Source organism: Oncorhynchus mykiss, chromosome 13 (genome assembly GCF_013265735.2).
Source record: "Oncorhynchus mykiss isolate Arlee chromosome 13, USDA_OmykA_1.1, whole genome shotgun sequence".
In the NCBI taxonomy this organism is placed as follows: Eukaryota; Metazoa; Chordata; class Actinopteri; order Salmoniformes; family Salmonidae; genus Oncorhynchus; species Oncorhynchus mykiss.
In genome coordinates this window covers 47,564,410-47,629,870 of record NC_048577.1, presented here as the reverse complement: position 1 = coordinate 47,629,870, position 65,461 = coordinate 47,564,410, and the positions used below count along the sequence as shown (strand labels likewise).

At 41.6% G+C, this 65,461-nt stretch overlaps 2 protein-coding genes and 1 long non-coding RNA gene across 3 annotated transcripts; all 3 read left to right on the top strand.

Moving 5' to 3' along the window:
• Positions 1 to 15,498: 15,498 nt before the first annotated feature.
• On the top strand, positions 15,499 to 17,590 carry LOC110487550 (phosphoinositide-interacting protein). The gene is made up of 2 exons (XM_021559464.2): positions 15,499 to 15,916; positions 16,530 to 17,590. The coding sequence occupies exon 2, from the start codon at positions 16,555 to 16,557 to the stop codon at positions 16,957 to 16,959; it is 405 nt and encodes a 134-aa protein (XP_021415139.1). The 5' UTR covers positions 15,499 to 15,916; positions 16,530 to 16,554; the 3' UTR covers positions 16,960 to 17,590.
• A 786-nt stretch (positions 17,591 to 18,376) lies between these two features.
• Positions 18,377 to 22,198, top strand: LOC110486599. The gene is made up of 3 exons (XR_002468092.2): positions 18,377 to 19,014; positions 19,529 to 21,504; positions 21,610 to 22,198. It is a non-coding gene; the product is annotated as an uncharacterized LOC110486599 (long non-coding RNA).
• Positions 22,199 to 32,575: 10,377 nt separating this feature from the next.
• On the top strand, positions 32,576 to 64,614 carry LOC110486597 (forkhead box protein K2). The gene is made up of 9 exons (XM_036941316.1): positions 32,576 to 33,080; positions 44,706 to 44,894; positions 47,505 to 47,655; positions 53,318 to 53,464; positions 54,777 to 54,970; positions 58,256 to 58,452; positions 60,509 to 60,790; positions 61,003 to 61,194; positions 62,739 to 64,614. Exons 1-9 carry the CDS (start codon positions 32,788 to 32,790, stop codon positions 62,954 to 62,956), a joined length of 1,863 nt encoding a protein of 620 aa, XP_036797211.1. The 5' UTR covers positions 32,576 to 32,787; the 3' UTR covers positions 62,957 to 64,614.
• Positions 64,615 to 65,461: the final 847 nt, after the last annotated feature.

Below are 65,461 nucleotides of genomic sequence, written 5' to 3'. Positions count from 1 at the left end.
CATCCAACATTGGCCATGCTGTCAATCCAGCATGACTTCTGCCGCGCTCAAAACAACTGGAAACTCTGAACTGGGAAATCTGACTTTAGTGAGTTCAAGACAACTGGGAACAGTTATCCAACTCGGAGGAATTGTAAGTCGGGAACTGGGGCCTCTTTTTAGAGCTACGACCTGAAGATCACTGGCGTCATCATGAGTCTACTTTGTTTTTTTTTTCAAATTCCAAGTTGTCTTGAAAGCCCGATAAATCCAGAGAATGCAGACTTTGATGGCAAATTTGCCCACAAAGGACGGTCGCACCATCTTCCTGTTCAAGTGAGCACAGCACAACAAGTCCAAAAATGTCTTGTATGCTGCTGCATAAATGATGTAATATGCCAGGGAGATATGTATACTGTAGCTAAGAAAGTAATACTAAGTGTATGTTGAGTAGTAAGCTGTTAGTAGCCCATATGGCTTACCCTAATCATTCGGTATTTTTTCCCCTCTTAATTTCACCTGCTGTTCTGACTTGGTGGTGCACATGTAGCCTATAACCTGTTTTAGATAAATGTAATCATCGAATATTATAAGAGCTTTCATTGTCTGCTTATATGCCTCCTTTGTTAATCCTACGCTCTGACTTGGTGTACAGGGAACACTGTAAGAACGGCCCATGTTCTGAACTCTGCTGCTGTACATTTCAAAAGTGCTGAACAAATAGTTATATTGACTACTTCCATCCTAGCTCGTTCAGTATTGTCTTAATCGAAATTACAGATGGCCTCTTATCCGCTTGTCGTCCACTTATGCCATAGTTTGTACATCTTAATTGTCAGTAGAAACCACATTTGTTTAAGCAAGTCAGATATATCAGCAATGTTTTTTTAAAGCAGTAAATGAGGCTGAATGAACTGTTTCACTGCCAGATAGGCTCCGCTGATAGGCAGGTGTAAGGGACTGCTGTTGGGACTCTGCTGTTGGGACAGCTTTATGTAGGCCCTAACAGTTTGTGGGCACAGTTTGTCACCGTTATAGTACAATTAATGTATTGTTTAGTGTTGTGTTGTGTAGTGGCTTTGCTGGCATGCATTCCCCCTCCCCCCAAAAATGGTTTGCCCCACCAAGATTTACATGCTAAAATCACTACTGGAAAAGTGCATAAAAAGGGAATTACGTTCCATTTACATGCACTTAACTCAGGTCGGAATTCCCCCTTAAGGGTTAACTCATGTTTAACAAAGTCAGTCATGAATTCTGTAATGTTGTGACTCAGAACCTGTCAAAACAACTGCAGTCATATGGATTAATTATGCATGTACTGCTGAAGTCAAAAGTCTCGCAATTGCTTACATTTCTCCACTCTCGACTACTCCACTACTCAGGAAGTGTTTTTAATTATTGTCAGTGGTTTCTGCCACCTTAATGAATACGCTGTCTGCTTTGTCTTATTGACAACCGCTTCCATTAATCACCACACATACATACACAGTCCACAATTCACTCTCCATCTGGTCCTCCTCCTCTCCCTTTCTCTCTCGCTCTCTCTATTTTTCTCTCTTCTCACTTCTTTCTTTCCTTTCATCTTTTTTTTTATCACAGCAAAGTCACTTTGAATTTCCGTGCTAAACATCAAGTCAGGAGCTTCACCTCCCATCCAGACTTCACATGGCCAGGGTCAAGCAACAGATCAATGCACATCAGACTGGAGATGAGGCAATCCCTCAAGTCATTGGTGTGTGATTGGCAGATATTTCCATTTGATCAAATGGCAGCAAAAATCATTCAACGAGAAGGCCCCACTCACCTTATGATGCAGGAACATCACCAGGAATGTGTTCAACCACTAGCATGCTATTCTGTTAACAACAAACTGATAGGTGTCATTCCTTGGTAGGTATTGTTTACAGTTTCTTATGTAATCCCAGGCAGGTAAATACATAAAAAACAATTTTGTATACTATAAAGTGAGCTCTGTACTCCAGCACTTTGGATTTGTAATGATATAATGACTATGAGGTTAAAGTGCAGACTGTCAGCTTTAATTTGAGGGTATAGCCTAGTAAGGCATTTTTCGTTTCATTATTACTTAACTCTGAGTAATTATTTATAGGCATGTTGTTGAAGTGCTGTTGTTGATGTGTTGTTGAAATGTTGAGTGCTCCTGCCAGCCTGTAGCGCGTCACAAACGCTTCACAATTGATTTCTTAAATGGCAGGCTGTAGCCTTGAAATAATAATATTATAAACAAAATGATTTATTTCCGTTCCTTCTTAGGCTACCTGGCTTGCTCCTGACTGATGTAGAGTCAGTATGTTGTTATATAGCCTGTTGAAATGTCAAATATCAATTGATAGTGACAGAATCACACATTACTTCCCAAGCAAAGTACATTTTTTATCTCCTATCAAAGGTTGTAGTGCAGCCTCTGAATATCATAGAGACAAATCCTAGATATCTTATATGCATCTGTCACGTCTTTCGGCACATTTTACAGCTTGTTTCTTACTTAAAACATTGCGGACTAAAGTGTTGTTCCAGATCACGTAATATAATCAGCCATTTTCTCACATACCCCCTCAATTCAGCCCTGGTTTTAACTCAAACACACCAAGCTCTTCACTGACACTGGGATATTTAAGGAATGCATGGAGACTAGGGTTGAATAGCAGAAACTGGGTTACCGAGATTTACCACCCAAACCCACCCCCTTTTCCAGGAATAAATAACTGGTAAATTATAATAAATTATTTATATGAACAGCATGATGTAAAATGGAACTGTTCAATCATTAGCAATGTCAAAATCTGGCTTCTCTATGGCCTTCTCTCTGCTATCTGCATGATCAGTCATCAACGCCCAGGGTGGGGACAGAAAGCACATCTCAGTCTGGAACGCAGTTCACATTGCATTTAACCTACCATCTCATCATGGTAACTTTTTTTCTTGTGACTGGTAGGCCTGCATTTTCTGCAGCATGGTCTATGCTACAGTAATACAATATAATATAATATTGTAAACATACATTTTTTGATTGCAGCTGCAGAGTTTTAAAACAGCCTATCACACGCCGGCTTCCACCCAGTTACGTAACCCTGCACCTTAGAGGCTACTGCCCTATATACATAGACATGGAATCACTGGCCACTTTAATAATGGAACACTAGTCACTTTAATAATGTTTAAATAATTTTTACATACTGCTTTACTCATCTCATATGTATATACTGTATTCTATTCTACTGTATTTTAGTCAAATTCACTCCAACATTGGTCAATCTAATATTTATATATTATTTAATTCCATTCTTTTACATTTAGATTAGTGCATATTGTTGTAAACTGTTAGATACTTCTGCACTGTTGGACCTAGAAACACAAGCATTTCGCTACACCCGCAATAACATCTGCTAAATGTTTGCATGTGACCAATAAAATATGATATGATTTTAGTCTTTCTCTCTCCATCAATTCCATTCAAATTGCATCCAATATATATATATATATATATATATATATATATATATATATATATATATATATATATATATATATATATATATATATATATATATATATATATATATATATATATATATATATATATATATATATATATATGTCCTAGATGACCTCTTTCAGGTAATACATTCAATGCAGTATTATCATAATATTTAGCTAATAAATGATAGGTTCTGCATATTAAGCTTCTAACTTCTCTCTCTCTCTTTCTCTCGGAGGACCTGAGCCCTAGGACCATGCCTCAGGACTACCTGGCCTGATGACTCCTTGCTGTCCCCAGTCCACCTGGTCGTGCTGCTGCACCAGTTTCAAATGTTCCGACCCTGCTGACCCTGCTGGTCATCTATGAACATTTGAACATCTTGGCCATGTTCTGTTATAATCTCCACCCGGCACAGCCAGAAGAGGACTGGCCACCCCTCATAGTCTGGTTCCCGTCTAGGTTTCTTCCTAGGTTCCGGCCTTTCTTGAGAGTTTTTACAAGCCTCCGTGCTTCTACAAATACATTGCTTGCTGTTTGGGGTTTTAGGCTGGATTTCTGGACAGAACTTTGTGACATCAGCTGATGTAAGAAGGGCTTTATAAATAAATTTGATTGATTTATTGATCTAACATTCTCAGCCTTTCGGCATAGTTAGGATTTGCATCGCTGCTGAGGTCAGCGATCAATCTTTCAGTGGGTGAGGGTTCACTTATTAGTGAGGGAATGGGTGGCAACACATCTGACAGCTTGCTCATTATTATGATTACTAGCAATTTAAATGTATGTAAAGTTTGGTTTGTTGGAAGCAGTACAAACCATTTTTATCTGTTTATAGACGTCAATGAATCATCAATGCTGGATCAGTAATGTGGGAGTAGGGCTATTAATGAACTTGCAAAAGCAATTTTAATTGACTAATCAATATTATTGATTAATCATACCTGTATAGGCCATTTGGGAATTAAACTTTAATTAACCTGAAAGCGTTGCTATATCTAGGTTAATGTGGGAACGTTTAAATTGTCTCATTGGTTGGAACAAACTAATTTGGTCCTTATCCAAATGATCAACCTGGAAGAAGGTTTGTTTGGCAATTTAACTTCCTTGTTAAATTGAATGAGACAACATATCCAGTCGGTTGAGATTGGTTGGATATTATACAGTGTAACTCGTTGTAACAGAGGTGAGAAGGCGTGACCTCACATGAAATGTTTTCTTTCAAAAATGACTGGCGAACCTTTACCGCCAGTGGTCACTTATCCCTGAAAGCTGAAATCAACGGGATTTCCACACGGTGCGGGATTTCAGTGTGAACCAAGGAAATATGGCTGCTCTCCCTATTTGAGCTTAGCTACTAGTGCAAAGCTAGCCTTTCTTGTACAGGAATCTCATTTTCAAGCACAACAGGGTTCCCTTCATCAGACTCAGGTAGCATCAGGCTGGAATTTTCACGCCAATCAAAGCTCTAATCAAATCCAAATATACAGTAGTTATATGCTTTTGAATGACACTTCTGGTTTTGTTGGGAAATACCGGGAGAAAAGTGATGGAACATTTGTAAAATACCGGGAAAATATTCAACCCTAATGGTGACTGAAGGAGTTGGCTGACAAAATCGATGGATAATAGACTATAACTTTGTCTGTGAAATATCTTCTTGAATAGGAAGAAATAGACTCCATCACAAAGCCCTCATGTTGTTAATAGCCTAAAGTCAAATTAAAATGAAGACTGTTTAAATGAATTCGACCTCCTCGAATTAGCGTACTTTCAGCACCCATGTGCTGTCATCTCAGCGACTGCCGCTTCATAGTAATGTAAGTTATGTAAAATACTAGAATATGGCTTATTGTGACGAAACATACATATTGTTTTTTATTTTAATTCATTATAGGTGTAGCATGCTTACCTCTGGTCCGCATGCTCACCTTCTTCTCATCTTCATACTCTCCCTCTCAAACTGAACAGGACATCAGTCGGCCTAGTCAGCGTGCACAGATATTGTTTCTTTTTTTGTTGTGGCAAATTGCCTCTCCTCCTGAAGTGCCACCATACACAGCACAATCATTGGTTTGGCTGCACAAAGCAAGAGAAGGGCAGGCCGAGGCTCATGATTGGGAATTGCAGTGTGTAACGTAGTGTAGCCTATTTTATATACACGATCCCAGCAGCTCAAAAACTCGGGAAGGAAGTACAATTTCTTAGGAAATGTCTTCTCCGAGCATGCTCTTCGTATAGCCTAGGCCTATAGCCTATAGAATAGGCTATGGATAATTTAATTGAGACCACACTAGGCGCAGTTGATATTGTGCGCCCAGTCGAGAATCAGGGATGAGGGGCATCATCGGGCAATAACCAACTAATTCTCAAACCCTGAGCATTTAAGTGGGCTCCTGAGTGGCACAGCAGTCAGTGCAAAAGACTTCATTGCAGTCCCTGGTTCAAATCCAGGCTGCATTACATCCGGTTAAGTCCCTTAGGGCAGCGCACAATTGGTGCACAGTGTCATCTGGGTTTGGCTGGGGTAGGCCGTCATTGCATTGTAAATAAGAATTTGTTCTGACTGACTTGCCTAGTTAGATTTATAATGTTTAATCAACTACATAATCTTCCCTGGACTAAATTTCGAAAATATCATCTTCCTCCAGGTAACTGCTGTGTAAATTTCCATCTCTCCTTAACTAAGCAGGATTGTTTAAATCAACTACACTGTTTATGATGGTAACAGAGGAGCAGGGGAGCTGGGACCTGTTTCCTCTGTCTAAAGAGACAACTAAAGTCCAGGTGTTGGCCTCCATGTAGTTTAATATGCTGTAAATGGAGCGTCCACAGCACCTTCCTCTGTCAACAAGATGCGGGACTAACCACCTACAGAGGTGTTTTTCATTGTGTGTGTGCGTGTGCGTGTGTGTGCGCGTGAAGAGAGAAAGAAAGAGAGAGAAATCCTCTCATGACTCACTGTATTACATAACTTCTTGTGGTTCCACTTGTGTGCACAGCATGCAACAAACACATTCTCATCAAGGGCCATGAAGGTCTTAAGAAGTGTGTTAACTCTATATTTTTAAATATTTGCAAAGGGGGCAATTTACTTTTGCAAGAGCTCTCTGCTAGTTTAACAGCTCCCCTCTACGGCAGAACAATTTCATCTAGGGAACTAGGCTGAGATCCCTCAGAGGAATTCACTGCGGGAGCACACAAAAGGAAACATACTCTTGTTCCCTTTTAAGTTTCTCTAAAGCAAACAACGCTGAAATGCCTCCAGCAGATCGGTAGTTTAAAAGTTCAAATCCAATCCATTAATCAACCATGCTGGAGTGGAGAGAGCAACATGAGGCCTAAGACCCATTCACCAAGCACTAGCTATATTTAACACACACACGCACACACAAATGCACACACAGGTTTATGAAATTCAGCCAGAATGATTGGCATATATGCACAAAATTCCACTTCAATCTACCAAAACTCCTATCAAAGTCCCCATGTCCCATTTCACTATTCCCTGTGCAACAAATATCCGACTAACATTTGAGCAGATTGCATAGTAAACTTTGAGGCGGTCTAACCATTTTGCCTACACAATGAACATCCTGTTATCTCCCCAATTGTAACTGACATAGCTGTATTGTGGTACACACGGTCTACACCGTTCTGCCACCACACCACGATAATAGGTGTGAGATGAACGGCAGGTCTCACAGGGCGAGGCGTCCTAGATTCTGAAGACACTCTGTGACCTTGATTTCTACAGGAGTGAAATCCATGGAGTGCAGATTATTAAACAGTCTAAACACCACCGCTAAAAGACTCAACCTTCCTTTGTCACTCTTTCACCATCTCTTAATTATCGAATGTGAAGAATCCCTTTAGTATTGAGTCAAAGTACACTGAAGCTGCTCCGTCAACTCTGGAGGGAAAAGGAGAGGGTAAAACTTAAGATCTTTTGAGAATAAATTGTATACTGACCTTTAAACTAGGTTTGAAGCTATGACTAATATGTTATTTGATAAACACCACAACACCACACAGAAGTAATGAATGTGCGTTTCCCATTGTGAAAAGATAACAGTGTTAAGGTCAAATTATGTTTTTTTATTATGGCTGAGCTGTCCCTGAAGTCTGAAGAGGCTTAACAATGCTTAAAATGCAGGAAGACAGTTTGTAGAAGGCAAAATCTGATACAAAGGAAGAAAAACACTCATGAATTATTCAGTATCTTAGTCCCTCAGTAAACACCACTTTATAATGAACTGTGAGAGGAGAAAAATTAAGGCTTCCTAGAATATGTTAATACTGACAATGTTCAGCACGTACCACCAAAAACTGTTTCTCATAAAACAAATCCCCAGAGTACATTGACAAGGCTATAAATCAAAACGCTGTGACTATCATATTTTAACCCAATATGAAATGTGTTACAGTATGATACTTAGATTGATTGCATGATATACATCAGTTATATTCAGATTAAGAAACAGATATATTATGTAATAACATGAGGAGATTTGACTTGAGGGGTCACTGTGATGACATTTTCATTCCCTTTTTGGTGAGGATATAAAGAAATCTATCTTCTCTCAAAAAAAGGATGAAAATAAGAGACAAAATCCTAATTATCGACATAATCCTGGGGCATGAGTGTTCCTTTGTCTGGACAGATCAGAATTGGAGCCTGAACAGAACAACAAAGTCTTTAAACTAAAATATGAGTCTTCCACAGCCAAAGGAATTGATCAATGTGAAATATTACCCAAAAGGTTCAATGAGTGGATCAAACATTGGACCATTCTTGATACACAAGGGACACTGTCGAGCGTGAAAAAAAAACAACAGCGTTGTAGTTCTTGACACCCCATTCAAAGGCACTTAAATCTTTTGTCTTTTCCATTTACCCTCTAATGGAACATACTGTATACACAACGCATGTCTCAACTGTCTCAGGGCTTAAATCCTTCTTTAACCTGTCTCCTCCCCTTCATCTACACTGATTGAAGTGGATTTAACAAGTGACATCAATAAGGGATCATAGCTTTCACCTGGATTCACCTGGTCATTCTATGTCATGGAAAGAGTAGGTGTTCTTAATGTTTTGTATTCTCAGAGTATACATTTCATGGTGTTGTCCAATAACCGACTTGCCTGACAACATCCACCATTAGGCTATACAGTATATCTTGGAAGAGGTTGATCGTTACCTGTTTTGACATGAACAACATTCACTTGTCTTCTTAGAACCATTTGTTGCTATTTGTAGGGTTTTTAATCATTGAGGCTATTGGTGCGATCTAAACACTTTGTAAATGGTTGTGAAAACAGTCTGTGAAAAACTGTGAATGTCAGCCACCTACACATTTCAAGGATGAATAGATGCTGACAGCAATAGTTAGACTTTGCTGAATGGGAAGACCAGCATAATCTAACAAGATGTGAAACAATGTAATGAATTCACCTCATGAGGACACACATCGGTTTGTGGGGACAGAGAGCCACATCACCTAGCCACCTCTTATTGTTATTGAAAGCTAGTCTCCAGGGTTTCTGTCTGGGCAGTGTAATATCCAACTGCCATGTTGCCTCTCACTTCAAAATGGAGGAGGTTGCACTTGGACACAAGGATGAACCTTCTCCTCAGACTGACATTCAAAAGCATTTGAAAATAAAAATACATCCACTTACAAATCTATTTCGAGAAGCCATTGTGACAGAGGCCATGTGTTCAATATATACCAAAATGTTGCAAATTCCCTTTAAAAGCAGAGTGAAAACTTTATATTATTTTCTACATACTAACATAGGTATTTTTCTAACAGTTCCCTGTTAATGTAAATTCTGCAAGGCTAAATACCCCACAGAGAATACTAACAGGTAACAGTCTAGCTGCCATATTGGATTTTAAGCATGAGGCAAAATAGGCCTCCTTTGTCTTTATTAGGCTTCAACATCTGCACTGCCTTAGCCACCAAGCTGTCATTGAAGGTTAGCCCTGACTAAACTCTGAGCACTCCGTGCCCCTTTTGGTACATACAAGTCATCGAGGCCTGTAAGAATGAGGAGGGATGATAGAGCACTTTCCCATGAGAACGAGGGACCTTCTCCACAATGCTGATGGGCATGTTGGATCAATACCATCGACTGGACCCACCGCTCACAGGGGGATTAGCATTTGAAAAGCTTCTATAGTTACGGCTGGGTGGGAGGGGGGGGGGGGGGGGGGGGGGGCTGTCCAAGGTAGACACATCCCTCGCCACAGTTTGGCAGTGTCGAGACAAACAACCCCTCCTCCCCACACGGTTGGTAATATACTGTACCCTTTGACCTCTAGTGTCACAGGCAGACCTTTCCTCACTTCATGGGAATCCTTCAAGAGTATAAATCTACAGCACTGGCATGATAAAGTGTTGTTGGTCAAAGAACAGAGATATTTACAGGCAGAGATACGTACTTCTGGGTTGCCTGCACCTTGTTTATCTCTTTGACCCCTTATCGATTGCTCTTATTTCCCATGGCTCAGGATGGTCTGACCCTTTGATACCATTAGCCTTTCTCTTAATACCTGGAATTAGAGGTTAGATTCTCATGAAGCACAATCATAACTTGCAGTATATTGCTTTACCCGACGTGGACAGCTTGCAACCTCTGAATGAAACTCTCTCAACCCCACTTTGGTGCTGACACCATACCGGCTTTATTGCTTTTAAGGGGATTACATAGAGCAGAAAGGATGGCAGACAATAAAAGTTTGTTATCCACCAAAGGCCATTCAATCTTTTTGTTTGGGACTCAGAGTGGACTGAGGTCTGTGTGAACGGGAGTTGGATGTACGGCAGTCCTCTAAAATCGTATTGTCTTTGCTAAATTCATTTTCATTTTCAAGCGTAAGGCTGCAGAGAACATCGGCATCGGCACTCTTGAAAGCGTCTTGACCTCAAATGACATCTAAGGGATGCTGACAGTAGTGTAGGTTGAGCTGACTAGAGCTTCTCAGCCTCTTGCTCCACATGTCCACCAACACTGGGGCCAAGTGGTCCAACTGACAGTAGGAGTATATCCATGGCCCATCTCAACCACTATGGAAGATGTCGAGTCACCACCGACTAATTAAATGAAAATATTTTGAATCTTCTAATTTTAGAATCTTCCGGAGTGAGTTCATCTCATGAGGACACTGCCACTCTGATGGTGCCATACGGGCATAGCCTCTGCCATAAAGAAAGTCTTCTGTTCTGCCTGAATGGTTGTATTTCTCATTGAAAGAACTGCACTCATGCAGAACAGCAGTGACAGAGTTTAAACTGAGATGACACCTACAGGGCACGTCCCAAAAAGTTACCTAAGAAACTCACTTTCAAAAAGGCTATTTAGAATCCCTGGAACTGAAAACTGACTATGACCTGGAATCAAACCTTTTTCATAACTCTGTTTGCATAATGATTCTTATCTTCTCTGTCGAAGATCCATTCAGAAAATGTAATCCGAGAGACATAACCTGAAGGGTTTGGTTTTACCCATGATAGTAACCACTCTGCTAGAGAGAGAACAAAATGCACTGACAAAGATGTAGAGATGGGTCTGATCCTTCACCATTACTAATAGATAAGGCCAGGCTCGTAAGAGATTTAAAGATTCAAAGAGGATATAATGAAAGACAGCTTTCTTAAACTTAATCCTCAGTGAGCCCCCATACTTTAATATAGAGCCAAACCATGTGGCCAGTCTCAGTTCAATCGGAAGCCATCAACAACCTTCAATGAACAATCCAAGGCAGACATCAGCAAAGAAGGCAAACAGAGCACATTGAGATCAACCAGGGAGTGTGGCGGGCTCCATCCCTGCCAATTACCAGACTGGGAAAACAAATCTGTCAGAAATAAGACCTGCCTGAGCTATTGATCTGTTTATACAATTCACACCTTCCCAACTGCATGCATTAGTGCTCTCTCTCCCTCTCTGTTTCTCTCTCTGTTACTCCCTCTGTCTCTCTTTCTTTCTCTCTCTTTGTCTATCTATCTCCCTGACACACTTTAGCAGGGGTGCAAGACATTGACTTCACAATAGCATGGGAACCAGGAACAAGAAGCATCAGGAAACTACATATGCCCTCCTTTGAGTGCAACCTGGTCTTAAAGCATTTCGCATTATTCCTTACGTAAACCCATGATAATCCATTTAGTATGATATGTTACATTTCGTATGGTATGTATTAATTTGTGGATGTCCATCACCCATTTCGTATGATATGCTATGAATTACAATTTGTATTATATGTTACAAATTTGCTAAACTTATGATATGTTATGAATTCTAGCTAGGTCGATAACGTTAGCTAGGGTTAGGGGTTAGGGCTAAGGTTAGGGTTAAGTTTAGGAGTTAGGTTGAAGGGTTAGGGTTAGAGGAAGGGTTAGCTAAAAGGGTTAAGGTTAGGAGAAGGGTTAACTAACATGCTAAGTAGTTTCAAAGTAGCAAAAAAGTAGTAAGTAGTTGAAAAGTTGCTAATTAGCTCAAATGCTAAAGTTGTCCATGATGAGATTTCAACATGCAACCTTTGGGTTGCTAGATGTTTGTGTTATACACTTACCCATCCATCCCGACAAACCACCCACCTTAAGGTTTTGCCTTAAGTAACCCTCTGTCTTGTGTAACCATACCAAACATCATACTAAATGGAGTCCCAGATTTACATACACAATAATAAGAGACTGTTGAGTGGTGTGCTACGTGTTTCTCTTCAGTAGCGATGAATAAATACGAAGGCCTTGTCAAAGGATATGGGAGAGAATTAGAGTATAAGTAAATCCAGCCTACCAAATAAATGTAATATGATCTATTTCCTTTGAGGAGAAGGTGAGACAGAGGGGGAATGCAGAGTTTGGATCAAACAAGTATAGGTGTACTTGGTGAATAAGAGACAAATGAATCTTCAAAACCTGAAGGGTCTCCTCCCATGCAGCTTCTCTCAGCAGTCGAGTGGACAAGTTGAATTAATGCTGCGGCTGTTGTTTGCCAGCAACCAGGGAGCATGGCTCCTCCTGTGGGCCTTTCTAGCAAATGATGCAAACCTGCCATAGAGAATAATTAGTCACCTGGGTGACCTGGGTCTGCAGTGATAGTGAGACAAATCAATGTATTCTTCTGAATGCTATTTATGTCTGAGGCTGAGTGGATGTAGCTGACTCTGGAGGGTTCATCGATATTTAATGATGAGCTGTTTAGGATCAAGAGTCAGTGTGACTTTATTCGTCCAAATGTATTTTTCTCTTTCATCCTCCCTCCCCAAAAAACAGGGAGTCTTACCATGTATCTTTGATGCGCATGTCTGCAAATAGTATACACACTACAATTGACCAGTCAGCAGTCATGTCTTTTCTCTCTTCATCCATTTATTAACTAAGTTTATTGAGAGAATATGAGGTAATAATAAATGAATGTCAGTGTGTGACTACTCTAGGTGTCTACGACCAAAGTAAATGGACCATTTAAGATAGATTTAACACATCATACGCAGAAGCTGGCACATTAGAGGCTAATACATGTCTCACATATAGAGGTGCACAAAACTGTTACATTCTGAGTAGTAATTCTTCTAGGTAGAGGACGCAAGTATGAATCCTGGTGCACAATCTCTAATGCAGAGCCGAGATAGCAAAACCTAGTAAAGACCAGCATTGTCCTCTAGTGGGAAATATTGCCTACTGCACCACAAATACATTATTGACGACACAATATGGTATTTTTGCTGAACATTGTAAGACCACACCCAGTGATGCACGAGTCATTCACATGGTGCAGTCATGACTCACGACAGAGAAACATGAGAATAATTCAATAGAGAGCACTTGTGCAAATTTAGCTTTTCTATAGCAAATTCTAGCCAATTCGAATGAGCCATTTTCCCTGCCAAGGAGCTCTTTGTGAATCCTGATTGAATTAAACAAAGTGATTATGTTGCAAAGATCAATCATCACCAACTGTCACCAAGTTTTTTCCCAAGTCAATATACAATGTGCCAAGCTAAACTAACTGTAAGCGATGAGATCATAACAGGGCACTTCAATGGAACACCAATGAGGAAAGAATGTACAGTGCCTTGCGAAAGTATTCGCCCCCCTTGAACTTTGCAACCTTTTGCCACATTTCAGGCTTCAAACATAAAGATATAAAACTGTATTTTTTTGTGAAGAATCAACAACAAGTGGGACACAATCATGAAGTGGAACGACATTTATTGGATATTTCAAACTTTTTTAACATATCAAAAACTGAAAAATTGGGCGTGCAAAATCATTCAGCCCCTTAACTTTCAGTGCAGGAAACTCTCTCCAGAAGTTCAGTGAGGATCTCTGAATAATCCAATGTTGACCTAAATGACTAATGATGATAAATACAATCCACCTGTGTGTAATCAAGTCTCCGTATAAATGCACCTGCACTGTGATAGTCTCAGAGGTCCGTTAAAAGCGCAGAGAGCATCATGAAGAACAAGGAACACACCAGGCAGGTCCGAGATACTGTTGTGAAGAAGTTTAAAGCCGGATTTGGATACAAAAAGATTTCCCAAGCTTTAAACATCCCAAGGAGCACTGTGCAAGCGATAATATTGAAATGGAAGGAGTATCAGACCACCGCAAATCTACCAAGACCTGGCCGTCCCTCTAAACTTTCAGCTCATACAAGGAGAAGACTGATCAGAGATGCAGCCAAGAGGCCCATGATCACTCTGGATGAACTGCAGAGATCTACAGCTGAGGTGGGAGACTCTGTCCATAGGACAACAATCAGTCGTATATTGCACAAATCTGGCCTTTATGGAAGAGTGGCAAGAAGAAAGCCATTTCTTAAAGATATCCACAAAAAGTGTCATTTAAAGTTTGCCACAAGCCACCTGGGAGACACACCAAACATGTGGAAGAAGGTGCTCTGGTCAGATGAAACCAAAATTGAACTTTTTGGCAACAATGCAAAACGTTATGTTTGGTGTAAAAGCAACACAGCTCATCACACTGAACACACCATCCCCACTGTCAAACATGGTGGTGGCAGCATCATGGTTTGGGCCTGCTTTTCTTCAGCAGGGACAGGGAAGATGGTTAAAATTGATGGGAAGATGGATGGAGCCAAATACAGGACCATTCTGGAAGAAAACCTGATGGAGTCTGCAAAAGACCTGAGACTGGGACGGAGATTTGTCTTCCAACAAGACAATGATCCAAAACATAAAGCAAAATCTACAATGGAATGGTTCAAAAATAAACATATCCAGGTGTTAGAATGGCCAAGTCAAAGTCCAGACCTGAATCCTATCGAGAATCTGTGGAAAACTGAAAACTGCTGTTCACAAATGCTCTCCATCCAACCTCACTGAGCTCGAGCTGTTTTGCAAGGAGGAATGGGAAAACATTTCAGTCTTTTGATGTGCAAAACTGATAGAGACATACCCCAAGCGACTTACAGCTGTAATCGCAGCAAAAGGTGGCGCTACAAAATATTAACTTAAGGGGGCTGAATAATTTTGCACGCCCAATTTTTCAGTTTTTGATTTGTTAAAAAAGTTTGAAATATCCAATAAATGTTGTTCCACTTCATGATTGTGTCCCACTTGTTGTTGATTCTTCACAAAAAAATACAGTTTTATATCTTTATGTTTGAAGCCTGAAATGTGGCAAAAGGTCGCAAAGTTCAAGGGGGCCGAATACTTTCGAGTTGAGTGTACACGCTGACTACTTCCTAGTGACCTCTTGCCAGGTCCCTCCTGCCAATGAGGTTTCTAACCTCAATGGTATTTTCCTGGTTAAATATAATAAAATAAGAACTACTAGCTGATTTCCATACAGAAGCATTGAGAAGTCACAGTGGTGGGTGATGTCAGCCATTTCCAGTGCCCTGCCCTGCTTTCCCCTCTCATCTCTAATAGTCTTCCTGTACATTGATTTCTTCGCTCTCTCTCTCCCTTCTGGTCAGTTATAAAGGCTTTCAGACATTCAGATCAACAAACACTACCCTGTGGATCTGGGGAAGAGGTTTCTCTAACCACGACATGCATCTTCACATGAATTCTGAAGGTTTGACTCAATACTTGGGAGACAGGAGGAAATATCTCTAGGGACAGCAAGGCAAGCCCCTAGCCCAGGCAGGAAGCATCATCAGTACTAATTTAATACCAGCCAAGGCAGATGCTGTGAGGGCTAGCATGAAAAGGAGTCAGAAGGGTCTGTTGAGGAGGTGGAGAGACCATAAGGGGAGGGGGGGCTGTTTTCTGGAGGTTATCTGCAGTGCATTCAGCTGGCCACACTGGGCTTGCGGTCCACAAACATCCACACCCAAAGCTTTTTATTCATTTTTTTTCTCTCTTTTGGAATGGTCTCTAAGATCACTGAGATACTGTTACCACCGCAGGGATAACATCAAACCTGCAAGTTCCTCAGCATCTCAAAGGTAGGTCTTTATCTGATCTCTTTAGATTTTGGCCTTGAGTTGTATTTTCTCAAGACTTGCCAAGAGCAAATACATTCTAAAAGTTGGTAATATGCTCTGTGCTCGATTTATGGCTTGGAAAGCAAGACACAAACTTGAATTTGCAATCTGTTGTATAGAATTATATCGCCCCTTTATCATGACATTGAAGTATTAAATGAAAGTGATATGATACACTGATGTGTATCACTGAGGTGATACGATATCGGCTTCATGTTGAACTCACAGAGGAGAGATCCAAGATAAAATAGGGTGCGTCCAAGAAGCACAAGAGGCAATTTCCTCTTAATGGATGTATTCTAATGCACTGGTGCTGTTCACATTTTTATTTGATTTTTTTTTACATTCCTTTTATTTGAAACAACAAGGAATTTAACGTGAAATGCAGACTTAGAAAATATGACACCGGAATACATTTTATTGTTAAGAGTAGAAGCTATTCCAACCTGGATCCCTTATCCTTTAGGTAATAATTATTTCCACTCTAAATTCCAGCATCAGGTGAAAATAGACAGAAAGAGATAGGGATGTATGGGTCATTGTTGAACCTTCACCTTCTTCCACTGACTCCCAGGTGAGGAAGGGTAAGGCTAAAGGCTATGCCTGGACTACCAGAGAACATCCCCCTTGGGGAGTGCACCCTACACTCCCAGTCCCAGGAGCAGCTCACTCCCCAGACAGAAAGCACCGTGTTCAGCCTGTCCCGCAGTGAGTCCCTCTGGACCAACGAGTCGGCCCGCAGCACATGTGAGATCTACTGGTTCCCATTCCACCTCATGTCCACCGGGGGCAGCATCTTTGCCTGCGGCTTCATCCTGAGTGGCCTGTATTTTGCTGGCTACTGCAGGAAGGCCACCAACATCCTGGGCCCGGCCTTGGTATCCATTGGCCTGATGGTGCTGGTCGTGGGCGTGGTGCTGATCCCCATCACCAAGGAGAACAGGAAGCAGCCCACCATGAAAAAGCCCTTCAGCTACTACAGGCAACCAGTCTTTAAATTATGAAGTGGGCCGGGCGGGGTATCCTGTCTTGTATGCTGTGATCCTGGAGAGTCCTCAGGCTCAAAGTCTGGTTATCAGACCATTTAGTTTCCCAAAAGCACAATGGAGGATTTGATACTTCCCTGCAGAGCATGGCTACACGTTCACATGATGAATGTTTGCTCTAAAGACAATTAACTTGTAGGGGAACATGAACCATTCTACTTTCTTCCACCACTACGGATGTATACAGTATTTTAATATCTGCATGACAAAGTATACATTATAACCAAGTTACAGGTGGTTCTTTGGTATTTGTTCTTAAGCATTTGAAAGTACTAGAAAATTACCATGCTGCCAAATAACACAATTATCAATGTAGTCCACTGCTTTTATGCATAATTATTAGAATGAGTGACAAGCAAATTGAGAAGAAAGGTGTGTGCATGTACATTGATGAGAGCAGGATTGAGTATTGACAGCATGCCTTTGTGGTAGGCTACTGATTCATGAATAATTCAATAAACAACACAAGTGCTTATTTTGGTTGGCCTAGTGGTTAGAGTGTTGGACTAGTAACCGAAAGGTTGTAAGATCGAATCCCTGAGCTGACAAGGTCAAAATCTGTCGTTAACCCACTGTTCCTAGGCTGTCATTGAAAATAAGAATTTGTTCTTAACTGACTTGCCTAGTTAAATAAAGGTCAAATAAATAACATTTGGTGATGGATGCATTTTCTTTTCAGCTGCAGGCTATACTCATCACATCCACAGCCATTACAGACTTCCAGTGATGTGTGTGTGTTAGATGTCATCTCTGTGATGGCAGTGTGACACTTGACTGGCCCAACAAATGTAATGTTTTTAGTGCCAAGGGGAAGTGAAGACATCACACTTTTCATAGCATTTGAATGTCCTTCTCCTGACTGGACTGAAACTTTGATTTTACACAACCTCAATTTTAGAGTGACTATAAAATACTCTTAGAATAATTATGTTTCTGTTTATGTTCAGAATGCCGTATGTGAATGACTAGGTTTGTCTAAATGTTGCAAATTATATCAACGTGGTCGATTTTGTTTATGTATAGGGTAGGCAGATTATTATTTCCACGACATTCCCTTATGTATTTTCACTTGTAGGTGAATACTCATTTGACTGGCAAATTACATTACGTCGAAAGAACTGAGTTGGCCTGCACACAAGCTGCATCATTTGCATCAAGCAACAACACCATATGCAAGACAACCACTTCTGGTGAATAGGCTACTGTAAAATACGTGCGCCATAAGAAAGTATAGCTCTTTTTGTTTGTCTATTTTATGTGTTTGCTGCTCAATTAAATTATAGTCTGTTATCGTGACAAAATAACTTTTTTTTAAGAAGAAGAAGCAAATAATTGGTGTACTGTCTACCTTCCGCTCTGAACACGTCACGTCGGGCGGCTCTCAAAGCAGGTGTGCTCTCTGGGTGCGAGAAGAATAGAAGGAACAGAATAGACGCACCTTCCGTTATTTTCAGGGTGTATCGACACAATGATGGACCTTAGACGCATAGGCGGGTGTGTGCCGTTATTTTTTCTGGCTATTGGTTTTGATGTTATTGGTTTTATTATCCTGTTCATTGGAATTTTTGCCAATTTGCGTATCGATGGCAGGTTTTATGGCGATTTCTTGATTTACAGTGGTTCAATTATAATTTTCATAAGTTTGGCTTGGTGGATTATGTGGTACGTGGGAAATATACAGGTCTCAGAAGACAGCTTTGGAGCAAGCTTAATGAAAAATAAACGGAGTTTTGTACAGTTGGCCAGAAAGTTGTCAGAGAGGCTTTCCAAAAAATCCAAACATGAACATGTAACCACAAAGTATGCAGAGGAAAACAAGGTTAAAGCTGTGACGCCTTCACCTGTTCACGTCGCCTCTCGAATAACCTGGGGGAAATCTTTCTGTTATCAGAATGGCGGCTATGACTCCAGCTTGGACTCCTTTCAGATGGAGAAGGAAAAACAGACACCAGATATACAGAACTTGGATGTGCAGACCCTCTCTAGGGGTAATGTTGAAAGGCTGTTCTGATTGTAAGTTTTGGGATAAGATGTAGGCTTCTAATAAATTGTGCATAATTTCAGGAAAATAAACTATATTTCATTTTCAATAATGAAAAAAAAGTCCTCTCTGATAAACACATTAACCTCATTCAGCTATTTTGCTCAAAAAACATCATAAAACCGGTAGGCCTGGGTAACAATATTAGCTTTACTACAGGTAACTCATATTAGGGCAAGGGTTACCAAACTCGGTCCTGGGGCTACCCAGGTGCACGTTTTGGTTTTTGCCCTAGCACTACACAGCTGATTCAAATAACCAACTAGTCCTCGAGCTTTGATTATTTGAATCAGCTGCTTAGTGCTAGGGCAAAAAAAAAAAAAATGTGTGTGTGTGTGGGGGGGGGGCAGGACCCTGAATTAGGGGACTGTATTGCCTAATTGTAAAATGTAAAGTAAAATGATAATCTGGAAAATGTATACACCTGTATTCGGGATGAAACATTTTCAGTCTATTGATTTGGTATTTTCTCATTTGAATTTCAAGGTTCTCCGTAGCACTTTCTGATCCCAAGACTACCTTCAACACTGTACGCTTCACGGAATGGGACTACAGACAATTCAGGACATTAATCAGTACTGGTCTGGACGTTAGTTCTTGACAACAAAGACTCATCATTATGGGGTGAAATGACCCATAGTCCTAGGGATATAGGCCTACTGTAGATATTGCTCTAAATGCATGTTATATTGTTTTCGTTTTTTATTTATATATCAATTATTAATATAATCTCCATGTGATGTTATGTGAACTTTTTATGTTATAGGATCAATATTATGTGGAAAGGCTATATTTTGTCATATAAACATATCGACATGTTAAGGTTCATCGTAGCCATTTTCTAGAATAGTCTCAGATGGAAATCCTAGAGGCCATTGTCTGAACGGCAGGTAATTGAACCCAGACTCTCCCCAAGCCAGACCCAGAAATGCAATCACCTGCATCTACAATTGTTTTACATAAAAACGGTAGTCAGGCAGGTTTGCCTGTGCCACAACAATTGCATTGCCAAAGCAGGCTGTAAACCCTCAACAAAACGTTGTGTGGCCTGGGGCACTGAGCTTGTTTTCACCTGCATGTTGACATTACATGGACATTTGGGCTATACTCTTTTAACTGTTCATTGAGTAGGCTGATTTTGTTTTTAATCATGTGCGCAAACTTCTAAAATGTATATTCTACCAGACTGCATTTTTTTTATGTTGTGATTTATTTTATATTTTATTTCTTAATATTCTTTAGATTTCAGTTGCCTTACCAACATATAGCTTTTGTCTAACATGACTGATAATGAGCGTGTGCATATCAAGTCATTGTACTCAGGGCGTTGCCTGTCTGTATGCTAATTATTACCTAATCCTGGCCTGTTGACTCTGCTTTGCGGTCCTTGGTTGAATAGGTGTTGCACAGAGGTAAACCAAACTCCCGCGACTGTCTGACTGGTCAAACCAGGTACTTAAAGGGTGAGGTTTTTCACTGCAGTTCCCCTTTCTGTCATGATGTAGGAAGCATGAAATAGTAAATAATTGTGGAATGCGTCCAGTAGGCCTTCTGCAGGCTAAATATAAACTGCTGATAGTCACTGAAATATATCTTCCCAACATACAGTATCTTTTCCCACACTGTTCATAATGTTAGATGTTATGCTGATGTCATAATATTCATATGAAATGCATTATTATTTTATACACAGAGGCATGGTGCATTAGATTTTTATTTATTTTAAATATACATCCAATGATCTTGATAAGCATACACAATAAAAATAGTTATCTAATGAGATGATCCATTTCAAGCACTGTAATTACATTGCTGCAAGTCAGGGATTGCTAAGGAATGAGGTTGGACCATTTGGCCTTTAAGTTTTAATGGATCATTCAGAGTAGTACAACCTGTTGTGGTTGGATACCAGTTCTGCTGCTGTTTCCTACAATGGAAGAATTTGAAGGCGTGCTGAAAATCAGAAGAATGCGACTTGCGTTTTAAAAAGGTTGTGGCTGGAAAGGCCTCTCCTCATTCTTGTAAAGTCCTCAGCCGGCAGGAACCCAGACTGCGTCCATGTTCCTGCTATGGATACCTCTTCTATGGGTCGCTGTGTTTTCTTTCTCATCCTGGCTTTGATCTTTGATGTTGTCGGTCTGATCCTATTTTTCCTGGGGATCTTTGCTCCTCTGAGTTTCTGGGACTTCTTTGTGCTATCGGGGCCCCTGCTCATCTTCCTCAGCCTGGTCTTCTGGATATTCTGGTACCTGGGGAGTCTCACAGTGCCTTACGAAGAGCTCATCTTGCCAAAGTGACACCCAAACATGGTCAAAGGTGACCCACCTGACCAATGGCTGGTCCCCTGGACTGACAGCTTGACCCTCACAACTTTAAGGAGTTGACAGAATTCTGGATTCTGGGTGTTTGACCATGTTTCTCATTGGACTGTGAACCGGAGGACCTGGTTTTCTTTAAAGAAGGTTTGAGTTTTAGTTCAAGCGGTGTGTGTTTGTTTCTGATGATGATGAATAATGATGAAGACATGGCTGTTGTTTCAAAAAATAGATATACTTTCCTCTGTCCAGGAACCTGTTGGACCCTGGAACAACTCCAGTTGGAAGTGAAGAATGGCATATGCACCCTATTCTACCCCTATGATGAAGAATGACAAGATGTCATGTACAGACAGCCAGGATTTCATCTGTGCTGGGTTGAAGTGGGACATGAACTCTAAAGCACTTGTGTCCATCCTTAAAGACTGCATCAGCACATATAACTCATTTTATAGTATGTGTAAAAGAATAAATATTTGTTCAAATAAATGTTTATTTTTTTAATGTTTTATCCTCAAAAATAATATCAGAACGAGAGGCTTCAAAATGTGACAGACTCAACATTTTGAATGACTCATTGATTCATGAAGTGCTTTGAGAGACTAGTCAAGGATCATATCACCTCCACCTTACTGGCCACCCTAGACCCACTTCAGTTTGCATACCGCCCCAACATGTCCACAGACGACGCAATCATCATAACACTGCACAATGCCCTATCACATCTGGACAAAAGGAATACCTATGTAAGAATACTGTTCATTGACTACAGCTCAGCATTCAACACCATAGTACCCTCCAAGCTCATCATCAAGCTGGAGGCCCTGGGTCTCAACCCCGCCCTGTGCAATTGGGTTGTTCACCCACGACTGCGTGGCCATGCACGCCTCCAACTCAATCATCAAGTTTGCAGATGACACAACAGTAGTGGGCTTGATACCAACAACAACGAGACAGCCTACAGGGAGGAGGTGAGGGCACTCGGAGTGTGGTGTCAGGAAAACAACCTCTTCAGGAAACAGCAGAGGGAGCACCCCCCTATCCACATCGAAGGGACAGCAGCGGAGAAGGTGGAACGTTTTAAGTTCCTCGTTATACACATCACAGACAAACTGAAATGGTCCACTTACACAGACAGTGTGGTGAAGAATGCGCAACAGTGCTTCTTCAACCTCAGGAGGCTGAAGAAATTTGGTTTGTCACCAAAATCCTGACAAACTTTTACAGATGCACAATCGAGAGCATCTTGTTGGGCTGTATCACAGCCTGGTTCGGCAACTGCACTGCCATCAACCGCAAGGCTCTCCAGAGGGTGGTGTGGTCTGCACAATGCATCACCGGGGGTAAACTACCTGCCCTCCATGACACCTACAGCACCCAATGTCACAGGAAGGCCAAAAAGATAATCAAGGACAACAACCACTCGAGCCACTGCCTGTTCACACTGCTACCATCCAGAAGGCGAGGTCAGTACAAGTGCATCAAAGCTGGGACCGAGAGACTGAAAAACAGCTTCTATCTCAAGGCCGCCAGACTACTAAACAGCAATCATTAACTCAGAGAGGCTGCTGCCTACATTGAGACTCACTCACTGGCCTCTTTAATAAATGGATCACTAGTCACTTTATACAATGCACTCTAAATAATGCCACTTTAATAATGTTTACATATCTTACATTACTCATATCACATGTATATACTGTATTTTATACCATCTATTGCACCTCGCCTATGCTGCTCGGACATTGCTCATCCATATACTTACATGTACATATTCTCATTCACCCCTTTAGATTTGTGTGTATTAGGTAGTTGTTGGGGAATTGTTAGATTACTTGTTAGATATTGCTGCACTGTCGGAACTAGCACAAGCATTTCGCTACACTCACATTAACATCTGCATGTGACCAATAACATTTGATTTGATTTTGATTTATTTGAAGAAGATGAGTGCTAAATGTACACCCTCCTACATATTTATTCATTGTAGTTAAAACTTTTAGTTTGGCTTTATACTACAGCTTTTTGGATCAAATGTTTTATATGAGGCGACAGTATAGAATGTCATCTTTTATTTGAGGATATTTTCATGCATATCTGTTTGACCATTTAGTAAATGAAGGAACTTTATGTATCTAGTTACCCCATTTGAAGGTTTCATAACTATTTGGAAAAATCCACATTAATGTAAAAGTGTTTAAAAAACATATTATATTCTTATTTAAAATAAAAGTGACTCCAAAATGACACAATACAGTACATTACTTACCATTCATTTCTATTTGGCACAACATTATCTGAAACACATCCAAAACAATCTGCATTTAAATCCAACAAGTTCGCAGAGTCACAAGCTTAATGTAGTCATTGTGTGCTAGGAATATGGGACCAAATACTAAAGTTTTGACTAAATGTAAAACACTATAAGTCAGGGGTAGACAACTAGATTCAGCCGCGGGACAAATTTTGTCGGTCGGGGGGGCTGAAACATAAATATAATAATTTGTAAAATTCAAATTGATTACAAGGAAGCCCAAAAAGAGATTGTATTTTCAAATACAATCATTTCATACCTTGGTTATATTGAGACACGATCACATATGTCTCTCTTTTTAGGGTAATAATTGGAAACAGATAATAATTGGAAACAGATCATTGGAAACAGATTTCTACTTTAAACACGTTTTTATTTATTTTTTACTTGGGGGGGACAAAATAAATCACTTGTGGGCCTGTTGCCGACCCCTGCTACACATTAATTTGTCCAAATACTAATGACAACTCCTAATGGGGGGACTAGACATATCCTCTTTCTTTTGTCTAATCGGTAAAACAGATATGTATGAAGATACCCTCAAATAAAAGGTGACATTTTCTGTCACCTCATATAAAACATGTTATCTCTAATCCAAAATGTTGGAGTATAGAATCAAATTAAATGTTGTCTAAGTAAATACATACGGGAGAGTATTAGTTGTGAGGCTGTCTGAAACTAGTCTAACTAGCAATGTAGGTTCTGCTTTAGGATGTGACAGTAGATCCACCCAACCAAGAGACAAACAAAAAGAGTAAACATCATTCTCCAGCAATGACTATGGATTTCTAAAAGGAAGGCGACAGAGACAAGTCTAGCTGAATAAAGCAGGGAGACTACAGAATCGTTTGACTGACATATCAACCCTAGTGTGCACTGTTTTTAGTGACATAAAAGTATATTTGTGTGACATGACAGAGACCACAAAATAGTGTTATAGTCAAACTTATTACCTCAAAATTATATTGAAAAAAATATAAAAACACAACATGGAACATTTCAACGATTTTACTGAGTCACAGTTCATATAAGGAAATCAGTCAATTGAAATAAATTCATTAGGCCCTAATCTATGAATTTCAATTGACTGGGCAGGGCTTCAGTCATGGGTGGGCCTGGGAGGGCATAGGCCCACCCACTGGGGAGCCAGGTCCACTCACTGGGGAGCCAGGCCAAGCCAATCAGAATGAGTTTTATAACAGACAGAAATACTCCTCAGTTTCATCAACTGTCCGGGTGACTGGTCTCAGACAATCCCACAGGTGAAGAAGCTGGAATGGAGGTCCTGAGCTGGAGTGGTTACATGTGGTTGTGAGGCCGTTTGGACGTCCTGCCAAATTCTCAAAACAACTTTGTAGGCGGCTTATGGTAGAGAATTGAACATTAAATTATCTGGGAATAGCTCTGGTGGACATTCTTGCAGTCAGCATGCCAATTGCACGCTCCCTCAAAACTTGATACATCTTTGGCCTAATGATCATGCTGTTTAATCAGCTTCACACCTGTCAGGTGGATGGATTATCTTGGCAAAGGAGGAATGCTCACTAACAGGGATATGAACAAATTTGTGCACAACATTTGAGAGAAATAAGCTTTTTGTGCGCATGGAACATTTCTGGGATCTTTTATTTCAGCTCATGAAACATGGAAGGTACACGTTGCGTTTATATTTTTGTTCAGTATAGTAGCATCTATTGTAAGTACAGAATATTACGCAATAGACGGTATACAAACATTCAGAATATTGATTCAGTCAAACTCAAACAAGTAACAATTACATGTGTGTTTGTGTTAGTTGCTGTATGTGTGTATACAATGTGTGTTCCCTTTATTCACTCTGAGTTGAAGTTTGACTAAGGAGAGGAAGTTTTCATTATGCCTATCCTCTGCTTCTCGCCCCCTGGGATTCCCCTTGCCCTAATCAGCACTCTGGGCAGCATTAGCTCCCTCTGACGCCCTCATGGAGAGTGTTATTAATGAGTCCATTTGGCTGTGGCCCCGGCCAGAGGAAATGGAGGAGAGTCATTAGAGCAGCTTCTCCCCAGGAGCAGTGGTATGGAATCCACGCTGCTCAGAGCCTCGCGGGACCCTGGGTTTCCTGTTAATGCTCGGTTTCAGGTTGTCATGGTGGCGTGAGTCATAAACATCAGTAGCACATTATCACTTCACACTCCAGTGGCAGAATATTATAAGGCCTTGACATGTTGGAGAGGTGAGGCAAGAGTTATGGTGCCTGTTTTACACATTGTTTACAATTGTTTACAATTATGGGCTTGTCCATCAACCTACCACAAATACATACTCTAGCATATTCTCACACAGGTGAGGCAGTCTTTTAATACACCTGCGTATCACTCTTTGGTATACAAGCAGTTTGTATACAAATAAGTACAAGCTGCTACATACGAACCATAACAAAACAGAATAATCCTTCCACAAATATTTGCTCTTGTACCATGAAATATCAAATCATTTCGATGGTATGATTGCCAAATCTATTGAAAGGGTCACTGCTTACTGTATGTTGCCAGCATGTAAGAGATCCATATAGGAAAAATAAACATGTGTTGTAATGATCAACATTGTTCATATGGCTTCTGACTCGAACACAAACAGTTCAAATGGAGAGTGCACGTCACATTCTATGGCCTGCTAAAACAAACTGTTTTTTAGCTAAACACTAGCTGATGTAATACTGTCGTGTTTTTCATGTTACAAAAACAGTAACATAAGTCTTCAAAGCATTTCATGTTCATAAATAATGTTATGAAATGACTGAACATGATTTATCAAATCAGTTATTATACCAGGATATGCATTATTCCTGTAAACCTCTGGTACAGTTTACCAGCATTCTGCTGCGGTTCTCCCATCTTGTGAATATTGTTAAGGAAGGTGCATGCCTCCCTCCAGTGGTAGCTGGATATTCATATAGTTTATTGGTGCATGCATCTCGAAAGAATAGTTTCTGTGGTGGTCTGTCCAGAAACAACCACTCACCCCTACCCCTAGGCACTTGTGTAGCTCTTAAAGAATTTAGGCATTTGTAAAATAAGAGACTTTCTCTGCATCTTGGAAAAACAGAATCCATCGGATTTGGTTCCAGAGTAAAGATTTCAAGGTTCCCTGGTTTAAGTGTCAAAGGGGGCTACTCGTGGTCTGCTACCATGGGTGTGAATTGGATAGGTACTGGTGATACTATGGACATGAAAGCTTTAACAAAGATAAACCAAAAAAGTACATTCCTAGCTCAGACCTAAAAATGACTTTATAGTGACTGTGGCATGTACACCGGTACAGTGTCACCTTAATTATGCATGCACATAATGGTTCAACATCATCCAGAAACATCTAAAGAATAAGCTACAGACCAGCCAAAACAAGCATGTAAGAATTGTTCTTAACCCAGAGCCTCTGATATTGATTGTTTAAAACGTACGCGTCTATACGTAAGAATAGATTTCTATATATGGAGCTGTGGAGTGGCGCAAACTACCACAACAACTTAAAGCCATACTGACCATAACTTAATTTAAAAAGAACCTCAGGCCTCCTGGGTGGCGCAGTGGTCTGCATCGCAGTGTTAGCAGTTCCACCAGAGACTCTGGGTTCGAGCCCAGGCTTTGTCGCAGCCGGCCGTGACCGGGAGGTCCATGGGTCGACGCACAATTGACCTAGCGTTGTCTGGGTTAGGGAGGGTTTGACAGGTAGGGATATCCTTGTCTCATTGAGCACTAGCGACTCCTGTGGCGGGCCGGGTGCAGTGCACGCTGACCAGGTCGCTAGGTGCACGGTGTTTCCTCTGACACATTGGTGCGGCTGACTTCCGGGTTGGATGCGTGCTGTGTTAAGAAGCAGTGCGGCTTGGTTGGGTTGTGTATCTGTGGCCAATGACCTTGAGCCTTCTTGGATGGGCACTTATTATGTAACTCTATGGCAGCACACAAGGGGCTTGAATTTTCAAACTCTCCCCGTGAATTTTGTGGTTACGTAGTGTCCCCATGAGTGACAGAAGACTGAGCCAATCACGGCGCAACTAAAGAACATTACCAACCCCTACGCCATGTATTTTCCGCGGACTGTTCCACCACCACAGAAGCACTGAGCTAGGCTGAAACACCTGCATTTTGGAGCTGCCTTACTCAAGAAAGCAAAAAAGAGACCATGTTTGAATGTTGCTTTATTAACTACATTTTTTTTTTTTTTTTTTTTTTTTTTTTTTTAATATATTTTTAGCTAAAGAGATGGGGCTCAAAACAGGTGACCTGCCCTGAGTGACGGGTCGTCACTGGTTCAGAATATAGGATAAGTGGAAGCAATATGGCAGAGACCCACCCAGGGGATTTGCTTTCCCCTGTGGTTCTTCAAGATCAATGCTCTAAAGGCAAAGATAATGTACCTCTTCCTCTCTGCTAAAGGTGAGGAATAAGGCTTAGGCCTGGTCCACAAACAACCCCTAGCCCCATACCTTAGGCACATACCTTAGGCACTCTTGACCTTCGTCTCTCCCAAGCCCGTACGGGAGTTGTAGCGATGAGACAAGACAATTGGATACTATGAAATTAGGGGGTAAAAAAAAAGAACCTCAAAAGCTAGCTGATGATTGATCAATAGAACTATCTTAATGTCTGTACCTATGTATTTATGTCTGTACCTATTGTATGCAAGAATGTCTGTATCTACTGGTTGTAATGTTTTTGCACCATGCACTTTAGGGACCTCAATGGAAATAAGGCATTGACTTTTTTAAAATTATATTTAACCTTTATTTAACTAGGCAAGTCAGTGAAGAACAAATGATGTGCCTATGGTATGGGGCTAGGGGTTGTTTTTGGACCAGGTCTGTCTGTTGCCAGTTTGTCAAGCTTAACAGTGTTTGTTCTGTCAGCTCCTGTCTTTTTCACTGCCTTGCTTTTGATCGTCCTCCTGGTTTTTGACCCTTGCTTGTCCTTACCTTGTACTCGCCAGCCTGACCACTCTGCCCGTCCCTGAGCCTGCCTGCCGTCCTGTACCCTTGTCCCATCTCCGGATTATTGACCTCTGCCTGCCCTGAACCTGCCTGCCGTCCGGTACCTTTGCTCCACCTCTGGATTACTAAACTCTGCCTGACCCTGAGTCTGCCTGCCTTGACCTGTCATTGCCTGCCCCTGGTGTTACAATAAACATTGTTACTTCACACGGTCTGCACTTGGGTCTTACCTTGATTCCTGATATCATGTCAACATCACACTTTCAAAATCTTAGCTAGCAAGCTATACAAGCAGTCATCATCATGCATCACGTTGACAATCTACCAGCAAATCCTTTTCAATCCTTGTTATATGAAGAGAAAGTATATATAAAATGAATTGGTGCTCAGCGGCCATTGGACATAAACATTACACAACAAAAAAGTGTGGTTTGGAAGGAATCAGTGGCTAACTGCAAGCACTGCAAAGCAATCAATAGCCTGCTATTCAGTGGAGTGGGTGAGTGGTCCATGTATGGGTTTAAGGGTCTCTTTTCCAAGCTTAAAAGGATAAACATTGAACATCATGGGCCAGATAAATTTGAATACATTGGCAATGTTGTCAATCCTGTCGCGTTCAAAATTGGAAACTCAGAACTGGGTAATCTCAGACTTCAGTGAGTTCAAGACAATTGGTAACTCTGGATAAAAACAAGCTCCGACTGGGAAAATACGTTTTGAACGGCCATCCAACACAGAATTCCAAGTCAGGAACTGGCCTCTTTCTAGAGCTCCGACCTGAAGATCACCGACGTCATGATTCGACTTTGTTTTCTTTTCAGTGTTCCCAGTTGTCTTGAAAGCACCATAAATCCAGAGAATTCCTGTACGAAAGACTATTAAGAGTAAATATTAGTAGGACATAGGAGAACTTTAGCTCCGCCCACCGGTAATGTGGAGCAGAGTATGCTGGGCAATCTCTAACAGAGGAGAAGGAAGTAACTAGAGAAAGTACACAAGCCAAGTGATAAGTTCCAGCCATCTCCTCTGATTGCCTACAGTTAGCATTCTTTGTTTTAGCCAATGCCATTGTGTGTCTTTCAGAAATAACCACACACACTCTTGGTTAACACAATTGTCAAGCCATACACTGTGCTGTGCCATTCCTGCTCTATGTGAATCAGTGTCATTAAATGACCTCAACTGGAATCTTACCGGTATGTCATCTGTGCCCTTACAAGCACCTGGCATAGTGCTGAGAAAACACTAAGAATAAACAGTCCAACACTACAATGCCAGACTTTGATGACAACATTTTCCCACAAGAACCACAGCGCCACCTTCCTGTTTTTTAAATTTGTACCTTTATTTAACTAGGCAAGTCAGTTAAGAACAAATTCTTATTTTCAATGACAGTCTGGGTTAACTGCCTGTTCAGGGGCAGAATGACAGATTTCTACCTTGTCAGCTCAGGAATTTGAACTTGAAACCTTCCAGTTAATAGTCCAACACTCTAACCACTAGGCTACCCTGTACATTTCAAAAGTACTGAACAAATAGTTATATTGACTACGTCCGCCCTAGCTCGCTCATTTATGTCTTAATCGGAATTAAGGATGGCCCCTTATCAACTCGTCGTCCCTTTATGTTTGTACATTTCAATTGTCAGTAGAAACCACATTTGTTTAAGGAAGTAAGCCATATCAGCTATGTCTTTAAAAAAAGGCAGTGAATGAGGCTGAATTAACTGTTTTGCTGCCAGACAAGTCTCTGCTGAAGGCCAGGTGTAGCAGTGGTAAGGATTCACTCCATGGTGCTGAAAAGAAAACAGTTTGTGGGAACCGTTTGTCACCGTTATGAACAATTAAGGAGAGGAGAGATAAGGAAAGCCACTATAGGATACTCCGATAGACCCCAGGAATGGTGTTCCAAGGCGATCATGTAAAATGCCCGTTAAGAAAGATATACGTTACACAAGGTATAATTCAGTATAAAGCAGGGGTGGGCAATAATTTAGGCTCCAGGGCCACAATTGGAGGTCAAAATTCAACGGAGGGCCGCACATATTTATTTTGGGCCCAATTTGTTTGTCAAAAGAAATTTGGGGGCCAGAAAAAAAGGCAGTTAGGCCTATTTGAAAAGATATAAATCCATTACAATTCCTACATACTTTCTATCTAGTTTTACATGTTCTATAGTGTGCAGGAGTGTTTTTGTTTTAAATATATAAACAAATGATTATCCCCCTCCATCAATTTGTACAAAGAGCCAAGAAATTGTGTGTAGGGTTGTCTGACAAATCAAACATTATTTCTGATGTAATCTGATTCTTCATGAAAAATATATTTGTCTCTTATTTGGACTGGTGAAGGACAAAGTAGATTTGTTTTTTCTTTTGGAAAAGTTTTATTAACACATTTCCTTTAAAAACAGCTCATACATTTTTTTTACATCATTTCATACACATAAAAACGGCAATAAAGCATAAAACACAGCATTTGAAAGTTACATTTAAATTAGTTAAAAAGTACATGTTGTTAAAATCAATAAAAACAACCATGAATAACAGTACTTTCCTTGTAGACATCAAATCTGTAAAAGCCATTTAAAATGTGTACTAATGATCTAACAAAGGTAAAACATTTTTAAGACATGAAAAACATGTTAAAAAGTCACTTTGTTAAAAGGCTGTCTTCGGTCCCTTGCACAGGAGAGGGTTGGCCTCATCCTGCTCCTCTGAATAAATGATCGTCCCATCTGACAAGGTAGATATGCAATCCAAAGCCATACTGGCATACCCTGTTCAAATGTATGCCACTATCAGTACTTGTCACTAGAGGTGTGATCATGGTCTTCTTGCAAAGAGGCGTTGATGTCTTCACCCTCCCCTCCACCACCATCCTCTGTTTACAAACAACCCTGGACTGGGCGGGGCATTGATTCCAATTGGTGACGTCATCATGAAACGCACATGTTTTCATGCTGCAAGGCCACAGCGAGTCCCAAAAGACGTTGGTTATTGCAGTAAAATAAACGAGCATTCGGTCCAGTCTCCTTACCTGGTGTTTGGGTCGAAATTATATACTGTATTTTCGTAATGAATGTTTCTAAAATGATGTTAAAGCTTTCAGACTACTATGACCTCTATAATTTACGAGAGGGGTCTCAGGGCATTCTGGGTACCATAACACAAACCGGCAAGCTGCTGCAAACGGTGTCCTATCCAATACCAGGCATGGAATCCGTAGTAATCCTGGTGGTGGATCATAATGTATAGGCGTTGGATAGTGACTATTGTGGAAATTGTCTCAGTGTTTATTCTCGTCCTATACCAGCCATTCTTCCGATTGACAATTTGTTCATCCAAAATGTCAAGCTTGTTTATACTTTCGGTTATATGGGACATGTTGCTTTGAATATGTAAACATGCAGTGCAAAATCACAACGTCATCATCAACATAAATTTTACGAATAATCCAATTCTATGGTAACAAAAATAACACTCAAAAAGCATGAAATCGTTGTCATCTTGGCAATGGCATCGTTTTATTTATTTTTTAAAAACGATAGTGCGGGGACTTACATCTCGCCACGCATAATACAAGTCGTCACTACATGCCACAGCCACAATGTCATAAGCCCCGCCCTTTTTAAATGTGATTTTAAACCTAACCACATTGTTAACCGTATGCCTAACCGTAACATTAAATTAAGACCAAAAATCACATTTTAGTTTTCATGAATTTTTAACATATAGACAATTTTGACTATATGTGGTAATTATTGACAATACAATGCGCGTACACTACAGTTCAACCAACCTTGAGTCAATGATCAGCGGTTTCTTGTGTCTGATTGGTCTTCTCTTTGTAGCGTCAAGTGCCTGTTAATTTTTTATTGGGTTATTGGATTGTCAATCGTGGTATATCCACATGTTGTGTTGTTTGGTTGGAGCCTTCTCCTACCCTTTCTCTCTGTGTCGCGGCGCTGGGTTGGAGCCGCTTTCCCTGGTCTGGCACGTTCCCTTAAATTTTTGTGTTAAATTTGATGCCCCCCCCCCATTTTTTGATTCGACAATTTGCGACGGCATTTAAAATACCTACACGGGCATCTCCATACCGGTGTTTTTTTTATAAGCATTTGTCAAATATACAATTTATCCTGTAAAATGGCGGTGTTAAGCGGGTCGTCTGGGCCGGTTGCCCGGCTTGAGGGCCGTGAATTCGAATACTTGATGAAAAAGCGCTCGGCGACTATCGGTAGGAACTCGTCTCAGGGCTCGGTGGATGTGAGCATGGGTCATTCCAGTTTTATTTCTCGAAGACATCTCGAAATATTCACTGTTAGTGACGATAGCACTGGTGGTGGAGACTTCTACTTGCGATGCCTCGGCAAAAACGGGGTGTTCGTGGATGGAGTGTTCCTCAGACGGGGTGCCCCTCCTCTACAACTACCACGAATGTAAGTTCAACATGTATCTGTGTTTAGAATAACTAGCTAGTTATCTTTGTTTTGAATTACCACAAAGCACGTGCTGTTGCAGCAAGACTAAGGGGTGGTGTTTGCCATGTAGGTTCATCTTTGCTAGCTAATTAACGTCAGCTACATAGTGTTTGTCAGATACTAGTAGCTACATGTTATGAACTGCCCTCCCATTGTTATAAAATATCTTCTGAATTAAGACAGCCAAATGTAGCTAGCGATATTCGAACTTGATTCTACAGCACACTGTCTTTCGGCCAGCTTTCAGTTGAATTGCTATCACATAGTGGGTTATTATTGTAACTAGCTAGCGGTGTACTTGGTCATACAGGTAAACAATGTCATATAGTTCTGTGCAAGTGTTTTGTTAGTCAGGTACATATGATCGATGTTTTGTTTATATTTAAGTTTGTGGATGGCTACGTTGCTTGTAGGCCTGTATCTTTATAACATGTGTGATGTGCATCACTAGGCCATCACTCAATTGAACATTTCTGAAGATACAACTCGGGAAGATAGATGTTTTGGTTTAGTTTGCTCCATTCACAAAATTATAATGGCAGGTCACAAAGACTAACGTTACAATACATAAGAAATAGTCTCCTCAAAAATATTCACTGACCATTATTTTCCTCTTGCCATCACGGTAACATTACTCTATTCTCTTAGACCAATTTGAATTCCATACTACTAAAATTAGATTATATTTCTATGCCAAATTCCCGGTATGCATAGTTTGTTTTGTCAGATTTACCCCATTTTATTCTGAAGAAACTTGCAAGAAACTTGTAAAATACACTCCAATCCAACTCAACCATTAAATCTGAAGACAACCCTGTATTTAAGTAGGAAAAGTCATTATTGTGCCATAATCCACTTTTGAATGTTTGATGCATAATTCGCAACACAATTTAGTGGGCTGCTGGGGCTCATTCATTGGTCAGTTGCATACAAACACAAAGCTGCATTCTTAAAGCAGCAGTAGAAACAATAACAAAGCGGCCTCCGCAACCCTGTTTCGGTAAAAAGCTAAGGGATGGGGCTGGAGAAATCTAAACACTCTCAAATTCATATATAGAGCTATGGATGCGAGGACTGACAATCCAAAATGATAGTTTTAAACATGTTTTGAGGGTATGGGTGTGTTTGTATATTCACCCTGGAGTGCCAGAGTGCACACAAATTCAGTGTTGTCAGCGCACACTGGACTCTCTGCCCGAGGAGTAGGGTTGATCCAAGCGTTCTAACCTCACAACATCAGTCAATCACCCAAGCTAACTGGCTAAAGTTGGCTAACTTGCTAGCTACTTCCAGACCCAAATGAGAGAACACATCACTCTGACCATTTCTATCGCCCTAGCAGAGCTGTTTAGGCTGTTTGTGTTATTTAGAGTGTTGGTGACTGTAACCGCTGCTGGCAACAATTGTAATAATTTTTTTTGCCAACGTTTACTGACAGGTCATATTCAACTGGTGTTGCACTGTTTGTAAATTCTTCAGTTATTCTGCACTCTGGTACACTCAGATGAGAGTGCTCTAAAATCCTCGTAGAAAGCCAGAGTGAATTTACGAATGCACCCTATATAGTGTTTGCTTGCATTTACTTTGACAAACATTGGAGTAAAACATGTTTATATTTTGGGTTGTGATGGGGTACGACATGAGACAAGTTATATTATTAAAGAATCAGTGGGGTACATATTAATTTATACGTTCAAAAGGGGATGACTGCTCATTGCCCCTTTAACTGACCACCCAGTCTTCTTACCCATTCATACACTGTATCACAGCACTTTAGACTGAAGAGATGTTGATTCCTAACTAAGAAGCACAGTGGGCTCAAATTCCCTTATCGATCAGGTTGACGTGATTAAAGAGCTTTAAATCAGGGGTGTGTTTTATACGCTCACATCTACAGCTTCAAGAAAACCTTGTGATATCCTTATTTTGGAATTAGGCTGTATGTGTATAATGACTATAGTAGCCCACCCTACCTAAGGCAAAGAATGATCAGGGAAGTGGACAGACAGTCTTGGCTTGGAGAGCTCTGGACTGGGGTTCTTTATGTCCGCTAGATTCCAACAGAATGACAAATTGCCAGAATGAAGCAGTCATTGCTGCCCAGCCCTCCATGTTGTTGCTCTCACACGCCTACATAATTACTCCATGGCATAGTTTTGCCATGACTGTTTACATCCTAACTGAATCTGTGTAAAGCGGTTATATTAGTTTGATGCTCATTGTTCTGTCTCATTGGGATGTTGTGTGTTTTTAGGATTAATCTGCAGGGATTATTATTTTTGGGGTAAAAAGGGGAAAGTAATAGAGAATAATTCTTCTCTCTGCTGCCCTGAGCTTGGATATTTTTTGATCTTTTGAGGGTCCATTGTGTTCTACCTCCTGGCATAACATAGCAACTGCATTTGCTTTTACAAAATGTTTGGTCTCATTGAGCAAGGAGGGATATTGGCAAAGGAGCCTGAATGTTAAAAAGCATTGAGGATGTGGGAAAACTCAGCTCTTTGCAAAATGACTTGGGATTTCCATGCAAGCTTATCCTCTTAACCAAGCTTCTTTTGTTGTTGAAAACATTTAAGTATGAAATGATCGAAGCAGATAGTAGACTATATAATAACATTAACTGTCTGGTAAGGGGGTAGGTTTTGTGGTCTAGTGGAATTCTTTACCTCAGGTAGTAGAGATTTGGGGGTCTGGTGGCAAAATGAATTCTGTTTGTTGTTTTGTATGTGTCTGTGCCTGACTGATAGAGGATCAGTGAGCCCCCAACACACACACACACACACACACACAAACCCAACGTTGTAAAAGCAATGTGTGTTGCCTTTGGTCACACACAGCACTCTGCGAGGAATGTGATGTCTCAGAGCTCAGCATTCCTGTATCAAAGACACCCTGATGGTTGCCATGTGAGTGTGCTGTGCTGAGCACAATGTTGATGGTGCTGTTCTTGCTATTAGGTGATATTATATATTTTTTTCCCCCTCAATAGCAGGAACAACACCAACAGTGGTCAGAACCAAGTAATATCAGGATGTAAGATGGCACATAAACCCAACAACTTAAACAACTAATTTCTCTGAACTAGAGGTCGACCAATTATGAATTTTCAACGCCGATACCGATTATTGGAGGACCAAAAAAAGCTGATGCCGATTTTTGTGTGTGTAATAACAACAATACTGAATGAACAATGAACACTTTTATTTTAACTTAATATAATACGTCAAATCAATTTAGTCTCAAACAAATAATGAAACGTATTCAATTTGGTTTAAATAATTTAAAAACAGCGTTGGAGAAGAAAGTAAGTGCAAAATGTGCGATGTAAAAAAGCTAACGTTTCAATTCCAGAACATATGAAAGCTGGTGGTTCCTTTTAACATGAGTCTTCAATATTCCCAGTTAAGAAGTTTTAGGTTGTAGTTATTATTGGACTACTACTCTCTATACCATTTGTATTTCATATACCTTTGACTATTGGATGTTCTTAAAGATAGTTTAGTATTGCCAGCCTAATCTTAGGAGTTGATAGGCTTGAAGTCATAAACAGCGCTGTGCTTCAAGCATTGCTAATAGCTGCTGTTTGAATGAATACTTACGTGCCGTGCTTGCTGCTGCCTACCACCGCTCAGTCAGACTGCTCTATGAAATATCAAATCATAGACTTAATTATAATAAACACACACAAATACGAGCCTTAGGTCATTAATGTGGTCAAATCCGGAAACTATCATTTCGAAAACAGAACGTTTATTCTTTCAGTGAAATACGGAACCGTTCCGTATTTTATCGAAAGGGTGGCAACCCTAAGTCTAAATATTACTGTTACATTGCACAACCTTCAATGTTATGTCATAATTATGTACAATTCTGGCAAAGTAATTACTGTCCTTGTTAGGAATAAATGGACTTTCAACAGTTCGCAACGAGCCAGCCGGCCCAAACGGCTGCATATACCCTGACTCGCCTGCACGGAACGTAAGAGAAGTAACACAATTTCCCTAGTTCATATTGCCTGCTAAACATGCATTTCTTTTAACTATGCAGGCTTAAAAATATATACCTGTGTATTGATGTTAAGGCATTGATGGTTAGGTATGTTATTGCAACGATTGTGCTTTTTTTCGCGAATGCACTTTTGTTAACTCATCACTTGTTTGGCGAAGTTGAAGTAGGCTGTGATTCGATGCTAAATTAACAGGCGTTACCTATATGGTTATATGCAACGCAGAGCAAGCTAGTTAACTACACATGGTTGATGATATTACTAGGTTAACTAGTGATAATGTGAAGGTTGATTTTGTTTTTTTCTAAGAAGTTAAATGCTAGCTAGCAACATATCTTGGATCCTGGCAGCCACAAGGTCCTTTTGATGCTGCGCTCGCGTAACAGCTGGTTAGCCTGCCACGCAGCCTCCTCGTGGATTGCAATGTAATCGGCGTCCAAAAAGGCATATTACCGATTTGTTATGAACACTTGAAATTGGCCCTAATTAATCGGCCATGCCTCTACTCTGAACATCACCAAATTCACTGAGGATACATTACATAGGATGAAGAAACAATACACTGACCTCAGCCCCTTACTACATGGAGAACGAATACTGTATACTCGTTGTTGAGTGGGATCTGCATGGTGTGAGTGGGGGGGGAATTGGTGGCTTTACACCATTTCTTTGGATTCCTCATGTCTAACTTATTGTTCGAAAAAGTTTGATCCGAATCAAATCTTAGGTGCTATATTTATTGAATATTATATGAATCCTCTAAATTAAAATGGCCAGTTGGGTTCAATCGATTAGCTCAATGTTGCAGGAATGCTAATCTTATCTGTTTATTTTTTCAACTTTATTTAACCAGGTAGGCAAGTTGAGGCCAAGATAAAGGAAAGCAGTTCGACACATATAAAACAGAGTTACACATGGAGTAAAACAAACATACTGTCAATAATACAGTAGAAAAATAAGTCGATATACAATGTGAGCAAATGAGGTGAGATAAGGGAGGTAGAGGCAATAAATAGGCCATGGTGGCGAAGCAAATACAATATAGCAATTAAAACACTGGAATGGTAGATTTGACAGATGAGTGTGCAAAGTAGAAATACTGGGGGTGCAAAATAAATAAATACAGTAGGGGAAGAGGTAGTTATTTGGGCTATTTATAGATGGGCTATGTGCAGTGATCTGTGAGCTGCTCTGACAGCCGGTACATAAAGCTAGTGAGGGAGATAAGTGTTTCCAGTTTCAGAGATTTTTGTAGTTCGTTCCAGTCATTGGCAGCAGAGGACTGGAAAGAGAGGCGGCCAAAGGAGGAATTGGCTTTGGGGGTGACAAGTGAGATATACTTGCTGGAACGCGTGCTACGGGTGTGTGCAGCTATGGTGACCAGCGAGCAGAGATAAGGCGGGACTTTACCTAGCAGGGTCTTGTAGATGACCTGGAGCCAGTGGGTTTGGCGACGAATGTGAAGCGAGGGCCAGCCAATGAGAGCGTACAGGTCGCAGTGGTGGGTAGTATATGGGGCTTTGGCAACAAAACGGATGGCACTGTGATAGACTGCATCCAATTTGTTGAGTAGGGTGTTGGAGGCTATTTTGTAAATTACATCGCCAAAGTTGAGGATCGGTAAGATGGTCAGTTTTACGAGGGTATGTTTGGCAGCATGAGTGAAGGATGCTTTGTTGCGAAATAGGAAGCCGATTCTAGATTTAATTTTGGATTGTAGATGTTTTATGTGAGTCTGGAAGGAGAGTTTAGTCTAACCAGACCACCTAGGTATTTGTAGTTGTCCACATATTCTAAGTCAGAACTGCCCAGAGTAGTGATGCTGTACGGGTGGACAGGTGCGGGCAGCGATCAGTTGAATTTCGACATGCATTTAGTTTTACTTATATTTAAGAGCAGTTGGAGGCCACGGAAGGAGAGTTGTATTGCATTGAAGCTCGTCTGGAGGGTTGTGTCCAAAGAAGGGCCAGAAGTATACAGAATGGTGTCGTCTGCGTAGAGGTGGAATAGAGACGCACCAGCAGCAAGAGCGACATCATTGATATTTTCAGAGAAAAGAGTCGGCCCAAGAATTTAACCCTGTGGCACCCCCATAGAGACGGCCAGAGGCCCGGACAACAGGCCCTCCAATTTGACACATTGAACTCTGTCGGAGAAGTAGTTGGTGAACCAGGCAAGACAATCATTTGAGAAACCAAGGCTGTTGAGTCTGCCGATGAGGATGTGGTGATTGACAGAGTCGAAAGCCTTGGCCAGGTCAATGAATACGGCTGCACAGTATTGTTTCTTATCGATGGCGGTTAAGATATCATTTAGAACCTTGAGCGTGGCTGAGGTGCACCCATGACCAGCTCTGAAACCAGATTGCATAGCGGAGAAGGTACAGTGGGATTTGAAATGGTCGGTGATCTGTTTGTTGACATGGCCTTCGAAGACCTTAGAAAGGAAGGGTAGGATCGATATAGGTCTGTAGCAGTTTGGGTCAAGAGTGTCTCCCCCCTTTTGAAGAGGGGGATGACCGCAGCTGCTTTCCAATCTTTGCGAATCTCAGATGACACAAAAGAGAGGTTGAACAGGCTAGTAATAGGGGTTGCAACAATTTCGGCAGATCATTTTAGAAGAGAGAGTCCAGATTGTCTAGCCCGGCTGATATGTGGGGGTCCAGATCAGCTGACTGGATTTGGGAGAAGGAGAAATGGGGAAGGCTTGGGCGAGTTGCTGTGGGGGGGGGGGGGGGGGGTGCAGTGCTGTTGACCAGGATAGGGGTGGCCAGTTGGAAAGCATGGCCAGCCATAGAAAAATGCTTGTTGAAATTCTCAATTATAGTGGATTTATTGGTGGTGACAGTTTCCTATCCTCAGTGCAGTGGGCAGCTGGGAGGAGATGTTCTTATTCTCCATGGACTTTGCAATGTCCCAGAACTTTTTTGAGTTTGTTGCAGGAAGCACATTTCTGCTTGAAAAAGCTAGCCATGGCTTTTCTAACTGCCTGTGTATATTGGTTCCTAACTTCCCTAAAAAGTTTCATTTCATGGGGGCTGTTCGATGCTAATGCAGAACGCCACAGGATGTTTTTGTGTTGGTTAAGGGCAATCCGGTCTGGAGAGAACCAACGGCTATATCTGTTCCTGGTTCTAAATTTCTTAAATGGGGCATGCTTATTTAAGATGGTGAGGAAGGGATTTTTTTTAAATAACCAGGCATCCTCTACTGACGGGATGAGGTCGATATCCTTCCAGGATACCTGGGCCAGGTCGATTAGAAAGGCCTGCTCGCTGAAGTGTTTCAGGGAGCGTTTGATAGTGATGAGTGGAGGTCGTTTGACCGCGGACCCATTACGGATGCAGGCAATGAGGCAGTGATCGCTGAGATCTTGGTTGAAAACAGCAGAGGTGTGTTTAGAGGGCAAGTTGGTTAGGATGATAACTATGAGGGTGCCCTTGTTTACGGCATTGGGGTTGTACCTGGTAGGTTCATTTATAATTTGTGTGAGATTGAGGGCATCAAGCTTAGATTGTAGAATGGCTGGGGTGTTAAGCATGTCACAGTTTAGGTCACCTAGCAGCATGAGCTCTGAAGATAGATGGGAGGAAATCAGTTCACATATGGTGTCCAGAGCACAGCTGGGGGCAAAGGGTGGTCTATAGCAGACGGCAACGGTGAGAGACTTGTTTTTAGAGAAGTGGATTTTTAAAAGTAGAAGTTCAAATTGTTTGGGTGCAGACTTGGATAGTAGGACAGAACTCTGCAGGCTATCTCTGCGGTAGATTGCAACACCGCCCCCTTTGGCTGTTCTATCTTGTCTGAAAATGTTGTCGTTAGGGATGGAGATTTCAGAGTTATTGGTGGTCTTCCTAAGCCAGGATTCAGACACGGCTAAGACATCGGGGTTGGCAGAGTGTGCTAAAGCGGTGAATAAAACAAACTTAGGGAGGAGGCTTCTAATGTTAACATGCATGAAACCAAGACTTTTACTGTTACATCAGTCATCAAAAGAGAGAGCCTGGGGAATAGGAGTGGAGCTAGGCACTGCATGGCCTTGATTAATCTCTACATCGGCAGAGGAACAGAGGAGGAGTAGGATACGGGTACGGCTAAAAACCATGAGAATTGGTCGTCTAGGACGTCCGGAACAGAGAGTAAAAGTAGCAGGTTTCTGGGTGCGATAAAATGGATTCAAAGTATAGTGTACAGACAAAGGTATGGTAGGATGTGAATACAGTGGAGGTAAACCTAGGCATTGAGTGATGATGAAAGAGCTATTGTCTCTAGAAACATAATTGAAACCAGGTGATGTCATCTCATGTGTGGGTGGTGGACCTGAAGAGTTGGATAAGGTATAATGAGCAGGGCTAGAGGCTCTACAGTGAAATAAGCCAATAAACACTAACCAGAACAGCAATGGACAAGGCATATTGACATTAAGGAGAGGCATGCTTTGCCGCGTGATCATAAGTGTCCAGTGAGTAGTGAGGTTGGTTGGGGTCACGGTGATTCAGACAGCTAGCCGAGCCATGGGTAGCAAGCTAGCAGAAGATGGTCAGTTTTTAGCCACCCCGTGCGTTTCCGTTGGTAGATTAGTGGGTTCCGTGTGTTAGATGGGACCAATCAAATTGTCAATATAGTTGTAGTTATAGTGGCCCAAGAAGATAGCAGCCGATATGATCAAGACAACTTACGATTAGCGGGCCGCAGTTAGCAGATGGGCGTTCAGGTTACGTCGCGATGGAGGGGCCAGTTGAATAACTCCCTCGGGCAGATAATGTCGGAATTCCAGTCATGAAGGCCCGGTGGGGCTTCGCATCGGCAGTAAAACGCCCAGGAGTGGCTGATGGAACTATTCAACTGGCTAGCTCGGGATAATTGGTGATAATTGGTGTTTGCATCAGCGAGTGCTCTGGAAAGGCAGCTTGCCAGTTACAGCACTGCATCCCCTGAACGATAACGAAGAGTTAACGTTAGATGAGAAGCCTGACCATGGAGACGGGGGTGAGAAGGTGATGAAGCGTACTTCATGAGCTGTAACTGAAAAACTAATGGCATTTGGAAAGTTTGTGTTGAGGGAGAAAGTGTGGTGGAACAAGTATTCGCATTGTTAAGTATCTTGCTAGCTGGATCGAATTCTCAGTTAGCTAGCCAGAGAAATGTTGAGTGACATTAGCCAACTTATCTGATCAAATTATTGAGTTTGTGTGAAAATTAGCTTGCTAATTAAGTAGCCAGCTAACTTTCCAATATCAAATGAGCTAACGTTAGTAATCTAACCAATTCTCAATAGTATTAACTGGTGTACTACTCCTTGCCGTTCCTCAAGATATAACGCGTTAGTTGCTTACTGGACCCTGGCAATCTATGTGAAATGTTAACTAGCTAAAGAACTAACCACTATCTGTTAACCACATACTGTAGAGGGAAAACAATAGTTAATTTTCAGAATGAGAGAATTGGGTGAAAATTAGGCGTTGCTTGTTAACCAAATACATTCAGGGTGTGGAGCTGGGCCTGGCTTAAGCTGGATGCCACTATAGAGGTGAAAGGAACACCACACACTTTCCCTCTTTCTCACTTTTGCTGGCACATTGTAGAACAGATGTCCCACAGGCAGAACGTGTACAATGTAATAATGTGCAGTGCAGCCCAAAGATATTGTTTTTGTTGTGTTGACCTTGACAGTAACACATGTGAGGGGGATTATAATTTAACTCGGTGAACGTTATTTTTGCACACATGTAGCCTTGCGCACTTGATCAATGCCGGTTTCATTCTATTTCTACTTTAACATTATTTTTTTCCCATGTGCTATGTGTGTGTGTGTGTGGTCACAAGCATTCTATTATAAAGGCTGTCATGGCTAACTGCAATATTAGTGTATTGTTTTTTTTCTCAACTTGAGTGTCATTTGCAGTGAAGTCTAGGCAACAAATAACATTGGATTTCTTTCTTTACATTTTTAAGCTGGGAGTTAGGTTCACATGAACCACTTTATTTTACACTGAGACAGATAATTTTCTTTGTTGTTTAATTAGTTAAAACCTGCATTTCTCCCTAGCAAGGATGTTTAGCATGTTTCAGTGCAAAAAAAAATGGTCACCTTTTTGGGCCCTCACAAGTTTGCATCCCTGAGTTTGCTGGTAACTAGTTTTGAAAAAACATGTTTTCCCACTAGACACTAGCTACGTGTGGTCTGCATAATGAGGTCATCAACATCCCCCTATTTCATCAAGTCATTTAGTTTCCATGCTCTTTGTTGACAGGTGTGTTACATTGGTCCTGAAAGGGTGTTGGAGTACATATGCATAATTGAAGTGTCTGGCTTCACCAGGCTGGTTCCCAGCAGTTTTTCACCCTCTGAGTAGCAATGCTAATTTGAGACTTGGGTGTCAGGGACACTGTTCTCTCTGAATGTGCTCTATGCCAGCTCTGTTGGGGCTTGGCAACAAGTGCTGCAGCACCTGGCATCCGGACCAAAAGAAAGCGGGCTGGCATAACAATCTGGGGTGAGGTGATGGAGCCTGATCCTGCACTGATTGTATAAGGACATCTCCATTCTAGGCATTCACACTGCTTTTTGGTTACCCCACAATGAAAATGTGTGTTTGATTAGGCTACCACAGCCTATATTTAGCCTGAGCCTCTGGAAGCAACGTCAGCACAAGAACCGTTTGTCAGGAGCTTCATAAAATGTGTTTCCATGACCGAGCAGCCTTACACAAGCCTAAGATCCCCATGCGCAATGCCAAGTGTCAGCTGGAGTGGTGTGAAGCTCGCCGCCATTGTACTCTGGAGCAGTGGAAACTCGTTCTCTGGAGTGATGAATCACACTTCACCATCTGGCAGTCCGACGGACAAATCTGGGTTTGGTTGATGCCAGGAGAACACTACCTGCCCCAATGCATAGTGCCAACTTTAAACTTTGGTGGAGGAATAATGGTCTTGGGCTGTTTTTCATGGTTCGGGCTAGGCCCCTTAGTTCCAGTGATGGGAGATCTTAGCGTTACAGCATACAATGACATTCTAGACCTCTGTGCTTCCATCTTTGTGGCAACAGTTTGGGGAAGGCCCTTTCCTGTTTCAGCATGACAATGCAAGGTCCATATAGAAATTATTTGTTGATCGATGTGGAAGAACTTGACTGGCCTTTACAGAACCTTGACCTCAACCCCATCAAACACCTTTGGGATGAATTGGAACGCCGACTGCGAGCCAGACCTAATCACCCAACATCAGTGTCCAACCTCACAAATGCTCTTGTGGCTGAATGGAAGAAGTCCCCGCAACAATGTTCCAACATCTAGTGGAAAGCCTTCCCAGAAGAGTGGAGGTTGTTATAGCAGCAAAAGGGGAACCAGCTCCATATTAATGTCCATGATTTTGGAATAAGATGTTTGATGAGCAGGTGTCCATATATTGTAGCGTATAACGAAAAAGACATTACATACAAAATACTTTTTACAGTGTACATACATTTTAAGAACATTAACATGTAGTGTGTGGCTGCTCAGAGGCCACATAGACTGGAAGGTTGCATTACATTGTGTGGTAGGTGAATTTGAACCTTTTGTCTCTTTTTCTCTGCAGGTGCATTTTCAGGTTTCCCAGCACAAACATCAAGATCACATTCACAGCCCTGTCCACTGGGAAAAGGGAGAAGCGTGAGGCGCCTGAGTCTCCGGTAAAACCAGTCCACATCTCTCCACTCACCATAAACATTCCAGACAACATCGCCCACCTCATGAGCCCCCTGCCCTCACCCACCGGCACCATCAGGTACAGTAACAGTAGGCCTGGGCCTCAGTTGACTTATTATCATACTGGCCTGGTGGCTAATGCTTTGTTTATTGAACTCTAGGGGAAGTTGTGAACCAGGCTCAGGTTGCAGCTTAGGTCACCTCCTAACCTACACAATCTGTCCAACACAGCTTTATTGTGTGTACTTGTTAAGCCTATCTGTGTGCAGCCTGTGGCAGTGTTCACTTAGCTGCTGTGTGCGTGTTGTCTGAAAAATACATGGCTTCTAGCAATGTTAATTTTGACAGCTGTTTAAGTTTTAATACCTTTTATTCTCAGTCACATTTTAGTAATTTCATCCTTTGTTAATTATTATTAGTGGACTAAAACTCTGGGCAGTTTATCTAGTTTAAGTCACAGCCGTTTGTCACACAGTAAGTGCTTTTTTTCCCGATTAAAAAAATAAAATAAAAATAATTTAAATTATGAATATTTAGGCTACCTCTAACTTCCATCATGTGCACATTCCTAGAAAAGGGGGGAAATTAGAGCTTTACAAAAATGACAGGAGTATTACTGTACCTCTAATATTCAACAAATAGCATTTGTTTTTTTCCATAGCAACAGTTAATTACAAGTCAAGTGCCCTGTAGGCTTGGGTGGTATACTGTATAACGGGATATTTGGAAGAAGCCACGGGAGGATTTTTCAAAACCGTCAACTATTTCTTTGAAGTTTCAGTGAATTGGAATATTTGTAGCTACTTTTTATGTTAATACCTGCAGTCAACTTGTGCAATACATTACGAGATAAAGCATATCGCATTCTTCATTTCACCTGTCACATTATTTTACGTTATGTAGCTTACCGTAGTTCCCCAGAACAGTTGAGCCAGTCTTGTGTTTGTTTGTAAGTAGCACAATTGGAGAAAGCCATGTGGTGAGTCCACAGCATTCTATATCGATCGGCGAGTCTGTTGTGCGGCGCCGCACATGAGGTGACGAAGCCATCAGATATCTTATATTGGCTTTCTGCCAGAAGTCAGAGTGCTAGATGAGTTCTGTACTAGATGTCGACTGATTATGATACCGATTATTGGAGGACCAAAAAAGCCGATACCGATTAATCGGCCAATTTTATTATTATTATTATTATTATTTATTTATTTTATTTGTAATAATGACAATTACTTCAATTAAATCAATTTAGTCTCAAATAAATAATGAAACATGTTCAATTTGGTTTAAATAATGCAAAAACAGTGTTGGAGAAGAAAGTAAAAGTGCAATATGTGCCATGTAAAAAAAAATCTAACATTTTAAGTTCCTTTTAGCATCTAATAACTACAACCTAAAACTTCTTAACTGGAAATATTGAGTCTTCAATATTCCCTGTTAAGAAGTTTTAGGTTGTAGTTATTATAGGACTATTTCTCTCCTTACCATTTGTATTTCATAGACCTTATGTATATTGGATGTTATTTTAGGCACTTTAGTATTGCCAGTCTAATCTCAGGAGTTGATAGGCTTAAAGTCATAAACAGCGCTGTGCTTCAAGCATTGCGAAAAGCTGCTGGCAAATGGAGAAAAGTGTGGTTTGAATGAATGCTTACGAGCCTGCTGCTGCCTACCACCGCTCAGACTGCTCTATCAAATATCTAATCATAGACTTAATTATAATTTAATAAGCACACAGAAATATGAGCCGTAGGTCATTAATGTGGTCATATCCAGAAAACAAAACGTTTATTCTTTCACTGAAATACGGAACCGTTCCGCATTTTATCAAACATGTGGCAACCTTAAGTCTAAATATTACTGTTACATTGCACAATCTTCAATGTTATGTCATAATTCTGTATAATTCTGGCAAATGAATGACGGTGTTTGTTAGGAAGAAAACTGCTGCATATACCCTGACTCTGCTTACACTGAACGCAAGAGAAGTGACACAATTTCAGGCACCGCATTGATTATATGCAACGCAGGACAAGCTAGTTAAACTAGTAATATCATCAACCATGTGTAGTTAACTAGTGATTATGTTAAGATTGTTATGAACACTTGAAATCGGCCCTAATTAATTTGCCATTACGATTAATCGGTCGACCTCTAGTGCGAATCACCCATGAATTCCTACTAGCACATCTGCCAATCAGCTACGGCGCATTGCACCGATGATGGAACTGCTCCAGATACAGTGAAGAATGGAAAAAATAATATTGTTTTCATTTGATTCTAGCCAATCATCAGTGTTTATCTCCAGATTATTTGTTTGCTTCAGCTAATGACAATTCCTTAAGCTTTTTCTGCTGTTTTAACTCAACTTAATGCCTCAAATGGTTTTGCTCTCCTTTCAATATGAGTTAGATAATGTGAGTATTTGCATAGGTGGTGTGTACCAGTCTGACTGCAGGCTACTGCAGGAAAGGGTACAGATAAGCTGAGTCAAGATATTTATTTTCGTGGGGCCCCCTATTCCTCAGAATAGCTTGGCTAATTGTAAACCATTGCTTGATTTCAGTGGATCAATTAGGCAGTTTTGTTTGTAGCCTAAAAGTTATTATTATTCTTAGTCAGATAATTGTATATGTACTGTGTCATCATGCTGACTTGGTGACTAACGGTCTGGTCCTCTTCTTCCCCACAGTGCTGCCAACTCGTGCCCCTCCAGTCCCAGGGGAGCGGGCTTGTCCGGCTACAGGATGGGTCGCATCGTCAGCTCTGCAGAGCTACAGCTCATTAATGACAACTCCCAGTCAGAGAACGACAAGGAGGCCTCAGGAGGGGACAGCCCCAAGGTGAGCACCACATACAGAGAATCTCCATTGAACATGCTTTTAGTCTAAAACTTAAATTAATCTGTGTCTGTGAAACGTGCATTTTTCATTTAGTGGCAATCAGCAGTTGAAACCATAAAATGTTATCCCCACCACTGTTTTGGTAAAAAGCTGGGGGATGGGGCTGGAGAAATGTAACCGCTCTCAAATTCATAGATGGAGCTATGGATGCAAGAATTGACCAACCATGATATCAATATAGCTTTTAATGTCATGAGGGTGTACAGTGTTTGTTTACATTTACTTTGTTTTAGTGCTGAGTAGGGTTGAACATTTTGGGGAATATTCAGAGGTGGAAACTTTCTGTAGGAATTAATGGGAATATATGGTAATTAATGGATATCTATGCAAATTAATCAGTACCATTTTAAATGTTTTTTTTTTTTTTGCCTTGGATATATTTACCATATCATATGGAGACAGAAACATAAACCCTTTACCTTATCATAAGTAGACATAATTGCAAATGGTTAAATCCTTCCAATAGAGAGAGAATTATGAATTGAACTTGAATGAAATAAGTTGACTCTTCACATGGGATGATTTCACTGAGCAACAAAAGCAAGGGAATATTGAATGATCCCCAATGATCCATCGCATCTCCCAAAAACGTTTTCAACATACATCTGTAAAATTATAGTCTAGAAACTAAAGCTTTGGTTGTCTTCCTCTCAGGCTTTTCTGTCTTCTCCCTGGACCTCCTCCATGTCCACCTCTTGAACATCAGACTCTGAGACGTCCTCTTTACTGTCACTTTCCAACCCTGTTGAGGATGGCTTGTTGTCAGGCTCAAAAAGCCTCAAATTTGCCTGGATGGTCACCAATTTTTTTCACCCCTTGTATTGGTCAGCCTGTTGCATGCTTTGGTGTGTGTTCTCAAACAAAGACCAGTTGCGATCTAAGATGGCTGATGTTGGTGGAATTTGGAGGATGATGGAGGCAACAGGGAAAAGAGCCTCATATCCACAAAGGCCTTTCCACCAGGGGATTGATGAGATGTTGGCATGACTGCCATATTGCATCTCCATGCCAACGCCCTTGCTTGGAAGTTTACTTCACCAGATTGCAAATAACCTTGCCCTCATCAAGGCCAAGGTAGCGAGACACTGTAGTGATGACGCCATAGGCCTTGTTGATCTCTGCCCCCATCTCTTGCCAGCATACTTGGGGTCCAACATGTACGCTGCGGCGTGTATGGGCTTCAGGCAGAAGTCTTCACGCTTTCTGATGTATTTCAGAAGTGCAGTTTCCTCTGCTTGGAGCAACAGTGAAGTGGGCAGGGCAGTATGGATTTCTTCAGACAGGATGTCTCCCTCAATCCGTGCAATGGCTACTGTTTTATGTTTCAGGCTGCTTTACCACTCTCTCCCAAACTACATTACCCAGGAGGGTCCTCTTGAAGGGGCTGTCTGTCGGCAGACTGTGATATATTCTTGGAGAGACTCCTTCCCCTCCAGGAGACAAACATGTCAAACACGGTGACAACAAAACCCCAACAGATGTTGCCAGGAAGCTTCAATGTGGTGCTCTTATTCTTCTCACTTAGCTTGATGAGGTAGATTGCTTCTATAACTTGATGACCCTTCACATACCTAACCATTTCCTTGGCTCTCTTGTAGTGTGTATCCATTGTTTTCAGTGCTATGATGTCCTTGAGGATCAGATTCAATGCATGAGCAGCACAGCCAATGGGTGTGATGTGAGGGTAGGACTCTCCACTTTAGACCAAGCAGCCTTCATGTTTGCAGCATTGTCTGTCACCAGTGCAAATACCTTCTGTGGTCCAAGGTCATTGATGACTGCCTTTAACTCATCTGCAATGTAGAGACCGGTGTGTCTGTTGTCCCTTGTGTCTGTGCTCTTGTAGAATACTGGTTGAGGGGTGGAGCTGTAGTTAATTCCTTGCCCACAAACATTCGACCACCCATCAGAGATTGCAATAGTCTGCTTTCTCTGATTTGCTTGACCTTCACTTGAACTCTGATCTCTGCATCCAGCAATTGAGTAGATAAAGCATGTCTGGTTGGAGGGGTGTATGCTGGGTGAAAAACATTCAGAAATCTCTTCCATTGCACATTGCCTGTGAGCACCAGTTGCATACACAGCTCGAGCAAGACATTAATCAGCATTTCTCTGACTACGTTCCTCCATTGAGTAAAAACAACTTCTGACTCCAGGAGGAATTGTGTTAAGTTGTCTGATTCATAATTTTCATATCGAATAGAAGTAGAGGGACTTGTCAGAGGTTGCTTGTGATTGCTAAGGAAATTTTATGAACTTGGCCAGATGATTCTGCTTCTTTGGTGCATTCTTCACATACGATTTGGCAAATGTACACAGCTTTTCCTTCTACATTAGCTGCAGTGAAACATCTCCACACGTCAGATAGTGCCTGTGGCATTTTCCTGTAAAGATTCAGGGGAAAAATGAGTAAAAAAAACAAATACAATTCCATGTACAGATAAATACTTAGATTAAACAACTCCTTTGTAAGATAAATGTTTTAAAATGAAATGTACATGGAAACAGGTGAATTAACACTCCTCAGTTAGCAGGCTCAAGCAAGCTAAAACCCACATGGTAGCAAAAACTACAGTGCCTTGCGAAAGTATTCGGTCCCCTTGAACTTTGCGACCTTTTGCCACATTTCAGGCTTCAAACATAAAGATATAAAACTGTATTTTTTTGTGAAGAATCAACAACAAGTGGGACACAATCATGAAGTGGAACGACATTTATTGGATATTTCAAACTTTTTTTTAACTGTTTTGGCATTTTAACTGATGCATGTGACAAAACAAACCCATGGTTGTCATCAAATGTAATTTGTCACATGCTTCGTAGACTAACAGTGAAATGCTTACTTATGGATTATTTTCCAACAATGCAGAGTTAAAGATGAGAGGAAAAATAATACACAAAATTGAGAGACACGAAGAATAAAAACCCAGTGAATTAGAAATAGCATGGCTATACATATAGGGAGTACCCGTACCGAGTCGTACAAGGGTACGAGGTAATTGAGGGAGCTATGTAATGTACATACCGATAGGGATAAAGTGACTTGGCAACAGGATAGATCATGGGCAGCAGCAGATTTGCAAAAAAAAGTTTGACTAAGTGCAAAAAAGGGTAAATGCAGCTAGTCCTGGTAGCTATTTGATTAGCTATTTAGCAGTCTTGTTTAGATGTCTTGTGTCTTGGGGTAGAAGCTGTTCAGGGTCCTGTTGATTTCAGACTTGGTGCATTGGTACTGCTTGCCGTGCAGTAGCAAGGCAAACAAGTCTGGCTTGGGTGGGTGGCTGTCTTTAACAATGTTTTGGGCCTTCCTCTGACACCGCCTGGTATAGAGGCCCCACGTGAGTCAAGATGCTGTCGATGGTGCAGGTGTAGAACTTTTAGAGGATCTGAGGGCCCATGCCAAATCTTTTCCGCTTTCTGAGGGGGAAGAGGCGTTGTCGTGCCCTCTTCACGACTGTTGGTGTTTTTGGACCATGATAGATCCTTTGTGATGTGGATACAGATGAACTTGAACCTCTCAATCCACTCCACCACAGCCCTGTCGATGTAAATGGGGGTGTGCTCACCCCTACGTTTCCTCTAGTCCATGATCAACTCATTTGTCTTAGACGTTGAGGGAACGGTTGTCCTTGTCCTGTGAATTGGAGTGTGTCCAGGGTTTCTGAGATGTTGATGTGAGTCATGACCAGCATTTCAAAGCATTTGATGGCTACAGATGTGAGTTCTACGGGGAGATTGTCATTTAGCCAGGTTACCTTGGTATTCGTGGGCACAGGGACTATGCTGCCCTACCAAGCAAAAAGGCAGTATCTGCTCATAGCGTGGAACTGAGAAATGTTTTTTTATTTATGTTGGTTTCACAGTAACTTTATGCAGTTCCTGCTAACATGACCCCCATTTTCTCAAAAACACAATACAATAGAGGCAGGATGATTAAGCATGTATTTAATGTAGCAAAAAATGACTAACTCATTTTTTACCAAATGAGCAGTTACTGCCTTTTTGCTTGGTAGGGCAGAATTGTGGTCTGCTTGAAACATGTATGTATTACAGGGAGAGTTTGAAAATATCAGTGAAGACCCTTTCCTGCTTGGCAGCTCATGCTCTGAGGACATGTGCTGGTAATCTGTCTGGCCTTGTGAATGTTTACCTGTTTTAAAGGTCTTACTCACATTGGCTATGGCGAGTGTGATCAGTCATTTGGAACAGCTGGTGCTCTCACGCATGGTTCAGTGTATCTTGCCTCAAAGCGAGCATAGAAGGCATTTAGCTCGTCTGGTAGGCTCATATCACTAGGCAACTCATGGCTGCGTTTCCCTTTGTTACCTGTGATAGTTTGTAAGCCCTGCCACATCCGACGTGTGTCAGAGCTGGTGTAGTAGGATTTGATCTTAATTCTGTATTGACGCTTTGCTTGTTTGATGGTTCGTCGGAGGGTGTAGTGAAATTTCTTACAAGCATTTGGGTTTGTGTCCCGCTCCACTAAAGCAGCAACTCTAACCTTCAGCTCAGTGCTGATGTTGCCTGTAAGCCATGGCTTCTGGTTGGGATATGTACGTACGGTCACTGTGGGCACGTCGTTTTGAGTTTGTTTTATTTTTACAGGGACAGTGCACATTAATCAACGTTTCAGTAAAAGTGCCGGTTTTAGCCAGCCGGCTAATTTTCAACCGCAGTCCCTCGGCAGGTTGTCGATGCACTTATTAATGAAGCCAGTGACTGATGCCGTCGGATGAATCCCGGTACATATTCCAGTCTGTGCCTTCAAAACAGTCCTGTAGCTTTTGCTTGTAAGCAGGAATCAAGAGGATCGAGTTATGGTCAGATTTAGAGTTTTTCACCTCTAGTTGCACAGGTGACATGCTGGTACAAATGAGGTAAAACGTATTTCAGTTTCCTGCATTAAAATCACGGCCACTAGGAATGCCACCTCTGGGTGAGCATTTTCTTGTTTGCTTATGGTCTTATACAGCTCATTGAGTCCAGTTTTATTGCCATCATCGGTTTATGGTGGTAGAAAAATATAATGATGGTAAATAGTATGTTGTACAGCTTATCATAAGGTATTCTAACGTGAGCAGAACCTCGACGAGACGCACACCCCCTCCCCTGAGCTTCCCCAATGCTGTCATTCTGTCATGCCGATGTATAGAAAAACCAGCTAGATTAATATGTTCCTTGTTCCACCACGACTCAGAGAAACAGGGTATTACAGTTCTTCAGATCACGTTGATGGGATAGTCTCAAACAGAGCTCGTCCAGTGCACGTTAGCCAGTCGCGCCGCCTACTCCGTGTCAGGGATTTGAGCCTGGTCTGGGATAATCAATATGTCCTTCGACTCATTGCTGTAAAAGTCCTCATCCAAATCGAGGTTGGTGATGGCTTTTCTGGTTTCCAGAAGCTCTTTTCGGGCATCGGAAACGATGGTGTAAACATTATGTACAAAAAAAGTTAAGATCACCACCCAAAAACACAAAATAGTTCAATTGGCCAGGAGCCCGTGAAACGGCTGCTATTCCCTCCAGTGCCATTGCTCACAATATGTGCTATGCTACCATGTAAATGACACCCTTTCTTCCTTCCTCTTCTTCTTCCCTTTAGGATGATTCCAAACCGCCATACTCATATGCACAACTGATAGTCCAAGCCATTACAATGGCACAGGACAAGCAGCTCACGCTAAACGGAATATATACTCACATCACCAAAAACTACCCCTACTACAGGACTGCAGACAAAGGCTGGCAGGTGAGAAATGGCGTCTTTCAATACAAATAATTTCAGTGAAAATGGTGCATGTGAGGGAAAAGATCAGAACCTGTTTTGAATAGCATTAGGATTCCACCACATGGTTTTATTTGAAATACCAGAGCATAGCCCCTCAATTTTTTTTTTCCTCCACATTTTCTTGTTTCAACATGGATCAACATCCACAATACTAACTTAATTGACAGAGGGAAAATAAGTCTGTACGGAATAAAAAATATACCTAAACATGCATCCTGTTTGCAACCCGGCACTAAAGTAATACTTGGCAAAGCAATTCACTTTTTGTCCTGAATAAAAAGTGTTTGGGGCAAATCCAATACAACACATTACTGAGTACCACACTCCATATTTTCAAGCATAGTGGTGGCTGCATCATGTTATGGGTATGCTTGTAATTGTTAGAACTGGGGAATAAATGGAATGGAGCTAAACACAGGCATAATCCTAGATCAGGGGTACTCTTACCGTATGAGGTCCAGAGCCTGCTGGTTTACAGTTCTACCTGATAATGAATTGCACACACCTGGTGTCCCAGGTCTAAATCAGTCCCTGATTAGAGAGGAACAATGGACAAAATACAGTGGAACTGGTTTTGAGGTCGAGGGTCCTAGAGGAAAACCTGTTTCTCTCCGACACTGGGAGATGAATTCACCTTTCAGCAGGATAGTAATCTAAAACACAAGGCCAAATCTTCACTGGAGTTGCTAACCAAGTAGTCCGTGAATGTGGCGGAGTTACAGTTTTGACTTAAATCTGCTTGAACATCTATGCCAAGACCTGAAAATGGTTGTCTAGCAATGATCAACAACCAATTTTGAAAATAATAATGGGCAAGTGTTGCACAATCCAGGTGTGGAAAGCTCTTAGACTCACGTTCCTCATTGCTGCCAAAGGTGTTTCTACAAAGTATTGACTCGCTTGTGAATAATTATGTAAATTAGATTACTATTTAATTTTCAATCAGTTAGCAAAGATTTCTAAAAACAGGTATATTGTGTGTAGATGAGTGAGACTTTTTAAATACATTTTGAATTCAAGCTGTAACACAACAAAATGTGGAATAAGTGAAGGGGTATGAATACTTTGAGGGCACTGTATATTAAGATGTGCTTTGACTAATATGCAACCTTGTAAAAGTACACATTCACTTTGGCTTCAAACTGAAGGGCGGTACATGGCTTATCCCATCTGTTTCCTTGTTGTTTTTGAGCATGTGCCATTGAACTGTGATGTGAATAACAGCCTTGGCTGCAGTGTGTTCGTACTAACACGACGGCGTATTCTGTTGTAGAACTCGATCCGTCACAATCTGTCACTGAACCGCTACTTTATTAAAGTAGCCAGATCGCAGGAGGAACCGGGCAAGGGCTCGTTCTGGAGGATAGACCCGTCCTCAGAGGGCAAGCTCATGGAGCAGGCCTTCAGGAAACGAAGGCCACGGGGTGTGCCCTGCTTCAGGACCCCCCTCGGACCCCTCTCCTCCAGGTATGGATCTACTCACTCTCTCAGGTTTCAGTCACATGATGAGCTCGCTGCATGCTTTACTGCAGGGGTCTCCATCCGGTCGCTCGCAGCCCATCTATCCACAAATCCACGTTGACATTATCCCATCCCTAGTTAGCTCCAGTTGGCCTAAAAATGCCAAATGTAACACTGCCAATTCATTTCCAGCAATAGTTCCCCTGTATGTCTGTGCAGTGCACACATTTCTCTTCCATTTGCTTTGTGTAGCCAGTAAGACAGAATGATAACTGTCTTCTGGGTAGACAGTAGGCTTGGGCGGCATACCATATACCGGGGTATTTGGAAACAGCCAAGGCATGGTTTTTTTCAATTCTTAAGTTTTTCAATATTTTTTCAATGTTTTGTTACTTTTTAAGTAAATACCTGCAGTCAGCTTGTGTAATATGTTAGGAGATGAAGCACATCGTGTTCTTAATTTCACCTGTCACATTATTTTACATTATGAAGCATAGTTCCCAGAACAGTTGAGCCAGTCGTGGGGGGCGGCAAGTAGGTGGTTAGAGTTGGGCCAGTAACCGAAAGGTTGCTAGATTGAATCCCTGAGCTGACAAGGTAAAAATATGTCGTTCTGCTCCTGAACAAGGCAGTTAATCCACTGTTCCTAGGCTGTCATTGAAAATAAGAATTTGTTCTTAACCTCTCATTTTGTCTGTCATAGTTGAAGTGTACCTATGATGAAAATGACAGGCCTCTCTCATCTTTTTAAGTGTGAGAACTTGCACAATTGGTGGCTGACTAAACTCTTTTTTTGTGTGTATGTATGTATATATATATATGTATGTATGTATGTATGTATGTATGTATGTATGTATGTATGTATGTGTGTGTGTGTGTGTGTGTGTGTGTGTGTGTGTGTGTGTGTGTGTGTGTGTGTGTGTGAATGGGTACTGGGAACACAAGGTTGGATATATTATTATAGACCTGCTAGATCTACTGTCTCATTTATATTATGACAGACCAGCTGTATCTACTGTCTCCATTTCACTTTGGCCATTGTTGTAGGCCTGCCCTCCCCTCAACAGCCTAAAATAGGCTATTTCATTTCACAAATAATATTTTATATTATTAATTTCAAACAACGGCATTAGCATGAGAAGAACTTACCAGTTCAAAACGATGTTCTCTCCGTTCAAAAAATATTCCTCCATTTGGGAATCGCTAAATGAATCGTCCTCGATCAATTTCTTCTAAAATTGTGTGTACATCTGTATATCTAGACTTAGATTTAGCTTTCCCTGACTTAGTCGCCATACTGATTGATATATAAACAGCTGAATATGCGCTTATCCAAAACAATGCTGTGCGCAACATGCGTTGCTCCTTCCGGTATGAAACTTCAATGGCGAATGACCCTCTTTACGCCGGAGTTTACTGCATGGGTTGGTCTTCAACACACAAACATTACATATTGCCGTTTACCTCAGCTCAATGGCTATCTACCCAGCTAGATTTCAAGGCGATCAGTGGTCATTGGGTTAAAATACAGTCAATCAACGAAACAGTGGGCAAATCATTGGTGCACAATGATGTCAATACGTCCCACAAAATGACCCATCAGGTTTGGTTGTGTTACAAACAAACCAGTTGATTGCAATGAAACCAAACATGACTGGAAAAGTCACGTTTTGTGTGTGTATTTACCTCGAGTGTGTCAGAATTCACAAAAAAGCGGTTCACAAAATGTTCTGTGTTAGGCTATAAAAATTGATTTTATCAAACTAAAGACCATTCATTGTGTAATAATGAGCATTGGGATTGCAAACAGAGGAAGATCGTCAAAGGTAAACAATTTATTTTATTGCCGTTTGTGATTTTGTTAAGCCTGTGCTGGTTGAAATAGTTGTTTTTTATGGGGCTCTATCCTCAGATAATCGTATTCTTTCGCAGTAAATCCTTTTTTAAATCTGACAACGCAGTTGGATTAGCAAGATTCTAGGCTTTCAAAACATGTGAGACACTTGTATTTTCATGAATGTTTAATATGACTATTTATGTAGCGATCACCGTATGTTGTCGAATTTCATCCCACTACCGGGTTCCGTGCGCAGAGAGGTTAACTGACTTGCCTAGTTAAATAAAGGTAAAATAAAACGTTTGTTTGTAAATAGCACAATGGGAGAAAGTGTGAGCAGTTGGTTCCAACTGTGTTTTTTTTTGCTTCAATAGAGGGATCAGGGATGTGCAACTATAGTTTTCCTTCACAGAAAACACATTAGTGTTCGTCCTTCAGACAAGCATGTTTCAAAACTTTGTTCATTTGCACAATGTCTCACATTTACATTTGCTTGTAAATGTCCAAACTCGCCAAAAATGACATTCAGTAGCTCCTATCTAGGCAATCCAGTTCATAAAGTTATTTGTGTATGTCTTTGCAATTAATTTATATTAGTTTGCACTCTTTAGCATATTTAGTTGGCATCCTCCACGGAAATGTTTCATTACTTGTGCAAATTTTGTTACCATTCTCTTAATAGACGGCCAATAGTTGTTTTGTTTTTTTGGTGCGGCCTTGTGTACTAAGCCGGTACTACTGTATATCCCTGAATGTGATCAAGATGGTATGACACTATGAAAGTATGGATACCGCCCAACTCTAAGAGACAAATACTTTCCCCAAAACCTTCTCAATTAAATGTTATCCGCAAAGCATGCTTACCAAACCATGATTGTTTGATCAATCGGGTGGGCTCTTAATTTTTATTTTATTTAGCAAACTCTGTCATGACATGCAGCAGCAAAAACATTGCTAGACCAGCACAGTCCTCTCTCGCAAAATTCTCAATTAAAGTGCTATTGCATGCAAATTAAAATGTATTTTTTTCCAGCCCCCGAAAATGGTCTTCAAATGTGATTTTAAGTATTGGTGTCTACTCATAACATCACATGTCATTGTTTCTCTAAGAATGGTTGCAATTTTGAGTGAAAAACTATAAGAAATCCCAAACCAGGAAAAATATAACGGTACTGAATTTGGGAAAATACTGTGAATTTGAAGCTCTGGGATTTTTTATTTATTTTGTGATATGTTTCATAATTTAAAGTAGCTCTCTTGCTATAAAAGGTTGGACACCTCAGCTTTACTGTTAGATTGGCATGTTTGTGCCATCACCTTGTGGCCATATGTGGTCACTATAATATTCCCATTGGGAAAGTGTGACTCTGGTGGAGTGTGACTAGGGTGGTAAATTTCAAAGCATATGTAAATCTACGGTATTTAAAAAAAAAATCTGTTTTTCCCTTTTACAGGAGTGCCCCAGTCTCCCCTAATCACTCTGGGGTGCTCTCGGCCCACTCGAGTGGGGTGCAGACCCCTGACAGCCTATCCCGAGAAGGTTCCCCTGTCCCCATGGAACCAGAGCCCGCTCCGGCCCCGCCCCCTTCCACAGCAGTCCAGCCCAAACTAGCTGTCATCCAGGAGGCCCGCTTTGCACAGAGTACACCAGGTGAGACACCATTTTTGTCCAATCACTTTTTTTTTTTTTTTTTTTAACCTTTATTTAACCAGCTCATTGAGATTTAAAATCTATTTTTCAATAGCATCCTGGCCAAGATAGGCAGCACCAAGTCATTACAAAAATTACAGACACACAACATGAAAAACTACAAGTAATCTAGTAAAAACCATAGAATTCACAAGAGTATAACAAAATCAAAAACTGGAAATTAAAAACATTTGTCAGGGAATCCGTCTCAAGATCATTCATCAGTGATTTAAAAATCCCAATTGGGACAAGTTCTTGTAAGGCATTCCAAGACGATGGCGCAGAGTACATAAAAGCTCTTTTACCAAATTCAGTTGGGACATTTGGAACAGTTAGTAGGATAAAGTCCAGCGAACAAAGAGAGTACCCACCACATTTCTGAACAATAAAAATGCCCAAATAAGAAGGTACTAAACCAAAAATGGCTTTGTAAATAAAAGTATACCAGTGACTAGAGAAGGCCAGCCAACTCTGGTATACAAAGTGCAGTGCTGCGTAAGGGTATTGCAGTTTAAAATAAATCTCAAAGTGCCATGGAAAAGGGTGTCAATTGATCTCAAACGCTGAGCGGAAGCTTTCATATATAAAATATCCCCATAGTCTAGTAACGGCATAAATGTAGCTGATTACTAGCCTCCTTCTGGCTTCAAAATAAAAACTAGGCCTTATTCCTAAAATAAAATCCCAATTTCAGCTTCAATTTTTTTGTAAGTTGTTGAATATGCAATTTAAAAGAGGCCGTCATCAATTAAAATTCCAAGATATTTCTAAGAGGTTACAACCTCAATCTCCTTGCCCTGACAGGTAGTAATAGGTGAAAGGTTCAGAGGTCTATTTCTTGCTTTAGAAAACACCATTAGTTTAGTTTTGTCAGTATTGAGGATAAGCTTCAATTGACACAAGGTTAGTTGAACAGTATAAAAATCAGTTTGCAAGTTCTGGAAATCTTTTGTAAGAGACTAGGTACAACAGTAAATAACAGTATCATCAGCATAAAAATGAAGTTGTGCATTTTTTGTCTAAATCATTTATATAAATAGTGAATAAGAGAGGACCAAGTACAGAGCCTTGGGGCACACCATTAAAGACAGACAATTTAACAGACCTAATCCCATCAAATTGAGTGCACTGAGTTCTATCCGACAGATAGTTAGAAAACCATGCAACTGCATGCTCTGAAAGACCTACACTCGACAATCTCTGCCTTTTAATATAGCATGATGAACTGTATCAAAAGCTTTAGAGAGATCAACACAATGTTTTTTGTCAAGGGCTTCAGTAATATAATTTAAAACCTTCATGGCTGCTGTAATTGTGCTATGCTTCTTCCTGAAGCCCGATTGGTACATTGATAAAATACAGTTAGTAAATAATAAACTCTTAGCTGTTCACGCACAAGGGTTTCAAGTATTTTCACCAGGGGTGACCGCTTGAGATTGACCTATAATTATTTAAGAGTTGGATCTCCCCCCTTTTAAAAGTGGTAGGACAAATGCTGATTTTCGGAATTTCATTACATTCCAGGGTTAGATTGAACAGATATGTAAGTGGTTCAACTATGAAATCAGCTGCCAGATTTAAAAGCAGGGATCCAAAAGATCAGGACCTGCAGGCTTTCTCTGATCTAAGGATTTCAGGGCTTTATGTGTCTCCTGCACTGAGAATGGCAAAAAGCTAAACGTTTGACCAGCTCTCACTGGTTCATCCACACAGGGTTGTACAGAGACGGAGGACACTGAATCAAACAGCCTACCAGATGATAGAAAGTGCTCATTGACACAATTCAGCATTTCAGTTTTGTCATATACAGCAACAGAGTCCTTCAAAACACATGACGTTAATTCATTAACATTACTGTTACCAGACATAGACTTAATAGCCTTCCAAAACTTTCTAGGGTCATTCAGGTTATCAGTGGGAACTGACATAAAACATTCAGACTCTTCTCCAATCCTATGTACAAATGTGCAGTCGTCACATGTGGATCCTCCGTTAAAGAAAGCTATTGTTTTTCCAGGCTCCCCTCTCAACAGCCAGCCGGTGCTCATCACGGTTCAGCGTCAGTTACCTCAGACCCTAAAGCCGGTGACCTATGCCATGGCCACACCTGTGACTACCAGCACCAACCAGAACCAGCAGCCCGTCATGCAGACGGTGCACGTCGTCCACCAGATCCCTGCCATGTCTGTCACCAGCGTGTCCGGGCTCAGCACCGCCAACACCTACACAGTGGCCACCCCCACCATGGTCACCCTCCAGGCTGAGCCCCAGGAGAACGGAGACTACTCAGAGGCCAAAGGTGAGGGCAGGGAAGGAGGATGGTGTAGTGTGTGTGGTTTCAGCCAGGTATACGTAGGTCTGTTTTACCCTTGACCAAAGCATCTGTGTCTGTGTATATGTGTTGTCTTAGTAAATGTATCTCATGTTGATCAGTTATTGTAGTGCTCGTTTGGTGTTATCTTATTAGAAGTCATTGACATCTCTCTTCTTTTTTTCTATGTTTGTCTCTAGTAAAAGTAGAATCTGTTCCAACGATCACCCACGCCTCTATAGGCGGTGGCAGTCGCATCATCCAGACGACCCAGTCGGCCACGCCCTTACAGACGCTAACCTTAGTGCAGCAGCCCCTGGGCCAGCACCAGCTCCCCATAAAGACCATCACACAGAATGGCACCCACCTGATGCCAATGCAGGCTGCTGCAGGTGAGACACTGACTTAGAATGGATCCTGTCAAAGCTCTTTATCCGCATCCGTAGTCTACCACTGCTCTGACCCCATCCGTAGTCTACCACTGCTCTGACCCCATCCGTAGTCTACCACTGCTCTGACCCCATCCGTAGTCTACCACTGCTCTGACCCCATCCGTAGTCTACCACTGCTCTGACCCCATCCGTAGTCTACCACTGCTCTGACCCCATCCGTAGTCTACCACTGCTCTGACCCCATCCGTAGTCTACCACTGCTCTGACCCCATCCGTAGTCTACCACTGCTCTGACCCCATCCGTAGTCTACCACTGCTCTGACCCCATCCGTAGTCTACCACTGCTCTGACCCCATCCGTAGTCTACCACTGCTCTGACCCCATCCGTAGTCTACCACTGCTCTGACCCCATCCGTAGTCTACCACTGCTCTGACCCCATCCGTAGTCTACCACTGCTCTGACCCCATCCGTAGTCTACCACTGCTCTGACCCCATCCGTAGTCTACCACTGCTCTGACCCCATCCGTAGTCTACCACTGCTCTGACCCCATCCGTAGTCTACCACTGCTCTGACCCCATCCGTAGTCTACCACTGCTCTGACCCCATCCGTAGTCTGCCACTGCTCTGACCCCATCCGTAGTCTACCACTGCTCTGACCCCATCCGTAGTCTACCACTGCTCTGACCCCATCCGTAGTCTACCACTGCTCTGACCCCATCCGTAGTCTACCACTGCTCTGACCCCATCCGTAGTCTGCCACTTCTCTGACCCCATCCGTAGTCTGCCACTGCTCTGACCCCATCCGTAGTCTACCACTGCTCTGACCCCATCCGTAGTCTACCACTGCTCTGACCCCATCCGTAGTCTACCACTGCCCTGACCCCATCCGTAGCCCGCCACTGCTCTGGCCCCATCCGTAGCCCGCCACTGCTCTGACCCCATCCGTAGTCTACCACTGCTCTGACCTCATTCGTAGTCTACCACTGCTCTGACCTCATTCGTAGTCTACCACTGCTCTGACCTCATCCGTAGTCTACCACTGCTCTGACCCCATCCGTAGTCTACCACTGCTCTGACCCCATCCGTAGCCCACCACTGCTCTGGCCCCATCCGTAGCCTGCCACTGCCCTGGCCCCATCTGTAGCCTGCCACTGCCCTGGCCCCATCTGTAGCCTGCCACTGCCCTGGCCCCATCTGTAGCCTGCCACTGCTCTGGCCCCATCTGTAGCCTGCCACTGCTCTGGCCCCATCTGTAGCCTGCCACTGCTCTGGCCCCATCTGTAGTCTACCACTGTTGTGAGTAGTCCCTGTTTGTTTAATTAACTAGAGTTCATGCAGCGTACTTGTCAGGGCTGCTCTGCAGTGTGTTTGTGTATCTCGAAGGGCCATATGAATCCCTGTCTGGCTGGAGTTTCCGACACTGTTTTGAAAAGTACACTTTTTATTGGCATATGTTCTAAGACGTTAGATTACTTAGAGTATTCCATCAATTCCGACGCTGAAATATTTCAATTTTTTCCTCTTCTTCCTCCCCATGTTCAGCCACAGCTGTTGCGAGTCCTCTCCACTTGCTGGCCACTCACGCCTCCGCTTCAGCCTCCCTCCCGACCAAACGACAGAACGGAGCCCAGGCGGCCAGCGATCAGCCCAACGCTAAGCGCATCAAAACAGAGGAAGGGGACAGCGCCACCCCCACCGCAACACGCGCAGCAGATACGGACTCGTCGGCAGCCAATGACCAAGCCAGCCACCACAACTAGTCTTCTGCATCATCACCACCGTCTTGTTGTTTTTTCTCTCCTTTCCTACCATTTATTTTCCCCTTCTTCCATTGACTCCCAAGGTGCCAAAAGGAGAAGATTTTCAGTTGGTTTAACCATTGTAGAGGACTGGAAAATATGACCACCCCTTTAAAAAAGACTGAAGAGAACATTTAGTTGAGATTTGAAAGAAGGACAACTAGGACAAAGAAGAACTCTAATTTGAAGGTCCCCCTGTGAGACATCGCCACGGAGGAGGATGACGACGACTACTCCAAGACCACAGGAAGCCTTAACAACAATTAACCTTTAACATGATGAGCTGAACTTTGACCACCTGCAGCGAGCAGTTTGACTGAGGCCCATGTTAGCCCGGCGGTCGCACGGCACCTCTGCCTCAACTACCTCAGTGCAGATTGGGGGCCACGGTCAAGGGCACCACTCAACGGACCCATGGGATGACTGGATGAGGTGACCAACTAGCAGCATGACAAGCATTTGACGCAGACATGAAATATCAATGAGTGCATTCAGAAAAAGGGATCAAAACAGTCGGAGCCAATTCCTGGACCTTTGGCAGCTAGCCTTTCATATACTGACCTAGCCTTATTGCAGCTCTAAGTAGTAATGCAGTATTTTGTCATTCATATGTGGACCATAGGATCTGTTTTGGATGTATTTTCATTTATATAGGTAAAAAAAAGTGCTAATAATTGAAATAAAGAAAGCATTACAGCAGTGGGGTCTAACATTTCAATCACTCCACCTGAACTTCAACGTTCTCGCTGTTACTTTGTATGTGGACTTTTTTTCTGTTCAGTGTCGTTTCTTTTTACAATTCTATCAATGGGGTGTTTTTTTTACCCCCCCCCCCATGTTAAATCCACATTCTGTCATATCCAAATCAATTTTCTTTGCTACACTTACATATTTTCATACTTGCACAGATAACCAGTAAGATATAAACATATTAATTCCATGTGTAGTTGATCAGATGCCTCCTCATCGAACTTTCATGTAACAGACTACAGAAAAGTACCTGAGCCGTTAACGTGTGAATCCTTAGTTGAAACTATACCAAAGGGGTCACTCCACCTGTTTTTGGTAAAAAGCTGAGGGATGGGCCTGGAGAAATGGAACCACTCTCAGATTGACAGACGGGACATGATATCACAATTGTGGTTTTAACCATGTTTTGAGACTATACCGTGATTTACATTTCCATTGTTTACAAACATTAGCGTAAGAACAAGTTTATGATGGGGTACGAGAGTTGAACTAAGCTCATTAGGCGTTTTATAAGTTATTATTCAAGATTAGATGGGTATATATCATTAATTTAAGTCAGAAAATGGATGTAGCAACTAAGGATTCTAGCTTTAACTGTACATTTAACAGAAGAAAAGAGCTGTTTAAAACCAGACCAGATCTGCACTTGGTAAAATGTGTTTTTGTTTCTCTCGTTATCCTTGGCTGTGGTGACTTCGGTGTGTGGACAGACCCTTTGCTTGATTATTTCATTCTGTTCCGACAACCTGACGAGTCTGTCTTCAGATTGTATATGTTCCAAACTAAAGAAGATACAAGTGATGGATATTTGTTCTGCTTCAGTGGATAAATGATTTTTTTTATTTTATATAAATTAATTTAAAACCTTTCACTCTATTTTACTTGTCCAATGGTTTCACCACAACAGTGATCAGATCTTCTGCTCTCAGTACGCATTTAATTCACAGATGTTTCAGAGACCACATGCTAGAGCAGCTGATGGCAGACTGCACCTAGAAGCAGCGTGTGACCATTCTATTGCCTCTGACCAGATTATCCTCCTTCAATTCTACATGTTGAATAGCTGCCGTTCAACAACAACCAGCAGGTGATTGCTAACGGACCACAGCCACCCGTTCCTTTTAGCCCTTAATCTTTCTGTGAATTAGGATTTTGACAGTGCCCCAATTGACCACAGCGGGGCAGTAATTGGCATGGTAAGGCAAACCTGCCTTCACATCACATACACTGTGCACAAAACATAAGATCACCTTCCTAATATTGAGTTGCGGAACCCTCCCCACTCAGGACTTTGCTCTCAGAACAGGCTCAATTCGTCCGGGGTGGACTCTACAAGGTGTCGAACACGTTGCACAGGGATTCCACAAGCATTTCGCTACACCTGCAATAACATCTGCTAAATGTGTATGTGACCAATACAATTTTTATTTGATTTGGCCTATGTTGACTCCAATGCTTCCCACAGTTGCCAAGTTGGCTGGATGTCCTTTTGGTGGTGGGCTATTCTTGATACACATGGGATATTGAGCATGGAAAAACCCAGCAGCGTTGCAGTTCTTGACAAACCGGTGCACCTTGCACTTACTACCATAACCTGTTCAAAGGCATTAATTATTTTGTCTTGCCCATTCACCCTCAATGGCACACATAAACAATCTGTGTCACAATTGACTCCAGGCTTAAAAAATAGTCTTTAACCTGTCACCCCCCCCCCCC

Bases quoted from the DNA above. Each gene is read 5' to 3' on its own strand.
- LOC110487550 (XM_021559464.2), top strand. From the start codon at position 16,555: ATGCCTGGACTACCAGAGAACATCCCCCTTGGGGAGTGCACCCTACAC.
- LOC110486597 (XM_036941316.1), top strand. From the start codon at position 32,788: ATGGCGGTGTTAAGCGGGTCGTCTGGGCCGGTTGCCCGGCTTGAGGGC. The intron at 60,791-61,002 runs GTGAGGGCAGGG...GTTTGTCTCTAG, and splicing joins AGACTACTCAGAGGCCAAAG to TAAAAGTAGAATCTGTTCCA. The intron at 61,195-62,738 runs GTGAGACACTGA...CCCCATGTTCAG, and splicing joins GCCAATGCAGGCTGCTGCAG to CCACAGCTGTTGCGAGTCCT.